This window comes from Meriones unguiculatus, chromosome 6, assembly GCF_030254825.1.
Source record: "Meriones unguiculatus strain TT.TT164.6M chromosome 6, Bangor_MerUng_6.1, whole genome shotgun sequence".
NCBI classification, from domain to species: Eukaryota; Metazoa; Chordata; class Mammalia; order Rodentia; family Muridae; genus Meriones; species Meriones unguiculatus.
The window spans coordinates 83,552,610-83,624,698 of NC_083354.1; positions in this window are offsets into that span (position 1 = coordinate 83,552,610).

The following is a 72,089-nucleotide window of genomic DNA, read 5'->3' on the forward strand; positions in this document are numbered from 1 at the left end:
GAGGGAGATAGAAAGACCTGGAGGGGATGGGAACTCCACAAGGTGAGCAACAGATCCCAAAACTCTGGGCACAGGGGTCTTTCTGAGATTGATACTCAAACCAAGGAGATAACCAAGAACTCCTGCACAGATAGAGTCCATGCCAGCTCAGTGTCCAAGCGGGTTCCCTGGTAAAGAGAACACGGGCTATCTCTGACATGAGCTCAGTGGCTGAGTCTTTGATCACCTTCCCCTGAGGGGGGGAGCAGTCTTACCAGGCCACACAGGAAGACAATGCAGCCAGTCCTGATGAGACCTGATAGGTTGTGGTCAGACGGAAGGGGAGGAGGACCTCCCCCATCAGTGGACTTGGGGAGGGACATGGGAGGAGAAGAAGGAAGAAGGGTGGGATTGGGAAGGGACAAAGGAGGGGGCTACAGCTGAGATACAAAGTGAATGAACTGTAATTAGTAAAAAATAATTAATTTTAAAATAATATCTTAAAAAGATTAAAAGAAAGAACTGGGGAATAGATTGGAGCAGATGAGCTGGCCCAGTAGTTAAAGAGCCCTTGTTGCTTTCACAGAGGACCCAGGGTCACATCCAAGCATCCACATCTGGAGACTCACAACCATCTGTAACTTCAGTTCTGGGTGATCTGGAGCTCTGGTGTCCTCTTCTGACCTCTCCCAATATAAGGTACACATACATCACACATACACACACACAGAGAGAGAGAGAGAGAGAGAGGAATGAATTAGTCACAAAAAAACTTTTAAATTGCATAATTAGCAAGAAAGGGACAAAATTACTCAGAGGAATTTCATGGAACTAAGCATTTAGACATCACGTGCTTGACCCCAGGAAACTAGAGCCAGATGGATAGGATGCCCCATTGCATTATATATTAGGGTGATTTCTCATAGTGACTTGGCAAGTTTCTGTGTTTCGCCTGTGGTGCTTTGCACCTACTACTGCAGCTAAACTACTTGGGAGTGGTGAACTGTGTTCCACGAGCTGCTGCAGGGCAAGTTTTTGGATCTTTGTCTGCTTTGTTTGCTGCTGTAGTTAGACGCCAAGTCAATGCCTGTTGCATAATAGATGTCCATTAAACATACTCAGATTTTATGACCGAAGCTACTCAAAAACAGGATGAATTATGGTCTGCTTGACAGCCCCATAGTGGAAATTCATTAGCTACATAGGTGGAGAGTGACGGGATAAGGTGAATATTGAATTAGTTGTGAGTTAAAGTCACTTCCAACCCTAAAAGGAATTTTTAGGGAAGTGATGTAGAATGAAAATGCATTAAGTCAAATCGTAAATAAAACAAAATGGAAGATTTTATATATATATATGAGACTGTGTGTGTGTGTGTGAAATGAGAAATAAAATATATTGCCAAGTCTTTGTGGTGTGACTGTGGACAGCGATTCCTGAGCTTTAAACCTGAATAGCCAATTGTTTAAGATGCATTACATCCTGTATTCACACTTATTTCTGTGGGTTTGAACTTTTCAGCTGTCTTGTGCCAGTTAAGGAATAGTTAATCATTTCTTTGCAATGAAATATATTTTATCTTCTGATATCTGTAATATAACATAAAATTTCTGTTGCCTTGAGGTTTGGAGTGATTTGTTACTCTATACTTCAAGGAAACCCATGGCAACAAATCAAACCACTGGGAACTGCCTCAATTTCATTGTTTGGGGTAGTAACTGAAAAGCAACATTTTGAAAAATCATCTTATGAATAACTTAGAAAATATTATTCAGAGGCCAAAATGTAACAGAGAAATACATAAGTTTTTAGTTTTTAAGTGCTTATAAAAATTGTATGTACTTTTTATTATAATATTCTAACTCTTTGAATATTCTAAAAAATAGGGTGAAATTTTTCTTGTAACCTTGAAGCAAAGAACTATCTAAAACCTTGAGTTTGAGTGCCTGGGATGAATGTATTACGAGCACAGTCCTGAGGAGTGAATGCTAAACCGTGAAAACAGTAACATTAATTTCTTGGAGTCTTTTAGATTATTTGAAGCAGATATATTTTTTTTATTTATAAAGGTTAACATATTCTTCTGAGTATCCAGTTTTAGGACCCAAATGAACAGAGGTATGTAATTGTGAACAGGCTGATGACTGCTTTTTAGGGAGGTTAGAGCTGTGAAATAACGTTTTTCAGGAGACAATCAATGAGGAAGAAATTCCCGTCCAGAAATTCTATCCTATAGTCCTAGATTCCTGGGTCATCATTTTGATAATGCTTTGACTATGGACAGCTTCCCTCTCTCAGGGATGCTTAGCAGTTTGTAGGTTTGTTTTAATTCGATTTCAAAGCTTCCTCTTAGGCCACCATTAACAGAACATTAGCCCTAGTTTTAGATTTAGTCTTTAGTAAAACAGTGTTGCAAACATTTTCATTTCAGGGACTGCTGCTTGCTACAAATCTCCCTCCTTACATATCACTTTATTTCCTCTTCTTTGATTTAACATTCATAAATCTTCTATGTGTGAAAGTATGGGGAGAATAATAGCCCCTACAGACTCATTGTCCAGTTTCCGCAGTCCTAATTCTTTCACCTTCTGTGTCCCTCTCTAACATTCACTCTCCCTCCAGTAGGGTTCAAACAAAGTTAGCATAATATTCTTCACATGAGTTTCAGAGTATGTTTAATGGCAGATCTTAATTACATTATTATTAAAACGATTATAGACCTATCCAATTGATTTCTTAGTGTCACTTTTCTCTGCTTTCTGAGATAACTTTTGCTTTATACAAACATTAACAAGTTAAACCATCTACCTTTTAATTCTCTCTGAGACCGTTAAGTTCCCATTTATGTCCTCTCTCTGTAAAAGTTTAAAAATATCTGGGTGCTATATCCACAGAAGTTTTCATTAATAAGATTTTGTTGATTGCCACATGAGTGTCTGGCCAAATTTTCTAGCACTGATCCCTACACTAAAAGCTTAATAACTTATGTTTCATTATTTTAAAAGAACGAGGATATCTCATGGTATGTTTGCCTTTACTGTGATAAAATTGAATATATATATATATATATATATGCACACATCCATGCATTTAAGGTACAATTGAGTGATTTGGTATATGTATACATTAAGTCATATTTATCACAGTAAAATTAACCAACATATGCATCTCCACATAACTACTTTTCAGTGTGTGTGTGTGTGTGTGTGTGTGTGTGTGTGTGTACATGTGTACTTGTGGATTGAGAATGCGGAGCTATTTGACACCAATCTAAGCAAATTTCAAGAAAATAATTTGTTTTCATTAACTATATTGTACCTTATCCCTAGAACTTATTGATCTTAAAAGAAAACTTTAGGGCCCTTGGGTGAGACTTAAGCAATTTTTCCATACTATCGCGTTCAGGAACCACCGTTATGCTACCTGATTCTGTAACCTTAGGTTCCATACATAAGTATGATCGTATGGCATTTGATTATCTCTTAGCTGGGTGTCCTCCTGGAGCATCAAGGGAAGGATTCCTTTCTCTCTCTAGTCTGAGTATCATTCCATTGTACAGACACACTGCATTTTTTTTTTATTCGTTTACCTGTGCACGGACCTTTAGATTGTTTCCATATTACTGTCATTGTGATGAGGACTATGGTGATTTTGACGTGAGAGATGCTGCCTTTCTTGGAGTTCACACGAGGGCATGAAGAGTTTTTTTTCTTTTCTTCCATGTTTTCAATGTTTGTTGCAGCTATCCTAATACATACAAGATAGTGCCATCAATGTGCAACTTTCTGCTCTTGAAAGATGTCCAACACTTTCTCATACAAGTTCGTGTCATTTGTATGTCTTTTTAGAGAGGTGTTTAGGCCATTACTAATTTATTTTATTTTATTTTATTTTATTTTATTTTATTTTATTATTTTTGGCCAAGTATAATTTTTATTCTAGTAAGTATAATTTTTGTATTTAAAAATAACATTTTTAGTGGTACTGGAAATCAAGCCTTATGCATGCTAGCCCCATCCTCTACCAGCCGAGCTATATTCTCAGTCTGGCAGACCTTTTGGAAAGCAAATAATTTAGAAACCCACCAAAAAAATTTTGAGGGATATCTTCAGATATGAAGTTAGTATAAAAGTTACAGAGGAGCCACAAACCCTTTATTTGTAGTATTCCAACTTCTCTTTGAGTATAGCTTACCTAAAATACAAAAGGAACATCTAATGAACCATTTATGAATTGTAGCTGACACTACATACCCAATGCTATACAGGTGGCTTGTTTTTATTATGTGATTATGACAATCTGGTATAGTACAAATGTGGTTCCTCTCTAGCCCTGGAAAACCTGATGTCTAGGAGCTGAGGAACATGCTAAGGCAAAGCTTTATTCCCCGTTTTAAATGAAGTTGTTGATTCTGTTTTTTTTTTAAGTTATAGAAGTTCCTTTAATGTTTTGAGCCTGGAAACCCTGTATCAGGTAAATATCTTGAAAACACTTTTAGTATTTCATAGAATACTAAACAGTAGAAAGTACCGTTATTTTGTTTATTGTTTCCTTTCAGTGCAGTTTCTCCTAGCTTGATAAGAACCCTGACTCACCTATTCTCTTAGCTTTATTGCCTGTGTTTTCAAAGGTGCCGCTACAAAATTGCTGACAAGACCAATATGGAGTTTTCCCCCTATTTTTTTTTTCTTTTTGGAGCTTTATGGTTTCAAGTGTTTAATAATGTTATGAACTATTTTTTATGTGATTAATTACAGTTCATTTACTTTGTATCCCAGCTGTAGCCCCTCCTTTATTCCTTCCTAATCCCACCCATACACCCTCCCTCCCTCATTTCCTCCCATGCCCCTTTCCAAGTCCACCAATAGGGGACGTCCTCCTCCCCTTCCACATGACCCTAGTTTATCAGGTCTCATCAGGACTGGCTGCATTGTCTTCCTCTGTGGACTGGTAAGGCTGCTCCCTCCTCAGGAGGAGGTGATCAAAGAGCCAGCCACTGAGTTCATGCCAGAGACAGTACCTGTTCCCCTTACTAGGGAAACCCTTACCTGGGATTTTTAATAATTTATTTTTTAAAGTTTGCTGTACATGTGTACATTCTCAATCAAATGTTCATGTTACTTTTATACCCTATACTTTCCTGAATTTATGATATTTTAAATAGCAGTTGTTTACTAGTATCTTTATGGCTTATATTTTATAATTATAATATGATTATGATATAGTGATGTGTCTATAAGATCATGTATGTCACCTATAAGCAGACTGTGTAGCTTCTTTTCTTTTTTGGCTTGGTACCTTAATTTATTTTCCTTATATAATGGATCTGAGTAGGACTGTCATGACTGAGACCTAACAGAAATGGTGACACTAAGCATTGATACTTTGTTTAAAAAAAAAAAACTTTCAAATTCTAATAAGTATGATGTTAATAATTTTAATGAATATGATGTTAACTTTAAGCTTGTCAAAATCGATTTCCATTATGAAGAACGGTATTTCACCCACCTTAAAATAATAAAATATTAATAATAAAGGGATGTTTCAATGATTACAGCTGCTGTGAGTTCATGAGTATTATAGTCAGGCTATGTCACAAAGCGTTTTACCACTCCTTTCCATCCTCTAGCACTTCCATCCTTTCTGAATCCTCTTGCACTCTTCCCTGAGCATTCCTGGTGGGAAAGTGAATCTCCCATTTAGGGCTGAGCACTCAAGTCTCTAATTCTCAGCACTTTGGAGAATTATGCATGCTGTCTTCTGCAAATAAATGTTTCTCTGACCAAGGCTGAGAGCAACTCAGGTCTATGAATGTACACATAAATATTCACAAGGCAGTTTGAAAGCATGAGTGGACCCTTTAGCAGAATAAAGATAGGTGTGGTTACCAATACAAGCCCCACAACAGCCAACTCCTGGCATAAATACAGTAGATGGTTTTCAGGCCCTCCCTGTACTGAGAGGCTACTGGCAACAAATAACCACAGGGGCGTGTGCCAGAATTGTTCTTACTTGAAGGTTTAGCTATTAGTATGTTTTCCATGCTTCGGCTCCCATAGGTGACCTGTCCCCATGCATGTACAAGCACCACTAAGTTGACTCAATGGGTTACCCGCAGCCCCACAGAAAATGTGCTACTAAATTAAGAGGAGGACATGTTAAAGGAGGAAATGCGAGGATTTTGAAGAGATGTGGTGGGCACATTTATGATCCTATTTTTCTGTATACATGTATGAAATTCTTCAAGGAAATATGTTTAAATTTGTTATGTGCTTTACTGCATATACTGAAATAATCACAGATCATATAATTTTCTTTGTTATAATTTTACTATATAGCATATACACACATGTTTCAGTGTAAACCCCTTGAGGTATGAGTGTCCAGGTCCCCAGACTACTCTAAGGGCCAGTCAGTCCCTGAAGATGCCAGCAACCAAGTTCTTCCCTACAGAGAAAAAAAAATAGCCCAAGATTGGGCCACAAAATTCCACCAACCCCTGAGCTTGCCCCAGGATCACGCCACAAAATGCCACTAATCCCAGGCCACACTGGAAAGCTCTGCCTCCCAAGAAACCCTATATAAAGCCTGCCTCCTACTCCTACTGCCTGCCTGCTGTGTTTTCTCAGTAAGTTTCTTGTGTGAGGTTTGTTGTGCTGTGTGGCTTTGTGGCATTCCTTGGCTCCTGACCACCAGGATACCTTTCTCATCAGAGCTGTCACACTTCCACCGACTGTCTCATCTCTAGTAAGGTGGTGCTATCTTAAGAGGTTGTGAAACCTTTGGGAAGCAGAACCTAGGTAGCAGAGATAGATCAATAGGAACAGAATGCATGTTATATCCACCCCTGGTTTCAGTCCTTAGTTTGGCTGCCATGTGACATATATTCTGTGCCATTCTGTCACATACCCTCATATCCATGAAGTCACCTCATTGTATTCTTCTCCATTGATAGACTGAGATCCCATGAAAACTACGATCCAAAATATATCTTCCTTTCTTAGGTTGTTTCTATCAGGTATTTTGCCACAACAAATAAGAAAATAAGTCAATACATTCTGTCCTCATAGTGCATTACATTTATTGATTTGAATTATTGAACATCACTGAAGTCCTCAGGAGTATTCCAGCTTGAAGGTGGTGAATGGTCCTTTACATGTTCTGGAGTCTTTGGTTAGGGGTTTTGTGTGTAGGTATGGAGTGTTACAAGAGTGCACTTCAGAGTTTCTCACTGGCTTTTCGCCATGTTTGGAAGTGGGTGTGGCTCCTTTTAATGTCACAGTAAAATACTAGTATTTCACGCAGTTGTTCTGGGGACCAAGCAGCTGTCGGCATATGGCATATAATACAAGTAACAATTTTTCTAAAAAAAAAAAAAAAGAGGATTGATTATATCTTATGTTGCTATTGTTGAAGTTGAACTAATAAGCGTGACCACGGGTTTGCTATGAATATTCTTTGATCCGTAGTTTATCATTGAGATACGTTATTGCAATCTGAACATTTTCACTAAGAGCAGAAGCATCATCCTGGCTCTCTGAGTGAAGAGGAATTGTGCTTTCTTTGCTTCCTTTTGTCATTTCACAGCCTAACTTTTGTTACTTTATTATAGATTTGTATACCTGGCTTATTTTCGTAAATATTTTCTTACCAAGATGATGATTTTAGTTGTTTTTAATTTCACACTTATAATAATAACTTATAGGCACTTTTAAACTTAAAAATAGTAGATTCTTTATATTCCTGTTAAGATTGTGTTTTAACATCTCATTCCTCAAGAGACAGATTTTTCTTTTCCCACAAAAGACATAAGCTGATTGGATGTTAGCCTAGTTTTCTAGGAAGACATGACTTTTTTTTTCTGACATAAAAAACATTTATTTTATGGTCCAAATTGGAAAATCATTTAGACATTATATATAATATATTATATAAATAATATATTAGTTTACTTTTTAAAGAAGAAGTTAACATTTGGGTGAAGAACAACCTGTTTCAATATCAAAAGATCTGCAAAGAATAATTCCCTAAACATGTTGTAATTTTTGTTTTTCACCCTATGCCTCATAGAAACACTATAATTACAAGATTATGATGTGGTACCATTATGAGGAAACACTTCTTCTTTTTTTTTTTACATTTTAAAAAATTCTTTTATTTTTATTTTTTTTATTTTTTATTTTTTTATCAGTTACATTTTATTAACTCTGTATCCCAGCCATGTCCCGATCCCTCATAAGGACCAAATGTTAAAAAACAAAACAAAACAAAACAAAAAAAACCTACAGCAAACAATGGTAGTGTCTTTCCTACAGGTGTGACTCTAAATGCTGTGTGCCATTGAATAACAAATAATTAGCAGAAGTCATGTCTTTCCTTCAATGTTTTCTCTTCTGTGAACAAAATAAAATCAACAACATTTTTCAGTGTCAGACCTTAAAGTGCAGTGCTATTTACAGAAGGTTAATTGAATCCTAGAGTTACAGAAGACTTTATTATTGATGAGAGTATTACTGAATGAGAAATTGTTTTATTACTTTTAGAAAATATTTTGAACTTTTGGAGAGTTACAGGAAACAAATTTAGAAAATGTCAGTGTTTCTGTCTTTCCTAATCAGCATGAAATCTCAGTCCGTATTTGAGTTGAGGTCTGTGGACATTAGAGAGCTCTCTGGCTCCTTTGTATTAGGCTGAGGTGCAAAGTTCCATTGCTCACAAAGAATTTATGCTACAAGTATGTCAGTATACAAGCACTCATTTGCAAATGAATCATACTAGTTCAGCACAATATCTTTTTCAATAGAAAAAGCCTTTAGATAAGAGGTTCCCAGCCTTCCTAATGCTGTGACCCTTTAATATAGTTCCTTGTGTTAGTTCCTAAACCTAAACTTTTTTCATTGCTACCTCATAACTGTAATTTTATTACTGTAAATATCTGATATGTAAATATGCAAATATGTGATATGCAGGGCATGTGATATGTGACCCTTAAAAGGAGGGCATAAGCCACCGATTGAAAACCACTGCTTAAGATATTTATGTTTATTGCTTTGACTTAATCAGTTTTCTATGGAGTTATTTGGGTACTATTAGTATTTGAAGACAAAACATATATAATAAGTAATGAGATAGCGACAAAATTTTGGCTGGAGGCTGAGTGAATCTTATTGCTGAGTCTCAATTATTTTGGTACATAATCTTTTCATAAGACATAGAAGAATAGCAGATAGAGGCAATCTACTGTTGGCATATTTTATTTAGATTGCAAGTGTGATTTTCAGTTCAGTTATGCTACTTGTTAAATTGGATCCTAGTCCTTAAGGAGCTGATTTGGGTTTCAAAATTATCTTATTTATCCTATAAGTTGAGATTCAAGCAAGTCTTACTCTTACAAAATTTGTGGAACAAATGAATTTGACAGGAGGAAAGGAGTGTCATATTGGAAGTGGGGAAAAGTCCCTTCTCATCTTAAGCTGTCCTTCTGAAAGCTTGTCCACTGGTTTAACACACCGACTTCCTGAAAGCTCCAGTGCGGGTCCTCCAGGAATGCTGGGGCCTGAAAATTTTTCTTCTTATTTTATAATTAGAATAAATAGTTATCATTGTGTCTATTCACAGTTGTCTCTCACATCTACAAATGATTGAGTTCAGGACCCCTTGAATATGACAAAATCTACAGGTGCTTAAATCCCATAATTAAAGTGACTTAGTAGGGAACTTGGAGAGATGGCTTTAGTGGTTAAGACTCAAAATAAGCTCCCAGGACCCACCTTGGGTAACATTCAATCACCTGTAACTGCTACTGCTTCAGCTACCATAAGAACATATAAACACAACAAATCATCTCTCTCTCTCTTTATCTCTCTCCTCCCTCTCCCTTAGACTCTGTCTCTGTCTCTCTCTCTCAGACACACACACAAATAATAAACAATCAATCAAACAAATAAATAGATAGATAGACAAACAAATAAATAAAATAGACATGACCAAGTAGAAGGAGTAAAGACCAGGAGGTTTTAACCGAACAAGCAATTAAGAAATGCTGAGAGTGGGTGAAATAGTCTTCCACAAGACAAAGCACACCAGCTGTTTTTCATTACTAATTTTCCCTGAAAATTACAGACATATAGCATTATACAGAGTGAGCTGGTTATATTTAGGAATACATATGTATGTACCTAATGCATATAATGACAATCAGTGAAAGAAATAGAAAAAGATGACAGTATACAGCAGGGCTTGGAGGGGGAAAAGGAAAGGGGAAAGTGATATAATTATATTATAATCTAAAAAATAATAAATCTTTCAGATGGCATGGTAGATTCTTACAAGTCACGAATAGTCTCCCATGTACTTTAAATATATGTATTATGTATAACACATAATGTTATAAATGTCATATAAATATGTATATAAAGATCAGAGATTGATGACAAGCAAAACATCTGGATATATCCAAGATAAATGATTTTTTAAAAATCTTTTCTACCGTGGCTGAACACACAGATGCGAAGCAGATGTCTGACTGTATTGAACACAAGAATAGACTAAAGCAATCTGAATAGATAAGGTTTTCAAAGAAATTCTTGCTTATGTGCTCAAGCTGACATGTCAGTAGTTATGAAATGTCAAATACTATTACTCAACTTCCCAAATTTTACAGTTGAAAACTGGAATCTATATTCTATGTGTCTACATGATTAATTCACTCCTTCAACAAGCTTTAGCAGGCATGTTTTTGTCCGCAGCCCTCACTGCGTGGTTGGGATGCAGAGATTGTTTTAGCGTGCTCTCCTCCTTTCAGATGTAGCCATACTTCTAGGCTATCAACGGAAATAGAATTGATATTCGTTTCTCTCTCCAGAGAGAAATGAGTCAGGGAGACGGATGGGCTCTGACTAATTGGTGAGCTCCAGATCAGTTACAAACAAAAAAACAAACAAATAAGGTGAAGACCTATTAAGAAAGACCATGGACATTGACCATTTACATGTGTAAGACCACATGTTCATAATATGTCCCTGCATTAATACACCCATGAAAAGATGTATACACACACAAACAAACAGACACAGACTGTATCTATGCTACTTTTATACTTTTGAGACCCTCCCAGTAGTCTGTTATCATTTTTATTACACATTAGTGGTTATGTGACTTTGTTTTCTTTCTTCCTAAATGGACATGAAGCACTTAAATGAAAACACTGCCTAGCTTGTCTCTAAATTCTCAACTCTAGAAGGTTATTAAAATATGTTTTCAATAGCTATTTGTCGAAGGAATAAACCAAGTATCACACTTTAAATGAGCTAAATTAAAAATATGTATTTGTATATACATATCACATAGCACTTTCTGTAATAGTAAACCCCAAATTTTGGTAACTATTTCCAAAATGTGATTATTCAGTCCTCGCAACTAAAATTAAGTATTTTGATGAATGTCAATTGAGTTTTTTTCTATAAACAATAATTTTCTATAACCAGTTTCCTTCATTTCATTCTTTGCCAACTTCAAAACATGGAGATGATGGCAATGAGAAAGAGTGAAAGAAATGAGGCATTGTACAAAAGGTTATGTGTTCCGTGTTCCATGTCCCTGAAACAGTCATACATCCTCAGCTACAACTCCTTAGTGTCTAATGTAACAGTCTTTGGCTTGCCTATACCCATCTTCACAGAAGTATACAACATGGCCTACCTATGCCTGCAAAGAAACTTTGACAGTGTGCAGAAAGGGAGACATTGGAGTACTCCGTCCTAATGACATGGTTTCATCAAACCCCTGCCCTCAAGGGTTACTACTGCTGTGATGAAACACCATAATCAAAAACAAGTTGGGGACTTGAGTGAGTTTACTTAGCTCATATTTACACATCCTAGTCCATCACCAAAGAAGGTCATGACAGGAATTCAAACAGGGCAGGCACCTGGAGGCAGGATCTAATGCATGGAGGGTTGCTGCTTACCGACTTGCTCCCATGGCTTGCTCAGCCTGCTTCCTTATAGAGCCCAGGACCACCAGCTCAGAAGTGGCACCATGCACAAGGGACTGGATTTGCCCATCAGTTACTAGTTAAGAAAATGCCTTACAGGCTTGTCTACAGCCTGATCTATTGGAGGCATTTTCTCAACTGAGGCCCCCTCCTCTCAGAGGATTCTAGATCGTGTTGACATAAATATAGCCAGCCCAACCAACCTATTTAAAAATGCTCAAAGAAACATTTTTAGCAAGAAAGGATTAATATGGCTCATGATTTCAAAGCTTTGGTTCGTGGTTATCCTACTCCATTGCTCCTGGCCTTTGGTGAATCAGAGTAGAATAGTGGCAATTGGGTATGGTGATGGTAATTGTTAACCTCATAACATCCAGGAAAGCAAAAAACAATAGAAAGCTTCAAAGACACATCACCTCTAGGGAACCACTTCTCCAAGCAGGCTTCAGCTCAAAAGAGCCAACTCAGTATGACTCATTAACAGATTAATCCATTTATAAATGTAGGAGTTATACTCCAATTGCTTCAATAGTGCCACTGCCTGAAAAACATGCTTTCCAGACATGAGTTGTTTTGTTTGTTTGTGATGGACAGTACACTCATATGGAAACCAAAATATTTGAAGGAAGATTTTCCATGGAAAATTTCATTTTTATGTTACCATATAAAATAAATCTTCAAGATTATTATATTTCCAGCAGCTACAAAATTATATCACTTTTATACGCACACATATACTATACATAGATATGTATATTTTATGATAAAGTCAAATGATTTGCTACATACTTTTATTTATTTTATACTTTTATTATTATTGTTATTATTATTATTATTATTATTATTATTTTACACCTTATTCACTTTTTATCCAGGATGTAGCCCCCTCCCTCATCTCTTCCTGATCCCATGCTTCCTCCCTCTTCCTCCCCTGTCTCTCTCCCCTAGTTGCCTGATAGGGAAAGTCCTCCTCACCTACTGTCTGACCCTAGTCTATCAGGTTCCCTCAGGACTGCCTAGATCCTCTTCCTCTGTGGGCTGGCTAAGTCGATGCACCAGGGAAGAGTGATCAAGGAGCAGGCAACTGAGTTTATGTCAGAGACTGTATCTCCTCCCTTTACTAGGGCATCCACAGGAAGACAAAGCTGTGTATGGGCTACATCTGAGCAGGGGGTCTAGGTCCTCTCTATGCATGGTCTTTGGCTGATGAAATAGTCTCTGTAGTTCCCCTGGGCCCAACTTTGTTTTTGGCTTTGTTGTTCTCTTTGTGGAGCTGCTGTCCCTTCTGGATCCTTCTATATCCCCCTTTCTCCATAAAACTCCCTGTGCTCTGTCCAAAGTTAGGCTGTGAATCTCTGCATCAACTACACCCAAAAAAACACAGGATAAAGATACCTTCACCACCACCACAACAACAACAACAAAAAAAAAATCAAAAGAAAACAAGCACACAAATGCACAATCATCACCAACTCCACAATAGCAATAACAATCATTGGTCACTAATATTTATCAATATCAATGGGCTCAACTCTCTAATAAAAAGACACAGACTAACAGAATGGTTGTGGAAACAGGATCCAACATTCTGCTGCATTCAAGAAACAAATGGGATGGACTTTGGAAGAAGGAGAAAACAGGAAACAGGACAGGAATCGACCACAGAGGGCCTCTGAAAGTCTCTAGCCAGCAGTGTATCAAAGCAGATCTGAGACTCATAACCAAACTTTGAGTAGAGTACAGGTTATCTTACGAAAGAAGAGGGAGATAGAAAGAACTGGATAGAACAGGAGCTCCATAAAGAGAGCAATGGAACCAAAAACCCCAGGCACAGAGGTCTTTTCTAAGACTGATACTCCAACCAAGGACCATTCATGGAGATAATGTAGATAACCTAGAACCCATGCTCAGATGTAGCCCATGGCAACTCGGTCTGTAAGTGGGTTCTCTAATAAGGAGAACAGGGACTGTCTCTGACATGAACTCAGTGGCTGGTTCTTTGATCACCTCCCCCTGAGTGGGGAGCAGCTTTATCAGGCCACAGAGTAGGACAATGCAGCCAGTCCTGATGAGACCTGATAAGCTAGGGTCATATGGAAGGGGAGGAGGACGTCCCCTATTGGTGGACTTGGAGAGGGCCATGGGGGGAGTATGAGATTGGGAAGAAATAAGGGTGGGTGCTACAGCTGGGACACAAAATGAATAAACTGTAATTAATATAAAAAATAAAAATTTAATTTAAAAAAGTTTAAAAAAACATACTGGGTTCAGATGAAAGGGGAGGAAGACTCAGGGAGGGGAATGGGAGAAGAAGAGGGAAAAAAGGGTGAGATTGGGAGGGGAAGAGGGAGGGGACTACAGCTGGGATACAAAGTGAATAAACTGTAATTAATAAAAAATACAAAAATTTAAAAAAAGAAACATACTTCTGCAACAAAGATATATACTACCTCAGAGTAAAGGGCTGGAAATACATTTTCTAAGCAAATAGATCCAAGAAACAAGCTGGAGTAGCCATCCTAATAGTTAATAAAATAAAATAAAATTTTAACCAGAACTAATCAAAAGAGATGGGGAGGGACACTTCATTGTCATCAAAGAAAAAAAATCCACCATGAGGACATCACAATCCTGAAAATCTATGCCCCAAATACAAAAGCTCCTGCATTTGTCAAAGAAACATTATTAAAGCTTAAATCACACATCAATCCTACACATTAATAGTGGGAGACCTCATCACCCCACTCTCACCAAGCTACATACAGTTAGAGAAAAAAAAGCACAAACAAATTGAAAATGAAAGCTTACAAAACTGGAAGTAATGATGAGTAATAATGCATTTGATGCTAATCCACCATAAGTAGCAATTAGTACAGAATTGTTTTAGGTGTAACTTTTAGAAACATGTTTATTCTCATGTGAACAGCATTTCATTAAAATTACTTGTCTGCACTTGTCTGCCTACTGTTCCATGGAAGTTAGTTAAGTACCATGGAGAATTTCATTATCACCAAAGAGATTCACAATAAATTCACTTAAAGCCTTCTGTTTCCTTTCTTTTTATTGTAAATATCTTGAATCTGAAGAAGATGTATTTTGAGGTATCATTAAAACATTGAAGCAGGACATTCTCCCCAAGCATGGTTGGATACCATAAAAAGCTAAAATGATACGCTCAGGATGCGAGGCTAAGCACTGCACTCAGGGTCAGCAGCTTTCGACCCAGAGAAGAGCATGTCTGATTGCATGCGGGTTGATGCCCCAGGTCCCGCCTCTGAGAAAAAGGTATCGGACGGGTCTGATGCTCTTTGGGTGGATGACACCTAAATGAACATCGGGACAAAGTCCCAATTTATTTCTAATATCAGAGATCAGACATCTACTCTTGCCTGATGCATCTAAAACAAAAAGGGGGAACTGTAGAGAGCTGCGGAATGCTATGCCTTAAAGATGGAGCTGGTTTCTGCCTTCCACCTTCCCGATGGTGAGTGCTCTCTGTCACGAACAACTCCACATTTGGCTAAGGCTGAGGATCTGGCTTGCTTCCATGTATGTGGACCTATCGGCATTGTCCACGTGGCACGCCTGGGTTGGCTACCCAGAGGCTATTTAAGCTGTGGGCTGGCTTTCCCCAGGGTCAGATGATTGTTCAAGGTTCCTGAATAAACTGCATTGAAAAAAAAAAAACAAACCAATAATGGTCATGCTAATGTGGACAGTGAAAATCCAGGAGGCCTCAACCCTACACAAAGAACTAAAAGCAGCAAAGGAATGCTGAATGCACAAGAAATAGTTTTCCCCAAGGAAGAGCACACCCATTGGTTATCCAATACCAAATGTTTAACCATAAAAATATACAAACCAGTAACATTGTGCAGACTGAGGGAGGAGACCACAGTGGGATACAAAGTGACTAAATTGTAATTAATGGATTAATTAAAAAAATGCTTAAAAATAAGATTCATTTGACTCTGGTAGTTAGATTTCTATTTCTTTTCAAAGAAGGAACATTGAGCCTTTTACCTTGTGCCTAATAAACTTTTTTCTATTTACTTCTAAAGAATAATTGATATAAATTAATCTGTGGTACTATAGTGTTCCAGGTGGGAAATAAGATGTTGACATCACCATCAACAGCTTTGTTATCTTTAGCGTAAGGGTAAAATATATAAAGGATGGGTTTAAACTGACAGCAGGCGGGCATAATCATGACGCTGACTTTAATAGAGATTATCCTCTCAGATGTTATCCCTCGAAGCAGTTTCACTGAAAAGGAGATTTCCACCTATTGTCATCCCATCAAATAGTTTGAGTTATTTAAAGCAATGTTCTACTTTCCCCCAGTCCACTGATAGGAGAGGTCCTCCTCTCCTTCCATGTGACCCTAGCCTATCAGGTCTCATCAGGACTGGCTGCGTTGTCCTACTCTGTGGCCTGGTAAGGCTGCTCCCCCATTAGACTGAGGTGATCAAAGAGCCAGCCACTGAGTTCATGTCAGACACAGCCCCCTTTCCCCTTATTAGGGAGCCCACATGAAGGCTGAGCTGCCATGGGCTACATCTGTGCAGGGGTTCTAGGTTATCTCCATGCGTGGTCCTTGGTTAGAGTATCACTCTCAGAAAGACCCCTGTACCCAGATTTTTTTGGTTCTATTACTCTCCTTTTGGAGCTCCTGTCCTCTCAAAGTCTTTCATCCCCCCCTTCTTTCATAAGATTCCCTGCACTCTGCCCAAAATTTGGCTATGAGTCTCAGTATCTGGTTTAATATGTTCTCAAAAATTGACCATATGGTCAGGCACAAAGCAAGCCTCAATGGATACAAAAAGATAGAAATCCCTAGTATCCTATCAGACCACCATGGCCTAAAACTAGACCTCAGCAACAACAGAAATAACAAAAAACATGCATACACATGGAAACTAAACAACTCTCTACTCAATGACAGCTTGGTCAGGGAAGGAATGAAAAAAGAAATTAGAGACTTCCTAAAATTGAATGAAATGAAGACACAACTTTTGGGACACAGTGAAAGCAATGCTAAAAGAAAAGTTCATAGCACTAAGTGCCTCCAGAAAAAAAGTTTGAGACATCTCATACAAGCAATTTAACGGCACACCTAAAAGCCATAGGAATAAAAAGAAGCAGATACACCAAAGAGGAGTAGAAGATTGGAAATAATCAAACTTGGAGCTGAAATCAATGAATTAGAAACAAAGAAAACAATTTAAAGAATCAAGAGCTGGTTCTTTGAGAAAATCAACAAGATAGGCAAACCCTTAGCCAAAGTAACTAAAAAGCAGAAAGAAACTATCCAAATCAGCAAAATCAGAAATAAAATGGGGACATAACAACAGACACTGAGGAAATCCAAATAATCATTAGGTCTTACTACAAAAGCCTATATGCCACAAAATTTGAAAATCTGAATGAAATTAACAATGTTCTTTATAGATTCCATTTACCAAAATTAAATTAAGATCAGGTAAATAGATTGAATAGTCCTATATCCACCAAGGAAATGGAAGCAGTCATCAACAGTCTCCCTTCCAAAAATAGCCCAGGGCCAGATGGTTTCAGTGCAGAATTCTACCAGACCTTCAAAGAAGAGCTAACTCCAATTCTCTTCAAACTATCCCACAAAATAGAAACAGAAGAGACATTAGCAAACTCATTCTATGAGGCCACAGTCACCTTGATACCTAAACCACACAAAGACCCAACAAAAAAAAAAAAAAGAAAACTTCTATCTCTCTTATGAACATGGATGCAAAAATACTCAGTAAGATGCTTGCTTAGAACACATAAAAGATACCATCCACCATGACCAAGTAGGCTTCATCCCAGGCATGCAGGGGTGGTTTAATATACAGAAATCCATCAATATAATGTACCATATAAACAAACTGAAGGAGAAAAGCCACATGAACATCTCCTTAGATGCCAAAAACGCATTTGACAAAATCCAACACCCATTCATGTTTAAAGTCTTAGAGAGATCAGGGATACAAGGCACGTACCTGAACATAGTAAAGACAATATACAACAAGCCTATAGGCAACATCAACACCACCACTTAAAATGAGCAATGGAATGCTCTCAAATAAAATGTTAACTTCAGTTAGTGATATTCAGTGTGACCAAAAGTTTGTTGGGCCCATTCTTTCTCCTCCTTCTCCTCCTACTCTTCTTCCTCTTCCTGATCATCATCCTCCTCTTTTGTGTTTGTTCTGAACAAAGGTATCTATACATGTAATTTACTAATTTATGACTTATTGCAGTTTGTCCTATGATGACATTAGCTAATACCTAGGACTCAGTTCTCCTGGGTGAATACCAATGTTACATGTGTTCCCTCCCCATCTCGTTTGGTTTGTTTGTTTTTTCATCTCATTAAACATTGACTTTCCCATGTGTTGTTGAACAGTCAAATACTTTGTAACTGAAACTTCCTATAAGGTTAACTTTGTGCAAGCTCTTGGTTTAGGACTAAGACAAGAACCCTGAAAGTTTTAGTGGCTTTTTAGACCCCATGTGTCTTTTGTGGCTCAGTGGGCGTTTCTATCTCCTGATTTAACCATAAGCTATCATTAATTTCAGTTGTTTATGTAGGGCCATTCTGAACTCAATTCTTTTTAAAATGAAGCTGTGGTCATTCAGTGTTCTATTCTAGCAGTGTACAGAGCACCAGGAACTGTGCCTACTAAGGTAAGCTTGCATAGTAGGTTTTAGTCTGGTATTTAATTAAAAGACCTTTTGGGTTGGATTCCAACTGCCATCACGATCAGTCATTCTGTTTTTTGGGGAATGTGGTATTTGTCTATATATGAATTTTGAAGTCCTATAGTTAAAATATCCAAGAAAGTCAAGGCAGCTTGGACTTTAGCTTGTCAGTAGGCTGTTTTGACAGTGTATGAAGACAGACAGACAGACAGACAGACAGATAGATAGATATGCATAAAGTGAGAAAAGAGGGCTATCTCAGTGCAAATTAAAGAAAGCTTGTATGAATCATAGAACCACTTACATACTCAATATATATTTTGAAATTATTGCTGTTGACTGTGTTTTATAATGAAAGTGTGTTCCTCAAAGAACAGACTCTTAAAATCTAAATCTATAGATGTAGGATTTGGAATAAGTGAATTTTTGTTTTAGTTTTGGCTTCTGATTTACCTCTTAAAGGTCCTTCAGTTATTTCATTTGTCACAAAAGCTAAACAATGCAGTTCAGGGCTAAATAAAACCCATCACTGCACAGCCTTCCCACTTTTCAAGGTAACTATTAGGAAAAGATAGATATTTTTATTTGGGAATCAACAAGAAAAACAAGCATCAAAGGCACCATGATGCTATGAGAATAACATAGGGGATCTGCATGAATTCTGATGATGGCAACTGCAGTTGTGTTGAGCACAAACTGCCAGATGTTAGTGCTTTTCATGCTCTCTGTCTGGGACAGACCAGGATCCTGAGAAATAAATATCATTATCCCAGTTTCAGAAGGAGTAGTTGCAAATTTTTGATTAAAAAAATATCAGTTAAGTGTTTAAATAGTAAGATAAGGAGTGGAACAAAGATTCCAAATTTTTTCTGGGTACCCCAAAGGTGCCGTGTGTGGTCTGAATTTACAATAAGAATGCTTTTCTTTTTTTTTTCCTTAGCTCCCTAGGTGAGTTTCTTCACTTACAACATTCAAAAGAAAGAAAAGCACCATCTGTAATAGCTTACCACACTGCAAGCAGTCAGCTCTGAATCTCCTCACATGCATGATCCCATTTGATCCTTATAAACAAACATTGATACTATTTTTTTAAAAATCAAGTGATTCTTTTTTTTTTTTTGACAAGATGAAAATAATTTTAATCATAGATCAGGAGTAAACATCTAGAGATATAAAGCAAAACAATAAAGTAGTATTGAGGAAAGTCTTACATTTTCGTAAGTAATAAAAAACAATATCCAGATATTCAACAATGAAATGTAAGAATGGTTCAAAAACATAAAAAATGGCTGAATACTTTTCTCCAAAGAAGATAAATACGCACATAAATAGCATACAATAAAATGCTTAGAATTATTCATAACTAGACAGCGTCAAATCTTAACTCTAAGAAAAACAATGTGGTGAATTTATATTTTTATGGTTAATATTTTTTTGAGACAGGGTTTCTCTGTATAGCCTTGGTTGTTCTGGACTCAATTTGTAGACCAAGCTGGGCTTGAACTTACAGAGATCTGCCTGCGTTTGCCTTCTGTAGTGCTGGATTACAGGTGTGTGCCACTATGTCTGGGTATAGTTAATATTTTAAAAGATAATAAGTATTTACAAACAGTAGCAAACTGGATTCCACTTTTGGCAGTAATGAAAAAAAAGTTAAATTACTGTCAAAGAACACAAGTAATGGAGAGGAGATGCAAAATTCAAAAGCTCACTTCTCTATTGAAGCATATTGTAACATTAAATGTCTTCCTGATTTTGAATAGGCAGAGACACTAAACATTGCTAGAGTCAACTTTTCAGCTGCTTAGAACTAATTATTTCTCTCATGGTATATTTTCTCTCAACTATAATAAAAAACATTCAATTTTTCTTTTTTATAATTTTTATTTATTTTACAATTTATTCATTATGTATCTCGATTAAAGCCCGCTCCCTCAACTCCTCCCAGTCCCACCCTCCCTCCCTCATCCTCCCCAGTCCACTGAAAGTGGGAGTTCTTGTCCTCTGCCATCTGCCCATAGCTTATCAAGTCTCATCAGTACTGCCTAAATCCTCTTCCTCTGTGGCCTGGTAAGGCCTCATCTCCAGGGGCAAGTGATCAAAGAACAGGCAATGGAGTTCATGACAGAGGCAGTCCCTGCTCCCCTTATTAGGGAACCCACTTGGAGAACAAGCTGCCTGTAGGCTACATCATCTGAGTATGGGGTCTAGGTCCTCTCCATGCTTTATAGTAGATCTGGTTTGGCTTTGAATGTAGATAGTATATGGCAAATTTGCAAAACTTGGGGTGTAGTTTAAATTCTGTTGATCCCTCGTTTGTTTGTTTTTTTTTTCATGCCTTTAAAATTTCTCCTCACAAAGTCTTATTTTAACACTTGGCAAGAAACCTGAAAATGTGTGTTATAGATGTAGCTCTACCTAGAAAATAAAAAATAAGTGTCATGAACCTGCCACGGTGCCTATTATCTCAGCACAGAGACGGTGAGGAGAGAAGGATCAGAAGTTCAGTGTCATCCTCCTGTGACTGTGTAGAAGTAGCCCTCCTCTACACAAACAACAAAAGGATTGAGAAAGAAAGCAGGGAAACAACACCTTTCCAGATAGCTTCAAATTATATAAAATATCTTGGGGTTACCTCTAACCAAGCAAGTGAAAGGCTTGTATAATAAAAACATCTTTTGAGAAAGCAATTGAAGGCAATAGAAGAAGAAGGGAAGATCTCCCATGCTAATGGATCTGTAGGATTAATATAGTAAAAATGGCCATCCTACCAAAAGCAGATCCAGGGTGGGCAGGTAGGCGGGTAGGGAGAGGCCAGCCAGATGGACAAGTATGTGGTTAGGGCTGAGGTAGGTAGGTAGGGCCATTGTATGTGTATGGTACAAATACTTTCGTGTGTGTATTATGACTTCCAATTTTGTGTTTCCCTTAGGGGTGCATCTGGATGAGATGGAATGTGGGGATGAACTGGGAGGAGTTAGAGGGAAGAAAAACTGTAATCAGGATATATTATATGAGAAAAAAACTATTTCAATAAAAAAGAAAAAATGTATTTAGAAAAAAGGAGTGCCAACACACAGGAGCCATTATTAAAAGTCACTCTTTGGAGTTTATTTTCTGCCATTTCTTCCACCTTAATGTCCTTGTCATCTGTTCACTAAAGACAATGAACCTTGGTTTTGTTTGTTTGTTTCTTGTTTCATTGTTTTCACATTTACTGGGTATCTGTGTTGAGATTCGCCTATCTGTCGTGATGGACAGCACTTGCAGTTTGATTCGGCAGCCTTCAAAATAAGTGGTTTCCTCCTGATCACTTATCTTAGGGTCTTAGTATATTGTGCAGGGTTGATTTATTTCAAACTGTCCACAACGGTACACTTTCTCTGTAGCTTCTTTGGTTGAAAATCCTAACTCTGGCACAGGCCATGATGTGTCCGACAGAGAAGCCCACAGTCCTGGCAAGCAGGTGCGGTGCGGACAGCAGACTATGAGGACTCCACCCTCCAAGGTCACTCCCACTGTGTGAGCAATGCCCCATGTTGTGTCGAGTGATGGCAGGTTTGACAGGGACTGTTAATATTCTCTCCCTTAAACGTGATTAGTTTCTTGGTTTTTTTTTCTTTAATTTTTTTTTTTTTTGTGTGTGTGTGTGTGTGTGTTGTATATATCCAGGTATGGCTACCTGTCCACGAGAATGTGGAGGTCCAAGCAGGATGATGTTTTCCTCACACTCTCTGCCTTGTCACCTTGAAACAGGATCTCTTACCAAACCATAAGCTCACCATTTCAGCTAGTCTAGCTGCTATCTGAGCTCTTAGGATCCGTTTACAGCTACCGGCGGGATTCCAGGCATGCCTGTCTTTTTATGCGGTTGCTAGAGATTCAAACTCAGGTCCTCAAGCTTACCAGGGAACTGCTCTTAGGCACTGTGCCACCTCCCCAGCGATTTCTGGCACTGGCTGCTGCAGTCTCCACGAACTGAGGCTTTGGCTCCATGATTGGATGCTGCTGCAGACCTAAGTGCTTCCTAGGAAGGGACAAGGACTGCAATCTTAGTTTCCACTCCATGACACTCACATGTAGTCTCAGTGGTGGTCCTCAGCCCGACAAGATGCAGAGTGGCTGTGGAAGCCACACATGCACAAATGTTGTTTAGCAAGTGATACACTTTTCTTTTCGCTGCTGCAGAAGAATCCAAGATCAGGACCTCCAACCCCCTGTACTTGTGCTGCTTGGGGATTAGTTGACAGCTAGGAACGTGGTCCCCCGGGTTCTTTAAGAAGAAATGTTAACCACAGTTCTGGTGAGCCTGGATTACGGTTAGAACTGGGCTCAATTCCTTTCAGCGGGGCTAAGAATAAATGGCTGATGATCTAGCTCGGCTGCTAGAATACTTACCTTCTGTGTATAAAGATTCAATTGGAAGATGGTCAGTTGTCATTCAGAAGGACAATTGTGATAGACATCAGAAGCAGGATTAGACAGGGAACAGGACAGGAACCTACTACAGATGGCCTCTAAGAGACTCTATTGATCGAGGTATTGAAGCAGAGGCTGAGACTCACAGCCAAACTTTGGGCAGAGGGCGGGAAATCTTATAAAAGAAGGGGGAGATAGAAAGACCTGGAGGGGACAGGTGCTCTAAAAGGAGACCAATGGAGCCAAAACAAAACAAACAAACAAACAAACAAACAAACAAACTGAGCACTGGGGGCCCTGAAAACAATGATACCTCAAACAAGGACAATGGATGGAAAGGACCTAAAACCCCCGGCTCAGATGTAGCCCCTAGACTCAGTCTCCAACTGGGGTCCCTAGTTAAGAGAGCAGGGGACAAGAACTCAATGGCAGGTTCTCTGACCACCTCTCCCTGAGGGGGTTGCAGCCTTGCCAGGCCACAGAGGAAGACAATGCAACCAATCCTGGTGAGACCTGATAGGCTAGAGTCAAATAGGACCTCCTCTATCAATGGACTAGAGGAGGCGCACAGGGGGAGAAGAGGGAGAGAGGGTAGGATTGGGAGGAAATGAGGGAAGGGACCACAGCCAGGATACAAATTGAATAAATTGTAATAAATGATTTTTTTAAATTCAATTGCAGACGTCATCATGGCTCAACAAAAATTTCAGAACTGGAAAAGTAGAGGCAGTTTGCTCAGAAGCTCAAAGTCATCCTCAAGTACTTAGCAAGTTTGAGGCTAGCCTAGAGAACATGAGACAGTGAGCCAAACACAAAGTTAGTGTGTGTGTTTGTGTCTGTCCATATATGGTGGCACATGTCTGGAATCTCAGCTATTCCAGGAAATCTGACAGGAGGGGCATAAGTAAAAACCAGCTGGGCTACTATGGAACAGGAGGATATTCTCAGAAAATGAGAGATCCTTTCTCAAAACGTAAATAAATGAAGGGCTATGTATATAGTTCACTGGCAAAGCATTTGCCTAGTACGTGTGAGGCCCTGCGTTTGATCCCTGCACTGGGTGAGAAAGCGAAAACAAGGCAAAGAAAAATAAAATAAAATAAAAGAGGAAAATGATGTAAAAAATAATTTAAAAAATAAAGAATAAAAGCATAAAGAATAAAGTTTAAATACCTTAAAGATAAAAAAACTGGAAAAGAGAAAGACATTTTAATTGCTAAAGAATAGAAAAGCATAAATATTTAAAGAGTAAGGGAAAGGTTTACTTCCTTCATAAGCATCCTTGAAGGAGAGAATATTCTAATAGATAAATCTCAGCACATGTATGTATTAAAACATGTAATAAAATGAGTTTATTGCTATTCATTGCACAGAAGGTAGAAAAACATTTAGTTCATGTTTGATTTTATGGAAGTCACACACAAGGTAAATTCTCAGATTGCTAGGGACACCAACTGTTATAACCAAATCTAAATTAAAAAACAAACCTACTCAGCAGTTATGAATTACAAATATGTCAGCAGATATTGTTGTGCTGATGTTGTTAGTTTCCAATCAGCATTGTTCATGTCTATATGCTGCTCGTGATTTTCCTCTAAGGCCCTACATCACTTCATAATACAGGGACTTCTATTAATTCTGTGACCTTCCTTGCCTTAGGCCTCTGAGGAAACATTGCATTCCAGTAATGAGGAAGAGGACCCTTTCCGAGGGATGGAGCCCTATCTTGTGCGGAGACTTTCATCTCGAAGTATCCAGCTTCCTCCTCTTGCCTTCAGACAGTTGGAACAAATGGACTTGAGAAGCGAGTCGGAGAACATTCCACGGCCAACCAGCCTCCCCTTGAAAATCCTGCCTCTGATTGCTATCACGTCTGCAGACTCGAGTGGGTGAGTGCTGTTGGTAGCATTGCCAACGTTATGTTTTCAATGGTGATTGTTGCGTGAGATGTTTTGGGGTTTGTGATTTGGCACATTGTTTGATTTGAGGAGTATGATGAGTTTTTGAATCAAGAACAAAAGAAGAAAAGCCATGGGAGGGTGTCTTTGGTAACGTCTGTCTCTGAAAGATGAGACATTTTAGTTGGACTGTTTTTCCAGAAAGTGTTGAAAAGCAGTGGTGACTGCTCAGGATCATCCAGAAAAAGGAAACGGAACCAGGAAAACCTACACTGGCCATAAGTGATGTTTAAAGCTCTTAAGGAATGATAACTAATAGATTAATTATCATGTCAGCAGACACATGCAAAAATGGTAGGTGATAATTCAGTGAGGCAAAATGAAGCTGGAATTAAGAGTAGATTACACTGTAATTAGAATAAAAGAAGATATGCAATTATATTCATGAGCCTGGTAATTTGGCCTTTGACACTATAAGATATTACTTGAATGCTATTTTAGTACTTATTAGCACTCGTATTAATAAATCACTTTCGCTTAGCCTTGGTAGATAGCAGGGAGTCAAGGAAAGTCTATCTCCTCCATACAGCTTCTTATTTTATAGAATGCTTTTTTAAAATTCTGCTTAGCAATGAATATTTTACTCATTGATAGTAACATTGGCCCATAAACATGGAAACGAGGATAGTGGGTACATCCTATACCTACTTACCTGGCTGGCTGCACCTTAAGGGATCCAGGATAGAAAAGAAAGAGAATGAGACCAGAAGCCCATATGTACACCGACTCTCAAGTTTCTTTTTCTAAGAGATGCCAGAAAAATCACTTAAGCTACATAAAGGATGCTTGTTCACTTTCTGCAGGGTAAACCAGTCTCTAGGAGAAACTCCAGATTTAAAAAAAAAAAAAGTGTTCAAAAAATTTTGTCCAGTAATTCAATACTGAATTTAACTATCTCAGTTGTTACTTAGCAGTCCCCAATCCCCATGCACTCTGGAAGAGAACATGAAACAATTGCTACTAAATAAGAAGGTAATTTTAAATTCTCACTTTAGTAAAATGGAGAAAGAAAATATGCATTGATGCATTGCTGTTCTTTTTTCTTGGTCGAGTATGTATAAGGATGATGTGTAAATACTGAGCAGTCTCATATTATGATGGGTATAAATTGAAGATTTTTTTTTTTGAAAAAAAAAAAACAAAACACTGTAGCCCTGAACTTAATTTGGATCAACATCACTGGTGTTCATTGGTGTAGAGGTGAGGATTCAGACACCAGGATGTCACACATGTCATTCCATTCCTAAAATCACCCCTAGGTGATCTCCTTGGAGAAGACATGAGTTATTCTTATGATTATGGTTTATTCTGATGATCAGTTTTAAGGAAAAGTCAGCCAAAGAGAAAGCCACATGGACAACAGATCAGATACGACCTTCCAAAAGTCCCCTCTCAATGTGGAATCAAACAGCTGCGACTCCCCATCCAAGAGTTGCAATGGCACAATTGCAAATCCTGTGAAGAACTCGGTATCTAGATTTTCCACTGTGAGTAATATCCCGTTCCTTCGCCTAGGATCCTAGGATGTGCCAGCCCAGACTTCCCGGGAGGAAAGCAAGTGGGAGGCAGAAGCCACTGTGTCTGCAAAGAGTCTGGGCACAGAGAGCCATACCTGAGGGAAAAAGCCTCTAAAATAAGTCCCCAAATACCAGCTCTGGGCCCTTCTCTCAAACTGACCTTTTTAAATTCAAGAGTCATAGCCCTGATAAACTCTTTTCTGTACACAAGGTACATCTTAGAATAATTGCTCTGCTTTCTCCACACTTGAGGACAGAAGGCTTTCTAATTAAATTTCAAAGGACTAATTTGAGTCCCTGATATACTCAATTAATGCTGGTATCTAAAAAGTGGTGGCTAAACGTGATTTCTCACTTCAAGCTCATGTGCTCTCAAAAAGAAAATGATGAAGGGTACTTAATATCATCCCTGTGTAGTTTGATAATGTGTATAATTAAAAACCTTAGGTAAGAGCTAAACTTATTTAATTAAATTTGAATGTGTTGCTCAAAACAAACAAATAATCCCCAAGTGCCAAGGAACTTCCGGATTTAGGACTTTTCCTAGAACTTTTGTTGTTTCAAAATTTGTTTTTCTCTTAATGAAGGACCGGAGAATTAAGTTTCAGCAGTGAGCTTACTGTTTACATATTTATGCAATATGATGAAGAAATTAATTTGTGTTTACAAAGAGACAAAGATGACTTTTTGTTCCCGAAGGCAGCTACAGGAAGCCATGACAAATAGCCCGTCAGCAGGAAACAGGGACAAGGGAATTATTGAGGGGACTCAGTTATTGAAATTGAGGAATGTAAATTCCAGAAAATAGAAAGTAGAGTTAGAAATGCTAGTCTGTGGCCATTTCATTTAAACTAGAACGTTAGATTCATTCCAAACCACCACCTCAAAAGTGAGAGAGGAGATTCATGTTACTTTAGATAAGTTGATCACTGCCTAGGTACCCTTTTAGGCCAGTGTGCCCATCAGGTCCTCTTGTCAATTTGTTCTGAGGCTTAGCAATTGTATGTTTTGATGATAAAGGGGACTTTCATGCCATTTGGATTTATTTTCCTTTCTTTCTTAGCATCATAGCCCTTTTCTTATTAATTTTTAAAATTTCAATTAAAGTAATCACATAATTTTTCCTTTCCATTTCTTTCCTCTGATTCCTCTTATGTCCTCTTACCCAATCCTTCCCATGGCTAAATTCCCCTCAAGCTCATGACCTCTTCCTTGGTTATTATTGTTATATATCTATATAAACATAGGCATATGATCTATCAAGTCCACTTTAGTGTTGCTCATATGTATGTGATTTCAGACCTGACCATTTGCCATTTTTCTTTAATGTCATATGGCTCTGTCAATTATCATGCAGATAACTGACAGCATGTTCTTCTAGAAGCATGTTCTTCTCCTGTAGGAAACCACACTGTAGCCCTGGGAACAAACTGGTACATGTATAGAAAAGTTAGAGTGTGATAACAAGGCTGTAGATGCTAACAGTCCATTGATGAAGTACTGGGTCAGAGAGACTGAAAAGCAGGGAGCATTCAAGACTTGTATAATTCTCCTTTGAAGTGTGATTTTTTTTCCCTAGTAAGGAAGTAATCCTTATTCTCAGTATATGAATTATTGTTGTTATTATTTTACAGTTTCACATATGTGCAGAATGAATAGTGGCCATTCTGATCCCCACCTCCCTGCTTCCTCTGTCTACTAACACCACAAATACGTCTCTTGTTAAATTTGATTCATTTCGTTTTGTGATCCGCCTAGATCAGCTAGGACCATCTGTGTGACTCTAGTTTGGAACGATCTATTAAAGTCTGGTGGTTTCAGTAGAGAATACACAACAGAGGACAGATTCTGTAGCTAGCCAATAGTTCATAGGTAAGAGGTATTGTCCCTTAAGCCCCTCACATTTCCTTGACAATTGTTTCTAGGGCCAGTCTTGTGTGGACACTACAGTTGATGCGAGTTAACAATTACAATCATTGTATGGAGTCTAGAGAATGGCTGTATTTTAAGCAGTGTGAACGTGTTCTTTAACCATTGCATGAAAATGTGCCTAAGCTGCTAGGTTTGTGTGTGTGTGTGAGTATTTTGTTGTGAGTACAAAATAGGATTGTTAAGACTGGACATTTATTGACCTTTGGAATAAGAGGGACAAGTGTAAATGGCTTGAAATCTTATAAAGTTAGTGATGACGTAATCTGGAGTGCCGTGGTTTTATATACATCCTTCCCAAATAATTTACAAGCCATCAGTGTTTATGAATCATATTATGACATAATGTACAGACAGTAAAATATGTTAGTCTTGAGTCTGTGCCTTTTCTGACTGTTAATCAATAAGGACTAGTCTTGCCTGTCCTTGAACTTCACAAAGACAATATTGTGTCACTACATTCCTTGTGTTTGGCTTCTTTGCTCAAAATGTATTTTGTTTTCAATTTGTCAATGTTGTTGAAAATATTATTTGTTTGTTAATTTTGTTAAGATGTGCTGTTCATTTTGTAAATATGCCATAATTTATTTTCCACGTCTCCTTACAGATTGGCATTTGGATTGTTTCTGGCTTGGTACTATCATGATCACCATGGTAGTGCCCATTCTTGAGCAAATCTTTTCATAGACATGTGGGTTCATTCCTTTCGGATACAGTCCTTGGAATGGAATTGCTAGGCAAATATGCATAGCTTCTGTTTTTTTCTGTTTTGAGGTAATATTTCCCTGCCACGTCCTGTGTGGCTTGGCATTGTAAACCTGGCTTTAATGATGCAGAAATAAGAAATGGCAAATGCTGAAGAAAGGACAGATACACAGAAGAGCTGGGTCAGGTGGGCTGTGCTCCATCTGATGGAGGGCACCATTACACAATGCTTACATCACAAGAAGGGGCAGTCTCTAGGGAAAAGCAGTCTCGCCTGTAGCCATCCTGGATCAAGAAACAATGATTGCCAGTTTCCTCACTCACTGGTCAGTGATTCATAAGCACACGGGCCAGAGGACAGCTTTGCCATTTCTCTGAGCCTCTGAGGGGGAGGCTTTGCCATCCCTATGGGTCTGAGGCATTGAGATTCTTGACATGGCTGCGCCCTTGTCAGTGACACACATTCACTCAGGACTTCATGCGCCCCCAACAATTTTACCCAACAGCTACCAATGTACAGAAATCATAGTTATTCTCTCTTCTAACCACTTGATTGTTTTCGTCTTTTTGAGTTTGTTTATGCTAGGGCATAGGTATCTTAATGTGGTTTCACTTTATGTCTCCCTAATGAACAGTGGTCCTGTTTATGTTTTTGTGTGTTTGTTGAACATTTGCGTACCTTCTTTGATGTATGTTCACTTGAATATTTTTCTAGGTTTTTTTTTTCTTTTTCTTGTCAGTTTTGAAGGATCCTTTAAGTAGTATAGGCAAAGAGTTGTGTTAGATAAATGCATTGTGGCATGAATATTTTCATCATAGACAGCAGTTTGAATTTTTATCTCCTATTTATTTTTTCAATGTGATGGGCCTGTGTTATTTCCTGTTGGCTTTTTTCAAGGTGTGAATGAGCATTTTCATTTCAGAGATAAAAAAATGTTACCATGGAATATCAGGGAAGTGAAAGTATAAGAGACCCAGTGAAGTAATGGCAGAAAGTAGGAGGAAAGAAGAGGGAGAATGAGCAGAAAAGGGGGGGATGGCTCCAAGAAAGAGAAAATGCTATGTGTGGGTTCTGAAAACAGGAATGAGGAAACAGGAGCTAGCACACACACCACTAACTCCTCAGAGTAATTTCCTTTGGAATGGTTGGCCCCTCAGATGGTGGGTGGCAGCAAATGGGATATGTAGGCAGTAGAGAAACGGACACAGAGTGTTGAGAATGGAATGACACTGTGGTTTTGGTGGTTGGGCCATAGTTGCTCAAGAGGTGTGGCTCTGAATTGGGTTGGTTGACTATGAGTTGTCTTGTCCCTCACTAGCATTCCATCTTGGGAAGGACCACCAAATGACCAGTTTTAAAAGGTTAATGTAGGAACAATGGCATCTCTCCTTCATAGCTTAGTTTCAAAGCCAAAATAGTTAGCATGGTTCTGCTTTTCACATATTGTGTGTGCTTGATACACAATAAGAGGTTCCGTTACTATACTCTTTGGGGAAAGGATTGGGAAAAAAATCAAATATGTTGTAGTTGTTGCTGTCTCCATTACAGAAGCTGTGTTTGAAGATCTTTTTCTAATAACTTCTGGGGTAGAGATGGATGTTTTAGCAGATAAGAGAAAGAGGCCGATTTCTCTTTCTGATTCAGAAGGTCACCATTGCTATGGGACTTGTCATGCCTATGTCAGTAAGTCTTTGTCTCGCTTTTAGCATCTGTTGCCAGTTGCCAGGCCTGATTTAAGGGCTATTCAGCTATGTTTGACGTGAGAGTAGAGGTTGTCCTTCCAGTTTCCTTCTGAAGGAAAGCACAGACCTCTCAGTGTTTCACCCTGATCAAACCTCCCAGCAGGAATCATGAGCTCTGTCTGGCCCCCTCAGCTCAGAATGTGGCTTCTGTTTCCTGGGTGGCTCATGTACCCCAGATACTACATGGAGAGTTTAGCTTACCACGCACAAGACAATCATTCCGTGCACAGGGGTGCAGGAGAAGGGGAGGGAAAGTGCTGCTAAATCGCTCTAGCCGTACTTCACTGCTGCATTGGCTGGCTGTAATAAAAGAGCCAAGGAGTAAGTTGTTCCCTTGTGGTGGGATGACACAGCTCTGGATGGATGTATATTCAGGCCTGTATGTGGGTGGAGAACACTGCTAGCACTTCCTCATCACTGGTTTCCTATTACCTGTCTGGAGGAGTACACTTGGTACATTTATATCACTATATCCTATTTTAAAAATGAAAAGAATTTAAAGGAAGAAACAGCCCCTCCTGGGGATTAAATAAGGAGTTCATGGGAGAATTCGTTAGTCATATACACAGTTCATTTTACAAGGCTCTTACAGACTTATTTCCCTGAGTTGTGTGTCATTCACATAGGGGATGGTCCCAGATGCCAGTTAGATGACAATGTCTCTGATGAACCACTCATTGCCTTGTCTTCTTGAGTACAAAGAGTACACCAGAGTGAACACACACAAAAATAAAATTAAAACTTTTAAGCATTTTGTGACTAAGCTGAAATCCAAACAAAAGATGAAAAGAGGAAAACCAGAAATATGATTAGAACAGATGCCTCTGTCTTTTCGCATGTTTGCCTTCTAACTTTAAGAGGTATTAATGGTAGGCATTTTGTCTTTGAGGTATTTTAGTTGTAGTGATTTATGAAGCTAGAGGGTTGAACGCCACAGCCTCCTCGCTGAGCCTACTTCATATTGACTATGTGCTCGTGTATCGGGAGATTCATTTGCTAGGGTCTTACTGAACACTACACAGCACATCTGTAATCCACTGGGTGCAGCTGCCTAAGGCTGATAGGGGACACATAACTGTGATTGTGGAAGATTCAGTAGCAATACTCTGTTCTTAAGCTGTATGTGGTTTTAAAATGAATAACTGTAAAGAGATGGGAAGCAATATGCCTAACAGTGTTGAACATACAAGCTACATAGAATAAACTTGATTCTTTTGCTTCCAATTCATTTAAATTTGATTTATTTACATAATGTTCTTTCCTAATATTTTAAAGATAATAACCAAATATCATAGGCTTTTTATTTACTTACATCTAGTCTACTTTGGCTTTAAAAGTTGTGATTTTTCAACACAAAAATTAGTCTCAGGTTAATGAAGTACTTTCTCCTTACAATGTTTAGTGATAATATTTTATTTCTATAATCAGTAGCAGTTTGTGTTTCTATCCTAAAATAAACAAAAATAATGCTGTCTACTTTTTTTTTCATACACCATAGACTCTCTGAAGGTTTCACATTATCTGCTATGTTCACAGTTTACAAAATAATAAAGTAATTATCAAACTCAGCATCCTTTCTCCAGAGTGTGATTCATTTCTATTCTTGCAGAACTCCTGGTATCTACATTAAGGATTCTCTGGCTGTGTGATATATAATGATATGATTTCCATATATGTAATATAGTGACTTATAACAGGAAAGAGTTTTTATCCATAGATCAAGATTTATATATCATGGTCTCCAAAACACTAAAAAGGGCAAAGGATGTGAATCATTACATTCTAGCATCTGGTATCAATTCCTAATCATTTCTCATACCAACCTGACTTGTTTAAATCATATAAGTTGTTTTGGAGTCAAATGCTTTCTAACAGTGAGCCCACTGAACCATTTACTTCGTTCTGAGTAAGAGTAGGCTGTAATATGCAAACCCCATTGCTGGACTGTGACTCAAACTTTAACATTGAAATCACTATGAAGAATGAAAGACACTCAGAAGATCAAGGTGCTAAGAAGGTAGGGCTAAGCGGTAAAGGAGAGTGTCAACAGTAGATAAACTCGATTAGCATAAATATCAAAGAAAAGATTTAACGAAGAAAGGGGGGCAGTAATTGTCAGTATACACACGGATAACTAGATTTATACTCATAAGCTCAGCCTGGAGATCACAGGACAGCCTCACATATTTCACAGGAAAGTGACATCCTCAGCAGAAACCTCATTGGGAAAGAGGTCAGGATGTGAGCTGTCCCTTCAGTAGAAAGGCAGGAAATAAAGGGGAGTCCATGCACCATGGTGAGAAGAGAATTCTGCAGGACTTCACTGAACACAGCAAAAATGAGAGTAGGATTTAAACAGTGGAGAGATTCTTTTGATCTGTTGTTCTCCTTGTGGAGCTCCTGTCTTCTGCAGGTCTGTCTATCTCCCCCTTCTTTCATAAGATTCCCTGAACCCTTCCCAAACTTTAGCCTCTGCTTTGATACCATGCTGAGTCTTTGATACCATGTAGAGTCTTTCAGAGGCCCTCTGTGGTAGGTTCCTGTCCTGTTCCCTGTTTTCTTCCTCTTCCAATGTCTATCCATTTGCCTTTCTGAGTGAGGATTGATCATCTTACCCAGGTCCTCTTTCTTGTTTAACTTCTTTAGGTGTACAGATTTTAGTATGATTATCCTATATTGTATGTCTAATATCCACTTCTAAGTGAGTATATACCATGTGTGTCTTTCTGCTTCTGGGATACCTCACTGAGAGTGATCTTTTCTAGATCCCACCGTTTGCCTGCAAATTTCATGGTTTTCTTGTTTTTAATTGCTGAGTAGTATTGCATTTTTTTGTATCCAAAAAATATGGGCACAGGGGTCTTTCTGAGACTGATACTCCAACCAAGGACCATCCATGGAGATAACTTAGAACCCCTATTTCCCTGCACAGATGTAGCCCATGGCAGCTCAGTCTTCAAGTGGGTTCCCTAGAATTGGGAATAGTGACTGTCTCTGACATGAACTCAGTGGCTGGCTCTTTGATCACCTCCCCCTGAGTAGGGAACAGCTTTACCAGGCCACAGAGGAAGACATTGCAGCCAGTCCTGATGAGATGTGATAGGCTAGGGTCAGATGGAAGGGGAGGAGGTCCTCCCCTATCAATAGACATGGGGAGGGGCATGGGAGGAGATGAAGGAGGGAGGGTGGGGTTGGAAGGGGATGAGGAAGGGGGCTACAGTGGGGATACAAAGTGAATAAACTGTAATTTAGAAAAAAAATTAATTTAACAAAACAGGGGAGAGAAATGTCAGAGCAAGGACAAGGTGAGCCGTCAAAAGAATACACACACAGAGAGAGAACCTTGTCTCAGGTGCTTCTCTGGTAGGTGGAGAGAAGAGCTAACCTCTCAAACATTTATAAGAATTACCTAGCTGTCCTCTAATAGACAGGAGCTCACTCAGTGAGGCAGTTTGTAAAACTGGTTTGTAAAACTCTCTGCACGTCCCTCTATGGCACTCTGGAGTTCTTGAGATTCACAAACAGCAGCAGCATCTGGTATTTGAAGACTTTGGCATTCTCTAAATTATTCAGTTGTTTCCTAGACTTATTATAACCAGAATATAAAAATATATGGGTTTTTTTTCTTTCTTAAAGATGGATGTTCACTTTTATGTTCTGTTGGAGTATAATGTATTTTAAACTTTTAACACCCAGCACTCTTTATCTTACTGATTGATGTAAGAACGTCAGTGTTCCGAGGTAGTATTTGGGTTTCCCTTGCAAATTTCCTTAGAAATGATGGCTGACTTCCACACAGCAGCTCCCTCTGCTATTCTCAAATACTATTTCTGGGGTTTGAGCACTATTCTCGTTCATCACCCAATTTGATCAATAAAATCAGATGTGAAATTGTGTTCTCTGTGGTTAGTTCTATTTACAGAAAGTATTCTTCATTGTTATTGCTACTACCTTTGATAAAAAAACACATGTGCCGTGTTTCCATGAATCTAGAAGCAACATATTATTTTCAGAATAATGTGTAAAATAATCTGAAGTCTATTTTTTTATAGGAGAAAGAATTTGTTTTGGCTCATGGTTTCAGAGATAAAAAGCGTTGTAAGAAATAGTGGCAGCGAGCAGGGGCAGCTGAGTTCACATCTTCATGCTGTACACACGATGTAGAGAGAGCAAACTGGAAACGGCAAAAGCCCTTAAACCCTCCAGGTCTACCTCCAACAAGAAAGACTGAAACTTCCTCACACAGCTCAACTAACTGCAGCCTGAGGGGCCCCATGCCTGACGCAATGGAGGGCATCGCTCATTCAAACCACTGTAAGTGGTCAGGAGGCTCTCATGTCCACATGGACTTCTCTAAAAAGTATTTGTTGCACTTTTTTTGAGATCACAATCACACCATTTCCCCTTCTCTTTCCCTCCTCCAAATCCTCCCACATACCTATTAGCTGTTTCCTTCCTGTGGAAGCTTTCGTAGTGCCTTGTGGTACCATTAAAGCTGAAGCCTATTGTTTAATACTATCTGATAGAATTGCATGCATGAGACCGAACATTACAAGCCTATGCATGACATCTATGCAAACACAGATTTTCGTTCTTATATTTTTCGTTGCCTTAGCAGGGCAAACTTTTTCATTTGAATCCAAATGCACTGAGACAGTACTCATGACTATACTTTAGCAACTAGGTAGTATGCTATGTTTGCAAAATGACTGTGTGCCTAAGTGGAGAGTGCTACAGTTTGTCTAGAGAAGAAATGTGAAGGGTAACTGACTTACAGAAGGTTGCTGTAACACAGACCAGAGCCCACATCTTATTTTCGCTAATAGGCTCTAGTAAGCTCAGCCTAAGAAACTGACATGAGGGCTGATAGTATTGTTTTTGTAAAATTTCCCATGTGTCAAAGATACCCTTTGCTGTTGCCAAGAAGTGAATGGATGGTAGTGAAAATTCACATGTATGAACCATTATGTAGTCATTAAGATGATCGTTATGCTAACTATAGATATCTTTAGAACCCATTTAGGAAAAACAGAATACATACAAGTATGTTCATGTTAAAGTTATAGTACTGCAATATGCCTGCACGTGTCTAAGAATGGGAAAGCACTGTGAAAAAAAACCATAATTTCCTGAAATAATTTTTCCATCCTCAAGATTGTTGGGAAATTACATAAAAGCTTTGTAGCTGTTTTACTTATGTAAGTATCTGTAAGCCCTGATGTCTGACAGACACTGAGGAGGTACTAGGAAGAAAGTATGAACAGGTACAAGTGAGTATATAATATGTGTCTGCGTGTAATCAAATAAAAAAATTGGCAACTATGGGGGTATGTCCTTGGGCCTTCAGACTTCCTCTGGATTACTTTATATAATAATAATTGACAACTTTCTAGATAACACTCTCAGAAAAAAAGCAATTGACCATAGAAAACGAAGTATTAGCTTCCCTGAAACAAAGGAGATACCAACACTAAATTATAGATTTTCAGAAAGGCAAAGAAGTGATATTTATAAATCTCTAAAGCATTAGTTCTCAACCTGTGGATTGAGACCACTTTGGGAGTCAAACGACCCTTTCACAAGGGTCAGAAGACCATAGCAAAACACAGATATTTACATCACAATTCATAAGAGTAGCAAAATTACAGTTCCGAAGTAGCAACAGAAATGATTTTGTTGTTGGGGATCACCACAACATGAGAAACTATATTAAAGTGTCTTCAATACGGTTTAGGAAGAGTAAGAACTTGGTATTTGGCAGAATGTAGGGCCTATTTTGCCGAGATGAGCAGGAGAGGGGGTTCAGCCTTCCACTAGCAAAGCTGTGTGACAGGTGTTTGCTGATTGCTGTCTGGCAGTTAGAATGAGGCTCTGTACCCCTGTGTGGTCAGGCTGACCCACAAAATAGTATAAAACTTTGTTGACAGGAAAAGATTGTAGCATTTGATTTGTGGCTCCTGATGGTATGGCCAGGGCCACGCTGTTGACCAACAAGATTATGGGTAAACTATAAACCATGAAACTTTGTTTCATCCTACTCATGGGTCTGGTTCTTCAGACTCCCTGTCCATTCTGAATACTATTCCATATTCATCTGGTAAATTTCTATTGTTATGCCTAGGTGGTGATTTCTGTTGTTTGTGACTCAGAACCCTGACAAGCACACAGCCCTTGAATTTATTTATTTATTTTATTTTTGTAAAATGTATCAAGTATAGAAATCAAGATGCAGGAATTGCTCTTAGTGTTTTAAAATTTAATTGTCATGTCAGTAGTAAATCTAGTTAGAGAAAGCAAAAAGCAAAAGTGAGTTTCATTTTAGTGTTTTTATATATATTTAGTATATATTAATATATATATACATATATATATACATATGAAACAAAATATGAGTGGCAGAGGGGAGAATCTCTTGAGATGCTCCTGGCAACCTTTACAAAGCTCTCAATAAGAAGATAAAGACAGGGCCTCCATGTAATTTTTCCCCTTTGACTGTTCAAGCTGGTAGGCTTAAAATGGACTCTTAATGAGAGTGGTTTGCATTGCAATTAATTAAGAGCATGAAATTAAAAACTGAATGGCTTTCCCCTCTGGAGAGTATTCTTTATAAGTATTTTTTTAACTTCTCTATCTCAGTGTGAACTCTCTCCTTGCCTCCCTCTCTTTTTCCTTCCCCCTGTATCTTCTTTCTTCCTCCACTGAAGGATAATTAACTCTGATCCCCAATAGTCTACTGAGAAAGGCATTCTTCTTAACGCTGGAGGCAAACTTTTATCTAACTGCTTTTAGTGCCTAACGTTTATCAGTTGTTCCTAATATAAATGTTTTGCAGGCAATTGCCAGAGAAAAAATGTTGAATAAACTTTTGGCACAAACATTCTTATCCTTGTAGTGTGAGAGAAAGTCAGACATTCAGGCAGGCTGATAGACAGACTATACAAATATGCACACATCACAAAGTTCTTATGAAGAATTATTTAAGAAGCAGAACATCCCCTCAAAATTGTAAAAGAATAGATTTCTCCAAACAGCAATCTCAAAATCCTAGTGGTCATGCCTTGTCCCCAAGCTGTCCTCCCACCCCAATATTTCTGGTCTCTATTCTAGCCTCAGTTTCCAAACTTCAGTTACAACCCCATGCTTGAGCATTGGTTTTCTTATGGTGTCTTCTCTGTTAATAAACTCTTGGTTTATTTACTCTTTGTGGGGTGTTTTCTAGTAAGATGCAATGTATTTGGAGGGTTCTGCATTATAGGCTGTTTAGTGACTCATCCCAAGGTTAGTGTTAAGGTGATGTGAAAAAAAAATCAATACAGACACAGATTATAAAATTCCTTGCAGTATTAGCTACTTGTGAAGGAGTATTTCATAAAAACGTCAACAATTCTGATAAGTGGCTAAAGAGAAGTGTAAAATAAGCATAGTCGAGAAAGAGATTGGACAGCAATATGAAAGTTGAGGAAACTACATATTACAACATGGTGACTGTATTGTGCCTGTAAACACACATTCATACAGACTCACAGACACACAAACAAACAAACACAAACGCACACCTATAAATTCCCCAAACCACAAAAACAGGGTGATAGTTTTCATTGCCTTTCGTCTCCATGTCTTGTAAAAGTTGACAAGTGAAGAAGAACGTGTTAGCATGTGTGTGCGCTAACCACGCAGTATGTACCACCGAGGCATGCTCCACTACTTTCACTCTATACATAGGAAAACTGGAACACGGGGAGGTTAAATAATTTTCTCAGAGTTAAAAACGAAAGTCCTAAGCCAATCTCTAAAATGTTCCACTTTTAAACCTATGTGTACCAGTTCCGGTTTAATATAATTTTTGGTTCTAATCCAGTCCACACAGCTGCTAATGACATGGAACAACCACCCCCATGCAATTCTAATCTCTCCTGTTGGGCACATGGACATTTTCTGAGTTTTGCCTCAACACGCTCATTCTTTCCCAAAAGTTCCTACTAACACCCACCGTTTCTCCAAGAGTGGTATGAGCTGACTGTTTAACCAGTCAGCAGAGTTCTCATCTGCCATGAAAGAACGTGGCAATGATTGAGGTTCCTGGAACATTTGAGATTAAAAAAAAAAATTCTCCAGGTCAAAATGGAAGAGGAGGTAGGAAGAAACTGGGAGGAGCAAAGGGAAGGGAACTGTATTAAGGATCTATTACATGAGAAAAGTATCTACTTTTAATAAAAGGGGGTAGAAGTCCCAAAGTCAATTCACCTTATAGATCCCTAAATTTACAGTCTGCTTAACAATTAGTAAATTATATTGCAAAGATCACAAGGCTCACTGGTTTTAAAAAGTTAACAATACAAAAAGGTTTGTAGAACCATACTACACACCATATAAAGAAAATCCACCTTCACAGAGGTCACCTAGGTTGGATTTCACTCTCATTAATTTGCACTATTGACTAAAATGTTTCCAATCAGAAAAGCATGTCACAGAGCATAACATCAACTTTTATGGTTATACTGTCACTGATTATTGTTTAAACAATGTAAACATTAGCTTTTGAAAAATAAACACACATGTGTATTAAGGTCTGTTTACTGACGAGGGAAACAAAACCTGAATTTTCAAAACAAAATTGGCGACAGCTGAAAGATCTAAACCAATTTGCACATTTTTGGGTTTTGTTTGTTTGTTGTTTTGTTTTTGTTTTGTCCTGAAGAAAAAAAAGAAAGAAAGATTGAGTAGCTTAATATCACAGCAACAAAATATATTTCTGGATGGCTACTAATTTGCATTTAAATTATTTGCATAGTAACATTACTGTAAACACAAACAAGCAAAAGATTACTTTGACCAACAGAGGCCTGTATACCTGAGGAATATATTAAGTATAGAAATGTGAAATTACGGGTTTTAGTAAACACTTCTAGAAAGGCATTACATGGATCTGCATAATTTTGCTCCGGGAATTTATTTTCCTAATATCCATCTGAAAAGGGAAAGTTCAAATCTACTCTCTCTGAGAGAGTCATGGAATAGGATTTAAGCTGGGCTTGGAAGCCAGTTAGAAGTGACCATAAAAGAAGTTTTCAAGTCACAAAACCTTGCTGTTGTTTTTATTATAATTTTAATAGACTTGTTCTTTGAAGTTTTCATGTATGTGTATAGTGAAGACTGATGACTCTCTCTCCTTAGTTTTCCTTATTTCTCTTCGACCCCTGTCGTGTCTTGTCATGTACTTTGGTTTTGTTTTGTAATTAACTGAACATAACTAGGGCCAGCTGCCTGTGTGACCATGGGTTTAGAACTGCCCGGTTGAACATGGTGGGCTCTCTGCGGATGCTCAATCAGTGGAAATGCCTGTCCCTTCCCTAGAAAAGGAGCAACCAATAATTTAGCAGAAAGGGTAGGGTCCTGTGCATTCTTCCCCAGCTCATAATTGGCTAATGGCAGACCCAGTCTTGTACACATAAGAAATAGGACTAAGATCCTGTTTTAAGACACTGAATGATGAAGTAGGGTCAGGTAATTATATATATATATATATATATATATATATATATATATATATATATATATATATCAAAAAAGAGCCACAACTGACTGGGAGCAAAGAAATAAGATTAACAAAAATCTTGTCCTATGGGAATGGACACTGTCCATTACAACACTCTAAACTGTAAATACATGCCAGCTATTTAGAATTTATTTTGAAATGCTTAAGTTGACTAATTTACTTTAAAACTATAGGTTTCAAGGTATTTGTTTTCATCATAGAATAAGTCAAGGTCAAAGTCTCAAGAAGAGATTGGGTCATTGCTTAACATGGTCACTGCTGACTGAAATGATAAAAATGGGTACTTGCAAGTGTCCTGTCATAGGCTTATCACAGAAAAATTTGGATGCTTCTTTCGTATTGATTACATCTTTTATTTGACACATCTCAATGTTTATAGAACGCTCATCTTTTACAAAAAAACCTCTTTATAAATTTTACTAGTCTAGGGAGCCTTGTTCTCATTGCTTAATACCTCTGTTGAGGAGGTATAGCCTAACAGATTCTGTCAAAGATGGACTTAAGAAATCATTACTATGGAGCTGGAGAGATGGCTCAGTGGATAAGAGGACTTGTTGCTTTTGCAGAGGGCACGGGTTCAGTTGCCAGCCTCCACTTGACAGCTCACAGCCATCTGTAACTCCAGTCCTAGAGAAGATGGAACTTGCCTCTGACCCCTGCAGGATCTAGGCTTGTGTGTGGTCCACAGGCATGCATGTAGACGAAACACATAAAGTAAAATAAATTTATTTTTTTTTAAAGAAATGGTTGTGGCTTTCTGAAACAGAGACATGGTTGCCATTTCCTGGAACAGGCATGTAGTTAAAGTAACAGGTGGTAGGTTTCGCAGTTACCGTGTGTCTTAAGGTTACAGGTGGGGCTTATCCCAATCCTTGAGAAACAGATCAATTCATACACAAGAACGAGCCTAGCTTTTCTTTACCATCAGATGTTTTTTAAGCCCAAAATAGAGTCAGAGTTGTTCATCATAAATCCATCCAATGTGTATGTATGCATTTTAGGAGTTTCTACAGTTGATTCCTGTTTCCATTTAAAAGTCGTCTATAGTATTCTATGTTGAATAATTCCAGTAAAGAGATCTTGGAGTTTAATGGTAAGCAAATATATGCATACTCAAGAATACTCCTCCTTTCAGTGGACTAGGGGAAGGGGATGGGGGTAAGAGGGAGGAAGGGTGGGACTGAGAGGCGTTGAGGGAGGGGGCTTCCATCGGGATATATAATGAATAAATTGTGAAAAAAATTAAAATTAAAAAAAGAACTGATTCCCAAGGTTTAATCCTATTAATCAGTATAGGAAGCTTGTCACCTTAGAGGTGATTTCAAGATTAAAAACAAACAAATAAATAAAAATACATAAGTAACCTCATTCTGAAGAGAGCTCTGTTTCTTACCTGGGTAGTAGGATGACACATTTTAGCACAAAGCCCTCATTAAATTAGAGGACCTTTCCATGGAGCATGGAGTGTACTTTACTAATGAAAATCCAAACAGGAGAATATTGGGTATGGATATCCCCAACCGCATTTGTTGTCCTGGGGAAAAAAAAAAAAAAAAGACTTGTCTTCTCACTTCTGAGGTTAAATTAGGATAGAGAATGTGTGCATTGGAAGCCAGCCTGGTTCTCTGTTCTGTTGTTTTACTGCTTTTGGTATGGCTCAGTGCCATTGTGTTCTAGTAAAAATTACCGTTTGATGGACTGCTGGGAGAGCGAGCCGGGTGTGGGAGTCGGAGAAGCGTGGGAGAGTCTCTACAAATGTGAAAAGAGTCGTTCTTTCGTTGTGTTTGAAAGCATTGATCCAAATCTTCAAGTCTATGCAGTGAAGCTTTAGGGAATTGGAATATTTCTTGAAAAGGGGAAATCGGATATAATTCCCATTCCTCTGAGGCTTTTGTGCAGGTATGAGAGCGTCATCCTGGGAACGATGTTGGAATATGGGAAGATCTCTGATGCCTTACACAAGGGGGAGGTAGGAGCGGAACAGGCTTCCTGGAGGCTGCAAGCCAGGGTCTTCTGCCCTCTTGCTAAGCACAGTGACCTTTGGCTGGGGAGAGTGACGGCTTGTGTCCTTTTCTACAGCATCTGAATACATACATAGATCTAAAGATTATACATGTTTTCTGCAGAGAGTATTCAACTTTGTAGGGAGAAAGTCACTGGAATTTGAAGCTGAGGTCAGCTTAGCTGCATTGTCCTGTTGAAGTGCAAAATTAAAAATTGTTAATACCAAAAAAATCAGGTTCAAATTAATATTCATAGTGAGAAAGAAATCAGCACAAATTTTAAATAGAATATGGCATATAGTATAAATATCACAGAACATTTGGAAAACTGTTTTATTAGCTCTATAGCATAATTTCCATAACTTTAACCCTACATTTCAGCTACATGTTCTTTGATGGATTCTTCAAATGATGCTGAAACAAAGATACCCTGTGTGAAAACATTTAAGAGAAAATTCAGTACCACTCAGCAATTAAAAACAAGGAAATCATGAAATTTTCAGGCAAGTGGATGGAACTAGAAAAGATGACTTACAAGTGGGTAGTAGCTATATATTATAGGATAAACATACTAAATCTATAGTCCTAAATAAGCTAAACAACAAGAAGGACCCTAGGGAAGATGCTTAATCCACTTTCAGAAAAGTAAATGAGATAGACATTAGAAGTGGGAGAAGACAGGGAGCAGGACAGGGGCTTTCCACAGAGGACCTTTGAAAGAATCTATTCAGCAGGCTTTCAAAAAAGGTGCTGAGTCTCATAGCCAAACCTTGGGCAGAGTGCAGGGAATCTTAGGGAAGAAGGAGAAGATACAAAAACCTGGAGGGAACAGGAGCTTCAGAAGGAGACCAATAGAGCCAAAAATCTGAGCCCAGAGGGGCCTGCAGAGAGCAATGCTTCAACTAAAGACCATGCATGGAGAGGACCTAGGCTCCTGCTCAGAAGTAACCCATAGGCAGCTCAGGGGAACAGGGGCAACCTCTGACATGGGCTCAGTGACTGGCTCTTTGACCTCCTCCTGGAGGTGGGGGTGGGCAGCCTCCCCATGCCACAGAGGAAGACAATGCAGCCAGTCCTAATGAGGCCTGATAGGCTAGGATCAGATAGTAGGGGAGGAGGACCTCCCCTATCAGTGGAGTAGGGGAGGGGCATAGGGGTAGAAAAGGGAGGTAGGGTGGGACAGGGAGGAGTTGAGGGAGGGGTATAAGCTAAAATACAAGTAAATTGTAAAATAATAAGTAAAATAAATAAAATAAAATTCAAGCTTTTTTAAAAGACGGCTTACTTCTTAAAGTTATCAATAGTTTCAAAAGTTTGATAATTTTATATAAATTATTAAAGTGTTCTCAAGGTTTGAGAAATCTTTTACCATGTACTGCATGTATGAATTAAATGATTTCAGAGCATTTGCAGGGTGGGGTATGGAGTTAGTGATTAGTGTTATGTATCTTTACATTCAATAAATGCTTTTTCATCAAGACATTTTAGAACACATTCATTAGTGTCAATATGTTATGTTGAAAAATTAAACTTTCTTCAATGTGCTAATTTGATTCACTCTCTGTCTTGATTAATTCAATTGTCAAGCTATCTGAGAGTAAATTTGCCATTTCTTTTTTAAAAATCTCTCTTTCTCAATGAATTACCTCCTTTGAGATTATCTGAAAAAAAAATGGCTACAATTTTCTTCTTGGTATGTGACTATTTTTATTGGTTTAATTCACTCAGCTTTATCACGGTTTTCATATTCCAATAATAAGATTCAAAATCTTATCTTAGTGATTTCTTTCAATTTCTTCAATAAATGAATTTAAGTATGAAAGCGGTAGTGTTCAAACACGTTTGTATTTGGTTCATAATTTCCCACGTATATTGCTGAAAGATGCAGATTATCTGTTTTAGTCTTTTGGGTTTTCCAAAGCATGTGATTGAATAAGCACATTAACAGGAAATGGTCTCAGGGGCTCTGATGATGCTAAAATTCCCTCCGCTCTTCTCCCTTTTCTCCAACTTCTCCCAACCCTCTCTCAGAGCTGACACCTGCTGGCATGTCTTCTTGTGAGCCCCATAACTCCAGTCAGCTTTTGTCCTCCGTCTGGACCTACGCATTTTTTCTTGCTCTAGTCTTCAAAAGGCATTATGGTTTTGTCCCTTTTTTAATTTAATTTTATTTTTATTAATTTCAGTTTATTCACTTTGTAACCCAGCTGTAGACTCCTCCCCCACCCCCTCCCAACCTTACCTTCCCTTTTCTCCTCCCATGCCCCTCCCCAGCCCAATGATGGGGAAGGTCCTTCTCCCCTTCCATCTGACCCTAGCCTATCAGTTCTCATCAGGACTGGCTGCACTGTCTTCCTCTGTGGACTGGTAAAGCTTCTACCCCCTCAGTTGGAGGTGATCAAAGAGCCAGCCCATGAGTTCATGTCAGAGACAGTCCCTGTTCCTATTACTAGGGAACCCTCTTGGACACTGAGCTGCCATGGGCTACTTCTGTGCAGGGGTTCTAGGTTATCTCTATGCATGGTCTTTGGTTGGAGTATCAGCTCAGGAAAGACCCCTGTGCCCAGATATTTTTTGATTCTGTTGCTCTTCTTGTGGAGCTCCTGTTCCCTCTAGGAGTTTCTATCTCCCCCCATGCCTTCTTTAATAAGAATCCCTGCACTCTGCCCAAAGTTTGGTTATGAGTCTCAACATCCTCTTTGATACCCTGCTGAGTAGAGTCTTTCAGAGGCCCTCTGTGGTAGGCTCTTGTCCTGTTTCCTGTTTTCTCCCTCTTCTGATGTCTGCCCTGTTTGCAAAAGGCAATCTTAAAGAACCATAAATCATTGGACTTTGGAGCAGCCTAACCCAGAATGATGTCATCTGAGGACCCCTTACCTTAATCACATTCGCAAAGACCCTTGCTACAAAAAGAGGATCATTCTTATTCCATGTGGTAGAGCAATTCAACACACCACAGAAAGCACAGCTACCCATTGTGCTAACTGCTATCTCCCTAGCACCTAGAACAGAGTCTGGAAGGTAGTTAGTGCTCACTCAACATTTGCTGAATAAATACACCAAGGGCCTACTACATGCCAGATGCTGAATATGTAAAGCATTGCAACTTAACTCATCCTTAAAATGATTCAACTTTCTTTCTTCATTTGCATACAAGTTCTAAGGATAGAAAATGTTATCCCTTATAGAGCTGGTGGGATTTTTTTTTTATTTCTTAAGATAATAAAGCACATGTGACTAGTATGTAAAGCACTGCAACTTAACTCATCCTTAAAATGATTCACTTTCTCCATTTGCATACAAGTTCTAAGGATAGAAAATGTTATCCCTTATAGAGTTTATGGGTGGTTTTTTTTTTTTGTTGTTGTTGTTGTTGCTGTTGTTTGGATTTCTTAAGATAATAAAGTACATGTGACTAGTATGTGCAAATAAAAGATGCATGAATTAACAGCAGACTCATTTGGAATCACTACTAATTTGATTTATTATCTATGGAAGCATCCTCTTTTGCCTTCCCTGATGGGAGAGATATCTTTTTGGAAGACAGCCTTGCTAAAGAGAGGCATTTTTGTCTTCAAAAAACTCTGTTTGCTAAGAGCATACACAGATATGAAAGGCATAAATAAATAAAAATCCTAATATAAAATGCCAATATCACATTTTAGTAATGAAATTTGTTGTAAACATAATAAAATTGTACTTTTAGAAGTTTGATTTTTATGACTTGAACTTAAGATATTACAGATGAGCAAAAAATGAAGCTCGGAAGAAAAGGAGGCTGAAAAACTACCACCAGCAGCTTATATTTTTCAATAAAAATGTTTGTTAGAAATGCCAATGGCTCTAATTTTCTCTCGTAAATTCATACTTTATAAAAAGCATTACCTAACTTGACTGTTTTCTACAGAATCTCTGTGAAACAGTAAGGCTATTCAGGCTCTCCATTGTGAAGATTCGACAGTATTGATAGAACATCCTTTGACTGTTATGCTGTACTCATTAACCATTAGGTCACTTAATTAGCCAATAAATTTAGGGCTTGAAAGCATTGACAACAGTTGACTGATATTCAAACCAAATGTAGCCTAATTAACATCTTGAAAATAAATATCGCTGGGAAGAAGTAGGATATACTTTGTAACATTTAAAACCAGTAGTCTGATGTCCATTTATCTGTTTTATTTTTGGTAAAGTTGAATATTTAATTAAAATATTATATATACTGTAAATAAATACTGTAATGAATATATATTACAAACACCAAAAATTAAATGTAAAAGACAGTGATATTCCTATTCTGTCAATCACCTGAAGCTACTACATCTTTGACTCATTCTCATAGGAAAGATGCTCACAGAAGGGACTGCAGACTTTCTGGTAGGAAATTCACATTCTGAAAAATGGACACTTTTGCTAGTTAAAAAGCACACACACATTCACGTTGCCACATCAGGCGGCTGGTTTAAGAACAAGATCAACTATTTGCATAGAAGTAAAACTTTATAGTCTACAAGGGAGAAAGTACCTCATATACCAACACATTCAAAAGGAAAACTGCATCGAAGAAAGTTACTTCTTAAATTCTTTTGAGGAAAAAAATTCAAAAATGTTTTATGGACTGATTGATTTATTGAGTGGCTATTGGAGTCATAAAGTTATTTTACCTATGCCTCACAGTACCAAGAATGGCGTTCAGATACTTATTTAGGTATGAACATTATTATTTTTAGGGGAAGAAACATTCGTAGTGTCAGATTTGTTTTAATTTCTGAAAATATGAACATATGCAAAAGTTTTGTTGTCATAATAACTTTTGAATGTATTCTTTTAGACTTTTTTATTACTCTCTATATATCTTGAAATATCTTAGTTTAGGTTATAAAATTGGAGTCGTTGAATTAATTTGTACTGGTCCTCTAGTCCTTGTCTTAGATCCTACGAGGAAAAAAAAAACAAAAAACAAGCTACCAGGTCCTGATGAAAATATTTTAATATATGCTTAGGGGCTAGAGAGTTGGCTTAGTGCTTAATAATCTATTTTGTTTTTGCAGAGGACCTAGGTTTACTTCCTAAAACTCACATGGTGACTCACAAACATCTTTAACTACAGTTCCAGAAGATCTAACATTCTCCTCTAATTTCTGTGGGCTCCAGGCACACACACACACACACACACACACACACACACACACGGTGCACGTACATACATACATACATACACAAATGCAGCCAAAACACTCGTACACATAAAATAAATATGTAAAAGGAAACATGCTTAAATAAACATTCACTCTTATTAGTGTCTACCTTTGTTCTGAAAGCATGGCTTCTTGTCTGATGGAATCTGACAGAATCCATCAGATTCCCCGAAATCTCAGGCTGACAAGAAACTCTTGGTTGCATCCAGTCCATAAGCATAAAGGCATTTGCCTGTCTTTGGCTCTTTGGAAAACCTGTATTTTTGATTTTTGGTTGTTGTGTTGGTTTGTTTTGTTTTTCACTATAACTTTTTAGGATGCTATGATGTTATTATCTATAATGTAGACATCTAAAATTGTGCCTTGGCTATGGTGGTCAGATATCAGTAGGAGCTTTCACGGAATAGACACTCCTTTAATAATGGGTGGGATTGTAGGGCTTCCTTCCAAGTGATCTGAGGCCAGCAGGCTGTCCTGAGACTGTGGAGAGGTTCTTTAATAGGACAAAGGATGTGGTGGCTGCTTCAGTACACCTAGAACGCCATCACTTCTCTTCACTCTGCTTCAATTCACAGTATACCCTGCTCTCTTGGACCAGCTTCACCTGGTGTCTTAACTTTTGCTTCTGCATTGTTGTCCAACTCAGACTCTATTCAATGGCCTTTCTACCATTCTCTGTGAAGGTCAGAAATTATTATTATTATTATTATTATCATTATTATTATTATTATTATTGGTGAGTCTGTTATTATCATTTCTTTTTTTATTTTCTTTTTATTTTTTTCTTTATTAATTACACTTTACTCACTTTGTATCCCCCCGTGGTTCCCTCCCTCCTCCTGTCCCAATCCCTCCCTTCCTCCACCCTCTGCCTGCATGCCCCTCCCCAAGTCCACTATCAGAGGACTTCTTTTCCTTCCTTCTGATCCTAGTCAATTAGGTCTCATCGGGAGTGGCTGCCTTGTCTTCTTCTGTGGCCTGGTAATGCTGCTTCCCCCTCAGGGGGAGGTAATTAAAGAGCAGGCCAATCAGTTCATGTCAGAGGCAGTCCCTGTTTCTATTACAATGGAACCCACTTGGATACTGAACTGCCATGGGCTACATCTATGCAGGGGTCTTAGGTTATCTCCATGCATAGTCCTTGGTTGGAATAGCAGTCTCAAGAAAGGCCCCTGTGCTCAGATTTTTTTTTGGTTCTGTTGCTCTCCTTATGGAGTTCCAGTTCTCTCCAGGTCTTACTGAAACAACCCAGATGCCCCTCAGTGGAGGAATAGATGCACAAATTGTGGTATATCTACACAATGGAATATTACTCAGCAATAAAAAAACAAGGAAATCATGAAATTTCCAGGTAAATGGTGGGATCTGGAAAAGATCATCCTGAGTGAGCTATCCCAGAAGTAGAAAGATGTACATGGTATATACTCACTCATATAGACATATAATATAGGATAAACCTACTAAAATCTGTACACCTAAAGAAACTAATCAAGATGGAGGACTCTTGCTAAAATGCTCAATTCCTATCCAGAAAGGCAAAGAGGCTGGACATCAGAAGAAGGAGAAAAGAGGGAACAAGTCAGGAGCCTGACACAGAGGGCCTCTGAAAGGTTCTGCCCTGCAGACTGTCAATGTAGATACTGAGACTTATGGGCAACCTTTGGGCAGAGTGCAGGGGATCTTAGGAAAGAAGTCAGAAATTATATAGTTCCCTTGTAGAGCCAAGCTCTTATTCTTTCTTCAAGAAAACCTATCAGTGGACTATGTTGGGGCCAGGGGGGAGGGGAAGTACAGCAATAGGAATAAAAAATTGCACTGGGAGAACAATGAAAGGCTCCTTAGTTACTCCTTTAAAGAAGTAGCAGCAGATCTGCTATAAAACATGTGCTCGTCATTTGGTAGCAAATTTCCCGATGGAGAAGGGAGATCTGATTGGAAGAGCGGCTAAGGCAGGTGAGAGTGAAGGCGTTAAATGAAGACGGTAGCTCTTCTTTGAGTAGGCTGGCAAAGACTGGCTGTGTTAGAGAGACATTGTGAGAAAGAGCCTGCTACAGAGAGTCAAAGCTCACTGCTGGATGTTGCTGTGGTTAAAAGGAACGGGACACGAATATTAAACAGGGAAAAACCCCTAGCTATAATGAGTGGAGTCCTTATGTTTGGATGAAGAAAATAGAGTAATCTTGAACCGGCACGCTGAAAGCCTGCAAAGCTGCTGTCCAATTTGTGTGCTATCTCCTGGGATTCCCCCCGTGTTTTGAGCTGAGCAATGGACTTGGATAGTGCCATGTTCCTGTGAGTTGGCAGACACTCAGTGAACAGAATGACTGATTTGCTACTTAGGCTGCATATGCCAATTGAATTGCCAAGCAGGCATTGCCTGGGGGAAATACCAGCTCCAATAGAAAAGAACTCTAGTTAAGGAGATTTGGTATTTATCACTGTCAACTATTATTACAAATAATGTTTTTTTTAAATATGTGCATGACAATTCGAACAAAAAAAACGTGATAGGATGCAATCCTTTGATCTTATTTTTCAGCTTCCTCTGCCTGGCAGGCATAACCACCTTTGTTAATTTCTTATGCAAATTTATAGTGTGTACACAAACAATCACACAGAGGCATTTAGCTGTTACCTACCTCTATGATTTTTGATTAGAAAATCAATTTACTTGTAATAATTATAACTACCTCAATGTGTTTTTTTTTATTCCTGTACATCACCAGTTATAAATGTTATAGCAGTCTGTGGGGGAGATGTTAACATTTCTACTGTAATTTTAGAAATGTTATTGTTATAATTTTGAAAACATATTTATTTACATAAGACCTGTTTATTGTAGAAATGTATATAGGCACCCAGGAGTGAGAAATAATTTTAAGGTAACACTAACAAAACTATTATCAGTATTTTTGTGCTGGTTACCGGTGATTTGTACCTTACATTTTAAAAGATTTGGATAATAACATCACTTTATGTGTCATGTTGTTTGTAACTTACTGTTTTCTCTGAACATTCTTTGGTTCATATCGTGAACACTTCAAGAAAATTTTTAATAATTCAGTTTATCAACTTAGGAAAGCTTTCCAAATTCTGTAAGTGTTATGAAAATATGTTATACATCTCTTACTCTCCTTGGGAAAATTCTTGGAAAAAGGCTTATTGAGTCAAAGAATGAACTATAATATTCGTGTGAAATCATGTGATGGCTTCCCAGGGATATGATTACTGACAGAAACTTTAGTGAAACCTTTATGTAGTGAGCACACAGTCCAGGCATTATTTTGTACCTCTCCCATGTTTACAAGAGTTTTATTCAAGGCTAATAATAAATTTATTATTAATATTTATATAGTTATTAAACAATAATTATATAAACAATAGCTTTTGTAATAATTAATGATTAATTATTGTTCTTGTTATTATTCAAGGATTATATTAATCAAATTTCAATGTGTAAACCTAGAAGAAAAGGGCTTGGAGCACCTGTGAGACATTCCTCTGATCTTTTTCATGTGTTCTTTTACATGGCACTGCAGTAATATTCTGAGAGAGAAGGAGAGCCTGCAGGACAGTGTCCTCTTGCAGCTGGGCCCAGGGAATAAAAGTGAATTGCTATAGAGCTCATCTATTCACATGAAGACTGAGTTTGTCATCCTCCCCTGTGACCTTGTAGGAAGTCACTTATGGGGGAAGTGATCAAAAAGCAGACAACATAGTCTGTGTCAGAAATATACCCTGTTCCCCTAACTAGTAGGCCCACATGAGGCCTAAGATGTTCATCAGATTTATCTTCTTGGGGTCTGTGCATTGTAATATGTCTATCCTGTACTATATGACTAATATCTACTTATAAGTGATTACATACCATGTGTGTTTTTCTGGGTCTGTGTTACCTCACTTGGGATTATCTTTTCTAGTTCCATCTTTTTGCCTGAAATTTTCATTATTTCCTTGTTTTTAATGGCTGAGTAGTATTCTGTTGTGTAAATGTAGCATAATTTCTTTATCCATTCTTCGTTTGAGGTCATCTAGGTTGTTTTCAGTTTCAGGGAAAGGCAAGCCAAAATAACCCTGAGATGTCACCTCACACCCATCAGAATAGCTAAGATCAAAAACTCAAGTGACAGCACATGCTGGCGAGGATGTCGAAAAATGGGAACATCTTCCGTTGATGGTGGGAGTGCAAACTTGTACAACAGCTTTGGAAATCAGTCTGGTGCTTTCTCAGAAAACTGGGAATAGCAATACCTCAAGACACAGCTATACCCCTCCTGGGCATACACCCAAAAGATGCTCAACCATACCACAAGAACATTTACTCAACTATGTTCATAGCAGCTTTATTCGTAATAGCCAGAAACAGTAGCCATCATTTATACAAATGCATTTTTTTTAATGCTAAACATGTTCACAGACTTCTTATATTGTAAGCAATGGAAGTAATTAGATTAGCATTGGGCTTCATCAGCATGCATATTTTCTTGCCAAGAATAGACTGAAAACTGAAAAGACATCAGTAAACATGGATTCCCTAGCTTTACTGAAGAAAATATACTGAATCATTGGGGCTTATTTTTATATTGAATTAATGTCTTATTTCCAGTTTTATCAAGTGAGTGTTAATGAGGAATTTAGTCAGCCCCAAATAAAGTTGTTATTTCTTTCCATATAGAAATAATGAATATGCTTAAAATGATAGTTTAATACTTCATTTTCATACTTCAGAACTCTAAAGAACACAGATATTTAACAAATTATTATTTTGATGTGTAATTAGCAAATTAACATTTTTACTTCTAGCATTTCTCATCTGACTAGGACAAGTTTTTAGATCTATTATTTCTCAGTTAAATATTAGACTTCTTAAAGACTAAACATTTAAAAGTAAACAACCAGAACAAAAACAGTATGAGATTTAATTATATGCTACCAGTGTTTGTGTAGAGACTGTTTTGAGGTGGTTTTGGGTAGAACATGATGAAGCATTAATGGCTGCACCCCTCTAAGGAGATGATTCAACTAATGAAACTTGTCATAGAGCACCTTTCTCCTAGAATGTTTTAATTATCCTCCTTGACTGTTCAGTCATTCCAAAACAGGGTTTTAAAACAGTGCTCCTCATTCAGAAGGGCAAACAGGATAGACATCGGAAGTCGGAGAAGACAAGGAACAGGACAGGAGCCTACAGAGGACCTCCAAAAGACTCTACTCACCAGGGTATCAAAGGAAATACTGAAATTCATAGCCAAACTTTGGGCAGAGTGCTGGAATCCTTATGGAAGAAGAGAGCGATAGAAAGACATAGAAGGTACAAGAACTCCATGTCTAAGGAGAACAACAGAGCCAAAATACCTAGGCCCAGCAGGGCCTGCAGAGAGAATTACTCCAACCAAGGGCCATGCATGGAGGGGACCTAGACCCCTTGTTCAAAGGAAGCCCAAAGGCTGCTCAGTTTCCAAGTGGTTTCCCTAGTAAGGGGAACATGGGCTGTCTCTAAAATGAACTCAGTGGCTGGCTCTTTGATTACCTCCCCCTGGGGAGTGCATCCTTGCCAGGCCACTGAGGAAGATGATGCAGCCAGCCTTGATGAGACCTGATAAGCTAAGGTCAGATACAAGGGGAAGAGGTCCTCCCTTATCAGGCGAGTAGGGAAAGGACATAAGGGGAGAAGAGGAGGAAGAGTGGGATGGAGGGAGATGAGGGAAGGGACTGTAGCAGGGATACAAAGTGAATAAATTGTAATAAGTAAATAAATAAACAAATAAAACAATGCTAATATTACATTGCTATTCATAGGAAACTGACAGTTAAGAGAAATGACTGGTCTTTGCTCCAGACTGATTTTTCTGCTTGCGTTATCTAGAAGATCTTCTTCTCAGATACCTGGTGGTTGATTCTGGCTGCAGGCTGGACTGTGCTTTCTCCTCCTGGTCTCTCTCTCTCTCTCTCTCTCTCTCTCTCTCTCTCTCTCTCAATCTGTAGATGGCTTGGGCTTTCTCAGAGTATGATGGCTGGGATCCAAGAAAAGCATCCTCATAGATGACTCTGCCTCCTTTGTGTCCTGCCTTGAAAGCATAAGCACACTGCATCAGTTAGATGACCACAAGCCTCCTTTTAGATTTGAAAGAAAGGATCTGTGAAAAGAGAGCCAACAACTTATGGGATAGTCTACCTGCATCTATGCGTTAATCTTTGCACAGCAGGAATAGCTGTGGAGGATGGGAGTAGGATCCACTAATGCTCATTTAGGGTGTTATTGAGCTAAACATGAAAGCTTAGATTCAGAAGTGGTGAGAGGTGGTGAGAGAGGAGGAATGGAGGAGATATGAAAGTTTTATAGATTATGTATATTCAATGACACAGAAAAAGGAAAACAGGGGATCTGGAAACAGAAAAGGAAAGAAAGAGAGAAAAGTTTGGGAGGGAGAGAAGGAAAAAAACCAGACATGTTTAAACAAAACACATATGAAGTTTTGCTGTGTGTATATAAAGCAAAAGGGTTTGGCTACCTCTTATAATTTTTAAAGAAAAAGATACCCTGCTGCATTGTCGAGTTGGGTTTATACTTGGGAAAGATGCAGCAACTTATTAAATGTGGCTTGTAGTTAGATAAAGGGGAGCAGAAGAGGCCGCCTAAAACTAGGTTACATCTGCTTTCAGGACAATTTAATAATGAATGTGGCCACTGCAGCCTGAGGTTTGGTGAGTTGCAAGTGAGTGCAAAGCCTCTTTTAGCCCCTGATGACATTTCCCTGGCAGGATCAGCTGTCAGAAATTAGGTAACATCGTGTATCCTTCACAGAGCCAAATCTGCTCACTTATGAAGATGGCTTTCGTTATGAGCTTCTATTTTCCCAATACTTTTGCTTTGAAATGGTCTTTTCTTTCTGAAATGATGGTGGTGCTGGTGTTTTTCTGTTTTTGAGTAACCACACTTGATGGAATAGAAAGCTGCTGGTCAACATCCTCCAAACTCCAACACTTCATGCTCTGCCGAAGAGATTTGTTATAAAACACTTCAATCCCTTTGCATTACATAAAATTTATTAGTCTTGAGTGTAAAAGGATAGCATATGTTTATTGGAATACACATAAAATCATATTTTTTTATTTCTTATAATGGCAATGGATTATTCTTGGGTTATTGTTTTCTGCTATTATCAGTATCTGTCACTGAGGCTGGTATCAGATGAAAATATTATTAGCCTCTTTCTTATATGGGTTCTTCGTGAGGATTAAAATATTAATCCTTACAAAGAATTTAAAGTCATGCCTGGCATATCAGATAGACCTCAACATTGTTAGTGATGATATTTAATAATGGTTCTTTTGAAAAAAAATTTTTTTTGGTATTAGAAATCAATTTTGTGTTTGTCTTGACCTAGACAGAATGTTTATTTTATTCTCTTAGCCTGAGCTAGCCGTTCTTTCTTTTCTTCCTTCCTTCCTTTTTTTCTTTCTGTCTATTTCTTATAAAATATTTATTTATTTATTTAATGTGTAGGAGTATTTTGTCTGCATGTATTCTGTGTACCTTACGTGTGCCTGGTGTTCATGGAGACCAGAAGAAAACATTGGATCTCCTGGAACTAGAGCTACAGACAGCTGTGAGTCACCATGTGGGTGCTGGAAACTGAACATGGGTCTTCTAGAAGAGAAGCCAGTGTTCTTAATCTCTGAACTATCTCTCCAGTCCCATGCTGTTAACTGTTAATAACTAGTACTTTATACATATTTACTGTTACATTACTCAAATCAAGCAAAATATGTAAAAGATTAATGAATAAATTAATAATAAAACGAACCAACTTCTAGGGGAAACAAAAGATAAGAACAAAATAAACTTTAACCAAATATAAGCCTGACAAGAAAGGCTTTACCCTACTTCAGAGTCTAGAGCAGGGCTTCTCAACCTTTCTAAGGCTGTGACCCTTTAAAACAGTTCTTCATGTAGTGGTGACTGCCAGCCATTAAGATTATTTCCATTGCTACTTCAGAACTGTAATTTTGCTACTGTTATGAATAGTAATGCCAATCTCTGATGGTTTTAGGCAACTCCTGTGGATGGGTCATTTGACCCCCCAAAGGAGTCTTGACCTGTATGTTGAGAATTGACTTGAGAATGGAGAAAGGGAAACAGGGTTAGTAATTAGAAACAAGTGTTAGAAACCACTTGGCTGCCCTGTACAAGGTTCTAATTCCCACCTACAGTGCCCCACCCCCACACACTCCCGAAAAAAAAGAAAAGGAAAGAAAGAGAGAAAAGTTTGGGAGGGAGAGAAGGAAGGGTAAAATTGGAAATGAGAGGGGAAAAGAAAGGAAAGGAAAGGCAATCCAGACTCTGCCAGATCACGTTCTATATCTCTGCTTCTTACTTTAACTCATGATCATGTACTCATTTGTATTTTCACCCAGTTATTTATCTCACAGAGATACAAAAGCAAATGATGTCCACACACAACAGGACGGTCAGGTCACCTTCATAGAATCATACTATTTGCTCAGGTTCTGTTTACAAAACTAAAAGAAATCGCAAACTCTCTGAGTGTGACTTTTATAATGATACCTCTGAGGGTATCCCCTCTTCCACTTCTGTTCCTCTTCTGTCGAGAGACAGATTTCACAACTAGCTACGTGGCCATAAATACTGTGCTAGTTACCTTGGTGTGTGATAGGTTGGTAAACCTAGCTCAAAGGCACCCAGCTTTTGTCTAAAGATGTATGAGTTATGTAGGGCATTCAAGTCATAACACTAAGATTTATGAAATAAATTATGAAGAAAGAACCAAAAGTATTAAGACTTCTTAAAACAATTGTCATCTGGGGAAGATTCCATAAGACCAACACTGTTATTTTGTCTATACCACTCAGAAAGTCTTACCCTAACGACGTTTTAACTCTGATGTAAACACAAGTACAAGTACCTTCTTCCGTGTATACAAATATGAGGAAAAATGAAGGTTCGTATAAAATGCCTCTGACTTAGAAACAAGGTTGTTGGATTTGCTGGACTTTGTAAGAGGATAGCATGTGCCATTATAAGTATAAAACATGGCGGGTGGACTAACGAGAGGACACAGTGGGGACTCCTGCAAAGTCCTGCAGCCACAGCTAGAGCTCGGGGACACACATGGTAGGAGGGAACAGGTCCCCAAAAGTGGTCCTCTGACCGCCACGTATGTGCCATAGCACGTACATTACATACCCCTGCACCTACCTCTCTCCCTCCCTTTCTTTCTCTCCCCCTCTCTGTCTCTGTCTCTGTCTCTGTCTCTCTCTCTCTCTGTCTCTCTCTCTCTCTCTCTCACACACGCACACACACACTCAATAATAATGTAACACAACATATCAGATTATCTTTCTGGAAAAGTCGTTCCTTAATGTTTAGAGAAACACGTATATTCTTGTGTTTAGCATACAGTGAAAACTGAAACAAAAAAAATTAGGCCCACAAAGGAGTAGTAAGAAAAAAAAATCTGCTTATTGTTCCTCATAGCTTAACTAGGGAATTTGATAACTCCCCCTCACGTGGGACTTTAAAAAACTACATAACCAGAAAAGTCTATTAGAAACACACACACAGATGCACACACAAACATGCTCAGGTATGAATTATTTGCCACATGCTAGGTGAATAATCATTGTGATGGCTAGTTTTATGTCAATATGACACAAGCCCTAGTTATTTGAGAAGGACTCTTTTTTAATGATAAGAGAAATTCAATGTATTCAGAGGATATTTTATAGTGTGAACAGTTTTTTAGTTTTTTTTATGAATTCAATTTACGTCTTGGTTATAGGCCCCTCCCTCCTCTCCTCCCAGTCCCACCCTCCCTCCTGTACACCTATGCACACACCCCAGCTCATCTATTCACAGGAGGACTGAGTTTGTCTTCTTCCACTGTGGTCTGGTAGGGCAGTCCCATCATGGGGAAGTGATCAAAAAGCAGGCAGCATAGTCCATACTAGAGATATCTCCCCCTGCTCTTCTAACTAGTGGACTCATATGAAGCCTGAGCTGCCCATCTGCTATTTATATGTGGAGAACCTAAGTCCAGACAATGCATTGTCCTTGGTTGATGCTTCAGATTAAGAAGGACTCTCAGTTAAGAAAAATGTCTCCATATGATTGGCCTGTAGGCAAGCCTATAGCGCATTTTCTTAATAAGTTATTGATGTGGGAGGGCCCAGCTCACTATAGATGGTTCCAATTACGGACGGGTGGTCCTGAAACTCTAAGAAAGCAGGCTGAGCTAGCCATGGAAAGCAAGCCAGTAAGCAGCACCCCTCCATGGCCTCTGCATCAGGTCCCATCTCCAGAACCCTGACTTGTTTGAGTTCCTGTCTTTATTTCTCTCAGCAACTGAGTTGTAAGCTGACATAAGCCCTCTCCTTCCCAAAGCTGTTTATGGTCATTGGGTTTTATCATAGCAACAGAAACTAAGATAATCATGCACTCCTTAATTAAACCTGCTTTATTTCCATTTAAAGATGAAATGAGACAAAGCACATAAGCTATCATTAGGTGAAAATATTGAAGCCCAACAGCAGATTATAACTGTTCAAGGCCACTAAGTGTTGTGCAGCCGATCAAGATTAAAACTCATATAATACAACTCTACTCAATAATCATTCATTTCTACTAAGCCATCTAATTAATTTGAGGCTGATTATGTATTTCCTTGCGTTTTTAACTTTCTTGGATAAGTGTGTTGGCTTCCTGGCGACACTGTAGGCATAGGTTAGACACACCATGAACCACGACTTCTAGAGGAAGGTTTTGCAATGGGAGGGGATAAGCATTCGTTTGTTTTGGTTTTTCATTTATTTATTTCTTCATTTACTCCCTTTACAGCCTGTTCTTAGCCCTTCATGCCTCTCTTCCCAGTCCCACCCTCGTGCCCCCCTTCCCTCTCCTTCTTCTCAGAGAAGGGAAGGCCCCCAAGGAATTCTAACCTACCCTGACACTTCAAATCACAGCAGGACTAAGCATGTCCTCTCTTACTGGAAGCCCAGCTAGAAGAAAGGGATCCATCCAGAGGCTCAGCATTCGTTTGGTTTTTTTTTTTTGTTTTTGTTTTTGTTTTTGTTTTTTTTTTTTTTTTTTTTTAGCTTCACAGGAATCAGCCAGAAATTGTGATTCGTCTCATATTTTGCCTTTCTCTTTTAGTAGTTTAGTGTATATGAACAGCAAGCCATGGCAAATCTTTGGAATAAAATTAGAATTGCATAATGCATAACTACTGTCTCCTCCCTCTGAAGTTCCCCAGAGAGGAGCAGGCAATTTTATACTACGTTTCTGTAATATGAAGAAAATAATTTAATTCATCTATGCTTCAGTTGTGTCGTGTATATATAGAATTTGTATTCAGCACCACTCAGTCATGAAAGAATCCCATACTAATTTAGCTTATTGTTGTGTAAATTCAACCATAACTCAGGCCATAAAATGATCCCAGGAATATAACAAGTTCCCAGAGGGAAACCTGGTAGAGCATCTCAAGAGTGAGGATTATTTTTAGCTTTGGATAAAGGCTTTTACATCAAGGAGTTGTGCTCACAATGCATTAGTTGCGCCATTACCTACAGTCAGTAACCTAATATTTAAGTATTTTTTTGCATCTCTGTCAGAGTGTACTGGTGAAATAATAATTATAAATAACTACCACAATTGCCTTTGGATCATTTGCCTAAAAAAAAAAAAAAAAAAAAAAAAAAAAGCTCCCACTTAAGTGTGTCATTTTGAAAGTATACACTCCTCTTTGTTCATAACTGCTTTTTGCCTTTCAAGGATGTGCCAGCTTTTAGCAAGTGTCTAAGTGTCCAGGCTTCTCTTCCCACTCATGATGAGATGAGTGTCCTTCAACACATAGCCTGTTAAGAACTCCACATCCCAAAACATCTCTTGATTCAGTGTTTAGACTTGTAAAAGAAAACTCAAAATTGTTTTCTTAGCTACCCTCTTGTTCTGTTTGATGGAAGTTAATTTCAAACACCGTTGTAATAACGGCTAAACTGGAAGTTGGTTGAATGTCTGGGTTCTGTACCAACTAGCACTTTGTATTCTACCATAGTACATGGTAAGCTGCTTGCTCAGTGGGATCCTATCAACTTCAAAGGATCTAGAATCACCAGGAAGAGAGTTCTTGAAGCATGCTGCTAAGGTACTGGTTCTCAATCTGTGGGTCATGACCCCTTTCAGGGTTACCTTTTTCACAGGGTTCACATGTCAGATATATTTGCATCACAATTCCTAGGAGTAGCAAAGTTACAGTTATGAAGCGGCAGCAAAAATAATTTTATATTATAATATTATATTATATTATATAGGGCCTTCAGCCTTAGGAAGATTGAGAACCTCTGCCCTAAAGGATTATGTAGTTTAGGTTAATTGAGGGAGGACGAATCATGTTGACTGTAGCCGGCACTATTCCTTGAGCTGGGGTCTCAGGCTGAATCAAAAGGAGAAAGGATACCCGGAAGTTTTATCACCACTCACTCTCACCTTCCTAGTTGTAGATGAAAAATGTCTCAAGCTGCCTCCTGCAACTGCTATGACATCTCACTAGGGCAGACTGTAGCCACAGGAACTAGAGACCAAAATGCACTTTTCTTCCTTAAGTTGCCTTTGCATAATGTTTTGTTCCAGGAAAGAGAGAAGTAACTGATATACCCATTTTGTTTTACGGGGTGGGGGGGGGAAGGGAGGAAGGACGGAAGAAAAGAAAATGAATGAAGGAGGAAATGTCCCTTCGTCGGAGCTTCAGCTAAATTTGGTCAGAATGAGCTCCGCTAACCAGAATGTGCCAGTTCTTAAATCACCTGCAGTTATAGGAAGCTCAGACAAGGATTAGTTCCGTCCAGACGCTGACATCTGCTGAGGGGTCCTCATTGTCTCCACTTGATGAGAAGCAATCAGTTGTGTAAAGTAGATAGATTCTGCTGTGATTAGTTCGTCTATTAAACGTCCGATGTTACTCCAGAGCCCTCAAGAATGTTATGATCTCAATGGTCTCACCAAAGCAGATTTGTTTGGGTCATTGCTTTAGGTGAGTGGTTCTCAACTTTCTTAATGCTGTGACCCCTTAAAACATACAGAGGTCATAGTTCTCCACTATAACACATGGTTGAGTGGCTCCAACCATAAATTTATTTGCATTGCCACCTTATAACTAGAATTTTGCTACTGTTATGAATCATAATGTAATATCTGACACGCAGATGGTCTTAGGTAACACACACGAAAGGGTCATTTGGCCCCTCCCCACCTGCCCAGGGGGTAGCAATACACAGGTTGAGAACACCTGCTTTAAGTAAAAGCAACCATGAAAAATTGGCTGTTTTTAATTCTAAAAGCTCAAGAATTACGTTGGATGGAGTTTCAAAATTATTACAGTGTTCCCAATGCCACCTGATCACTTTCCCTTTCCATTACTTGGCTGGCATGGGTCTTTGGGACACTATCACCACAGTAACCATGATACCTTTATGCTTGTGTTATAATTTTAAGCAGAGTCCATAGATGACAAGTGATGGACAGGAAAGCAAAATCAGCAGGAGTGTACACTGACAGTAAGGTGTAAAGAGAAACAGAATATCTTTCAATGCGAAGCTTAATAGAGTATAAATTTGTCACTTTTTCAGAAAGAGGTTTCCCTAGATTAAAAGATCGCAGATCCTCATTGGATCCTGTATCTCTTAAGGTTGGCCTCTTTGGAAAGTAGCACAAACTCTGCATAGTAATTCTAGCTCTGAAATAAATGACTCGGCTGTGCTCCAAGGGCTTTCTGTGTCTTTCTGGTTGACTTTTAATGATTTTTCATGAAAAGCAATTGATTCAAATGTTGCATTTCATCTTTTATTATTTTAGTCAATAGTATATGATAGTCTCTTCTGACATAATCACTTCTTTCTGAGTGGTAGAATTTATGGCAAATTGCCATTTCAGTTCTTTATTGTGCTCCAGTAATGCAGTGTTGGATACATCCAAACTGGGCAAATTAACTATTTCTCCATACCTTTGATGAAACAACAGAAAAACTTGCCAAACCAACAGTAGAGAATTTATATTGTTTTTTAGTGGATTAATATGTTTTATAATATCCCAGGAAAGAATAACTAAGACGTTCGTAAGTCACATGGACAAATAACACTGCAATCAAGGGTGGTTGTTTATATTTCATGTAATCTATGTTCTTTGTGCTATTTTGGATCGAACACATATGGATTCAAATATTGAGATGATAGCACAGAAAGTGAAGATGAAGGGAAGAGGAGTAGAGTGGGTGGGAGCAGAGGAGAAAGACGGGTAGGAAGGAGAGAAGGAGCTCCAGCAGAGCATGAAATACTTGGAGGCCACGAACCCTGGTCGTCTTACAGGTAGCCACGGGGTGTCTTCATCCCAAATGAGAAAGGGGGTATTGCATACTGTGCAATCAAGGAGAGGGCAGACAAATCTGAGATAGAGAAATACTGCCAGCTGGAGAGAGAAAGAAAGAAAGAAAGAAAGAAAGAAAGAAAGAAAGAAAGAAAGAAAGAAAGAAAGAAAGAAAGAAAGAAAGAAAAAAAGAAAGAAAGATCAGTAAAATTGTAAAATCAGTCCAAAGAGATTTAAAAATAGCTCAAGCACAGAATCAGATTTCAAGCAAGAATGTAGACTCACGGATCTCCCAAATCTTCTACAATTTAATGCTCCATCATTAAGTTAGTCTTCCCTTGAGTCCAGCCAAATTCCTTGAGAGGAAGTAGACTTTCTCTGGACACTTTAGTGTCTGTCTTGGGCTATCCCCTGAGTACAGGCTTTTAGAGCTCCTACCACAGATATGTCAGCATATTAATGCATGCTTTGGCTCCAAGTGACCTTCCCTCTCTTCATTTCCTCATTTGCCTTGCTTCCCTTGGCCTGCCTATTACTCCCTTGGGCCCGGCATTAGTGCTTCTAGGGCATGCTTCTAACTGCATGGTGACTGGACTATGACTAAGGTACTTTGCTATCATAAAGCAGCCGTGCTTAGAATCCTGCAGCGTCACTCCTAGGAGTAGAGGCAAAAAGAACGTCCAGCTGCCTCTGATATAATCTGATTGGCCTGCTCTTTGATCACCTCCCCCTGAGGGGGGAGCAGCCTTACCAGGCCACAGAAGAGGACAAGGCAGCCACTTTTGACGAGAACTGATAGACTAAGATCAGAAAGGCGAGGAGAACCTCCCCTATCAGTGGACTTGGGGAGTGGCACGCATGCAGAAAGGGGAGGGAGGGTGGGATCAGGAGGGGAGGAGGGAGGGGCTTATGGGGGGATACAAAATGAATAAAGTGTAATTAATAAAAAATTTTAAAAAAAAGAACGTCCAGTAAAGGACAGATGTACTAAACAGACCCCCAAAAAAGAGCTCAGTTGCCAAGTGCGCTGCCACCTTTCTGTGCACCTCACACATAAGTCGTCAGTCACTTAGACTGCAGAGTGTTTCAAGGAAAGTAGGGGAGAGGCCCAGATGAGAGTGCTTTTCAGATGGATGAGCCCTGGAAAGAAAATGGTGCCTGTGAGAAACAGAGGCTAAATGGCTACAAATAGGTCTAAGATGATTGAATCCTAGACTATAGGTGCAGGTTCTTGTCACTAAAGGATATACTCAGTCTTACAAGTAAGCTAAAAACATGATTAGATGAAGAAAATGTGGGCCAGGAGAAGCACAGAGTTTTTAGGCTGTAGGAAATAGATATATCTAATATCATGTGGTTAGATTTAGTTGCTGATGCCATCGTTCCTTTAGGACATACTGTTAGGAACTTGGATTTTCTTCCTAAGACATTTCAACTATCCTCCCTGCAAGTGCAGTGTCCTCATCTGTATAAAGGGTCAATCATTATTCTCACCCATGGCAGGGAAAGCACACCTTTCTATCCTGCTCATCGGTGTCTACTTCGTCTGAGAATGAGAGCGTATTCGAGGACCTACTATGCTAAAAGTAAACACGACAAGGCCCCACCTTCACCAATCTTTATCTTTGTATCAGGGTTTAGTCCTCCACAGTGACACACTTTCTTCAACAAGACCAGACCTATGTCAACAAGGCCACAGCTTCTAATAGTGCCACTCCCCACAGTCCAAACATTCAAACACATGAGTCTACACGGGGCATACCTATTCAAGCCACCACAATGGGAGACAGATGATAGATAGATGATAGATAGATGATAGACAGATGATAGATAGATAGATAGATAGATAGATAGATAGATAGATAGATAGGAGATAAATATAGATAATAGATAGATTAACGTCACACCCACACACTCTGTGTATACACATACATGTATACACACATACACATGTACACACACACACACACACAAGAATTATTCTTACTGGTATTGAATGTGTGAGCTCAAGTGGTCCTCCTGCTTCAGCCTCCTAGATAGTGAGTAGCAAGGAGCACAGGGATGTACCCCAATACCCAACTGGACTGAAAGTTATTGAATGTGTAGGGACTACACCTTGTCAATGGGATAGTAAGCTGCCTCACTGGCCTTTGCTTGAGAACACTGACCATCCCAATCTGATCATCAAAACTGTGTTTGAATGGCATGCTCCTTTGTTGCCGACCAGTATCCTAATGTCAGCTTTGTCTCTCATATTTTTTCATATACACTTTTCACAGTTATGGCAATTCTTCTTGGCTTCCCCTTAATCCCTGGTATTCTTGGAGGGTGTGCTATTTTTTTTCCATTGTCCCCATCTCACTAACAAACTGGTTCTGATTGAGATGAACAATAAATTCAGTATCTAAAGTGAAAGAACTGTCTGATCTCTTACCTCCTTCATGGCTCAGTGAATCCAGTTCTTGAGCACCACCCTTTTCCACTGGCAAACTTGACACTATTCTCTAAAGACCCAAACTGTGAAGTCTGGGACACATGAGATAACTTGGGCCTTTCTCCCCAGTTGAAATCACAGAGCTTCAGCATCCTGGATTGGTCTCCTGAAAATGCTGGTAGAAGGGTTACCAAGAAGACAGTCAGCTTTTCTCAGAGCTCCTGCTTGCATCACTCCCTAGAAGCCACTGGGAAAATATTCAGAGCCATGTGTCAGGGGCCTGCCTACCCAAGGCTAAGATACAGGGATGAGCCATTTTTTGGCAAAGTAGCTTAAAGGAGTGTGTGGGCTCATTCTTCACTGCAGCTAGAGTAAGCCAATCAAAATCTCTAAGCATTTAAAACTGCTGAAAGGCATCCCAATGCTAAAGAGCAAGAGAGAATCCCTTCTTGTATAAACCCAGTGATGGCAGAGCCTTTGGTACTTAAGCTAAGACTTCTCCAACCCATGCCCTTCCCATCTTACTCCAGCTTGAAGTGGCCAGGAGCACCTCACACAGCTCCTATCATGAGATGTTCTTCCAGGGTGGAATGGGTGTAGCTTTTTTTTTTTTTAACTCTATGTTCCCCACCTCCATCTCAACTGTTTTAATGCTAAGCCCCTGAGAGGTAGGATAGTTAAGAGTGAAATGTGAACTCTACTCCTGGCAAATCCCCCATCATTAAATGGAATGCCTGCCTTAGGCACAGCATGCTGGGAATATTAAGGCCTTGTCCCCATTGCCCAAGCTCCTGTAGCATTGTTTTACTGTGGAAATGACAAGCCAAAGGGAGGTCAAGTTGCTGCATGCTTCTCTTTTCCACTAAGCATGGCTCCTTCAGTGGGGACATCAGCCAGTTACTATGTCGTTGCCCCCATTCCCTCCTCCTGAGCCTGGCTTGGAGATTTGGCCTGGAGGAGAAACAACTCATAAAATAAATAGTTCTTAATGTCCTTCCGTACTCACTGACATCATTAGAGATTGCGCTTGGGAAAGTTTAGTCCTGAGAATGACCTCCAGAACTGTGAAAGCTGGGCAACTGGGGAGATACAGGCTAAACTGCAGACTGGGTTGCAGGAGAGAATTCAGTTAGGTGGGGGTAGGGGTGGGTCTTAGGGAGGGAGATGGGAAGTGTTCTGCTGGTGTCAGAGTAAATATGGAACACTGAACTTTGAACTATGCTTTTAAAGTTGTAGGCCTCCTTATATTAGTTTATAGAGCAACTTATGCCCCTAAAGTTTTGCTGAAAGCAATACAACTATTAACCATCAACTAGTGGACTTTAACATCCGAGTATGATCAAAGAGAGAGAACCCTCCTACCAATATAATGTCCAAGTCAAAATGTACACAAAGACATTCCTGTCTGGGAGCAGGGCATAGGCAAGCTTGGATATCTAAGTCTGTGGGGAAAATAGATTTTTATTTAAATAATCTAGGCAATCATTAATCAATTAATGATTAAAAAGCCCAAATTCTATTCATTGTTCAGGCTTAAGGACCTAAATTTCCACACAATATGACTGAAAGGAGAGAGGTGGGGGTGAGGGAAGTCATCCTGCCCATCTAGAGGCAGACAGAAGATGAGTTGGATCTTGGAAGCTGAAGCTTTGGGGGAAACTATGCATATCTTTGTTTTGTTCTTTGGGGTTTTTTGTTGTTGTTGTTGTTGTTATGGTTTTGGTTTTAGTTTTGGTTTTCAAGACAAGCTTTCTTTGTGGTATCCTGGCTGTTCCTGGAATTCAGTCTGTAGACCAGGCTGGCCTCCTGAGTGCTAGGATTAAAGGTGCAAACTACACCAACATTTTTTGATGGATGAGGAAGATTCAAAATATTATATTAAAGTTTCTGGGTTTTTTTCTCATTTTTGTTTCTAGAAAAACATATTTGTCATGCTTTCTAAGCAAAATGTATATACCATCTTAGAATAAAATAATTAAAATACACTTATTAAAAAAATAAACAATGCTTCCTGATAACAGAGTAGAGTACTCTGGTACTACCCAGCATCTGTCTTCCACCAAAAGTCCTAAGACATAGGGAAGAACAGCAAAGTAGGATCTATCTACAGGAAAAGGCCAATAAACAAGAGCCAAAAACAACAATAACAGAGAGACTGCTTTTAAGTATGGCCTGTTGCTGCAATGCTTGGCAGGAGTAGCTTGGTGGAGGAGGGTGTTAGAGCAAGCCATCTCTACTTAGGAGCAAGCCATCATATCTGAAAGCCGACTCCTCCTCCTCCTCCTCTTCCTCCTTCCTCCTCTTCTTCCTTTTTTTCCCCTCCTTCTCTTCTTCTTCCTCTTCCTCTTACTTCTTCTCCTCTTCTTTTTTTTCTTTTACCTCTACTTCATATCTTTATATTCAATTCAATTCACTATATAAGTTATTGAATTAGGACTTCCCCTCAACTCCAAATCTCTGTATCACTCAGTCTTCTTGGAATTTCTGTTCATACTTAAATGTACCTCTGATTAAGCCAAGGATTCACTAAGGCTACAGCACTATGTTCCCAATTTCAGAGTAGAATGCCACGAGAGAACTCTTCCTTCAAAACTGTAATTCTGAGACCTTTCGTACTCCCTTATTGCCGCTCCACCTTGTGGAAGCCAAGCTCTTCTAACTATTTCTGAGTCTTCCTCTAACCTTGATCCCCTAAGATCCTATCTAATCTTTCTTTTTTTTTTTTGAAATAATTTATTTTTATATACATTGGTGTTTTGACTGTGCATATGTCTGTATGAGGGTGACAGATCCCCTGGAACAGGAGTTACAGACAGTTGTGGGCTGCCATGTGGATGTTGGAAATTGAACCCAGGTCCTCTGGAAGAACAGCCACTGTGCCTAACTGCTGAGCCATCTCTCTAGCCCCTAATCTTTCTTTATCTCTTACCTGAATTACTTTAAAGGTCTTAAAAACAGCTACCCAGTTTAGGGACACTCTCCTACCTGGCGTCCAGTTTCAATGCCCTTTGATATTCACATTTAATTATGCGCTGTGTCCTCTGTCACTTAGATTGCAACAACAGGTTCCTGAAGCTCTGTGATGCATGGAGGGCTCTCTACATGCAGGAGCATTCACTTTCAAGCTGCCTATTTCGGGCTTTGTTCTGGGAAGCTATCTCCAGAGAAGAGTCTCTTCATCAAAGGAAAGTCTACGCTATGCTCCTTCTGTCTGTTCTGGGCTTCCCAGGATGCCAAGTTGATGTAGGAAATAAGTCTTTTTCTCTGATCATGTCAAAGGGCTCCTGTTAGTAGTTTCATACACAGAATTCAACATTCAGGAGGAAATCTCCATGTCACAGTGCTGGCCCCTCTCATGACTGTGGGACAGTTATTTCATGGCTTCCATTGCACTTACTTCTAGGATAAGGAACATCTGCAATCTTTCTTACTTGTCCTGTGAAGGTCTCTATGGCCCACTCTCAATTAAGCCCTTCTCTTCCACCACATCACTGATGCAGCTCCATTTCCCACCATGCTTTACCCATGCATTAGCACATAGCCTCTACCTGCCACCCTTACGTCTACCAAGCATCACCTAGTTTTCTCTCAAGGAATCTTCATAACTCAACTTAAAATCACTTTCTCAGAAGAGGCTTCACCGCATCACCGGAGAACATTTCTCTGAATTACACTGATTTTGTTTTAAACTCTGTATGAAGTTGGTGAATTATTTGATGAGCATTTACTTTCTCCACTAGATTAGGGACACTGAGAACATAGGTTTCTTGTATCCTTTACTGCCTAGGAAATTGACTGTCCCATAGGAGGTATTCTGGTATTTTTAAGTGCAGGTTAAATGAAAAGCCTCAGTAGAACAGAATATGTAATTTGAAAGGTAGCATAAGCTAGGTTTTGCTACCGTGCCAGTGTCCTCTATAACATATACACAAACCACATGCATATCCATGAATTTCAGGGCCTTACCAAGGTTTATTTCTTGCTTACTAGGAATTCCTGTTGTTCTTTAACTGGACACCCTGTCGGACTCTGAGCAGGAAACAAACGGAAGCTATTACCTGAAACATTAACTTTGTTTGCTGTGTCAAGAATACTTTAACATTGTTAATCAATTCACCAGCCAGAAAATGGCATACTTCATCTCCATGTGCAATATCCAACAGTCAGAAGGAGCTATATGCCTTTCCCTACATTTAAGGGAAGCAGTAGATGCAGTCTTCTCATATCCAAAGTAAAAAAGAATCAGAAATAAATATATGGCTATTGCAAGGCTTCCCACAAGCGTCCTAATATAGTTCTGAGTATGACTGGGGTTAAAACTATCTGAGGAATAAAAGCAAGTATTTATAAGAAGATTATGGATGGAAGATAGGATGGTTAAGGAGGATGGCATTTGACAGGGGCCTGGGAGATGGATGGTGAGGATACTGAGACAGCAGCTGAGGTAGGAGTATCTGCCCAGCCCAAGGTAAATAAGGCAATTATAAAACGTAGCAGATGTCTGTGTCTTATTATTTGTGATAGCGGGTTAGATAATACTGCCGTGATAAACTTAGGACTAATAATAAACATTATATAGCCCAATACCCATGTTCTTTTTAATTTACTACAACTATCTAAAGGGATGACAGAAAATCTTAAGAAAATATGACATGTGACTTTAGTTAAGGGATAGGATTTGGACATTCTGGACATAGTAAAAGAAACCATAGAAGAAGAAACTGTAGACATCATAAATAAAGTATATATGAATATGTGTGAGGCACAGCGACGTGTTCCCAGATTTGCTGGGTAGTCACAAGCGTTATTAGAAAGACAAATTTGACCTTTAGTCACAGTCATAATCTTCTCTTAGTTTTTTTATCATCATGAAGAAATATCCTCAGAGTAATGTATCCAGTACATGGCTTTAGACAATAACTTGAAACCGTTGTACTCTTCCCACATTTGAAGTCTCTAGTTGTAAACTGCTTTTCTCCAGTGCTTTGTTGGTTGGCCTGATAGCACAGAAAGCACTGTCTCTGAAATAGCAAATGAAGCTGCTTTAATCCCTCTTTTCATCCCACTGTCCTTCCCTGAGGAAGCAGACACCAGTGGACCCTGTCAATGTGTGAGCTAAGTGTCTTTAATCTCACCTATAATGGGTCCTTCCAGGAACTTAATTTGAGTGGAAAGACTCTTACCAATGACACAAAGTGAGGGTTGGTGTAAAATAATAGGCCTTGTGGAGACTCAAATCCAGTTGACCAGATAGATTTACTCAGTAAATCTGTCCCTAGAAGCTGGGAACACTTAGTCTAGCAATTTAACCTGTTTTCTCCAGTAATACATTTGTGCTGAAAAGTTAACATCATACCATTACAGCCTCACTTACTAGAGAGCAGAAAGTCTCGAAGGGAAATTACATGAGAACAAGAGTGTCTTCTCACACACAATCAACATTTGGCTGCAGAGAAAATCATTAGTGTAGATAGCCATGTCAAAGTTTTCCTTGATCTTGAAGGAAGGACAGTGTGATAGCTAAGTATGGCCTCCAGTCAGTCTGCCCCATTTGAACCTGAAGCGTCTGTTCGCCGCTCGCTCTTTGACCTTGGAGCAAGTTCTTTCTTCTTCCTCAGTAGTGATTCCTTGTGGTTATGGTGTGAAACATATCACTACTGTGCATCTTCAGATGTTCAACTCCCACCCCCCACTGAAAGTATGTATGGAGGTGCAGCCTTTAGTACACAATTAAGGTTTTAAACCAAGAGGAAAGGCGGCTCTTTTTTTCCTATTCAAAATGGAAGTTTTATTCAAAATGGCTTCAGTTTGTGCCTTCTTACAACGTGTGCCCTCCTCACAAACACACATGCATCAGTGAACATGTGCACACACCGAGACAGAGATGTCTATCAAGTGAAAGTGGCTCTCACTCTTCTGCTCACAGTCATAGCCAATCAACAGGCCCCGGGCTAAATGTGCTGACATTCTTTGGCCCAGGTGCTGTGAAACAATATTTATTTGACTTCCCAAATCGATTGCTTAGATCTTAGTGTCTACTACGCGGTGGTTGGAGGTAAATTAGGCCACAAAAGCAGCACCTGCACGATGGTGGCAGCGCCCCTGGAAAAAGCGTCAGGAGAACTTGATCCGTTCCCTCTCTACTCGAGTGATGTTAGGTCAAAACTGACCATTTCCAGCTGAAGGACTACACTTCCCAGCTTCCCTTTTCATACTATGGAGGTTATTTCTTCCTCTGTAGGCATATGCACACATGGGTGACAAAGATGCCCCCTTGCTGTAAAGAAACATGGTCCCTCCTAAGTGGCTTTTTTTTTTTTTGTCCCTTTATTTTTTTTTAATTTTTTTTCCATAATTTTATTTTTCTCATTAGTTACATTTTGTTAATTCTGTATCCCAGCTGTATCCCTCATTCCCTCCCCAATCCCACCCTCCCTCCCTCATCTCCTCCCTGCCCCTTTCCAAGTCCATTAATAGGGGAGGACCTCCTCCCCTTTCATATGACTCGCTTCTGTCAGGTATTTTCCGGACTGGCTGCAAAGTCCTCCTCTGTGGCCTAACAGTACTGCTCCTCCCTTGGGAGGTGGGGAGGTCAAAGAGCCAGTCATTGAGTTCATGTTAGAAATAGTCCTTGTTCCCCTTACTACGGGAAACCAATTGATTACTGAGCTATCACGGGTCACATCCGAGCAGAGGTTCTAGGTTTTATCCTCTCATGGACTTTGGTTGAGTGTCCATCTCAGAAAAGACCCTGTGCCCAGATATGTTTGGTCCTTGTGGAGCTCCTATCCTTTCCACATCAAACTCCCCTTCTTTCATATGATTCCCTGCACTCTGCCGAAGGTTTGGTTGTGAGTCTTAGTATCTATTTTGGAGCACTGCTAGGTAGAGTCTTTCAGATGCTTTCTGTGGTAGACTCCTGTCATACGTTCAATGCATATCCCATTTGTCTTTCTCAATGAGGATAGATCATCATACCCCATGTCTGCTTTCTTGATTATCTTCTTTAGGTGTATAGATTTCATTTTGTTTATCCTATCTTTTAGGTCTATATAAGCAAGTATATTCCATGTTTGTCTTTCTCCTTCTGGGATACTTCACTCAGAATGATCTTTTCTAGATCCCACCATTTGCCTGCAAATTTCATGATTTCCTCCTTTTTGATTGCTGAGTAGTATTCCATTGTGTAGAAATACCACAATTTCTGTATCCATTCCTCCGTTGATGGACATCTGGGTTGTTTCCAGGTTCTGGCTATTACAAATAAAGCTGCTACAAACATGGTTGAGCAAATGTCCTTATTGTGTACTTGAGCAAATTTTGGGTATATGCCTAGCAGTGGTATAGCTGGGTCTTGAGGAAGCGCTATTCCTAATTGTCTGAGAAAGCGCCAGATTGACTTCCAAAGTGGTTGTACCAGATTACATTCCCACCAGCAATGGAGGAGGGTTCCTCTTTCTCCACAACCTCTCCAACATGTGTTGTCATTTGTGTTTTTCATCTTGGCCATTCTGATGGTTGTAAGGTGAAATCTTAGGGTCGTTTTGAAGCTT